The sequence below is a fragment of the Triticum urartu genome, chromosome 6A, assembly GCF_056163025.1.
Source record: "Triticum urartu cultivar PI428250 chromosome 6A, HENAU_Tu73, whole genome shotgun sequence".
NCBI classification, from domain to species: Eukaryota; Viridiplantae; Streptophyta; class Magnoliopsida; order Poales; family Poaceae; genus Triticum; species Triticum urartu.
The window spans coordinates 129,037,682-129,109,770 of NC_141878.1; the positions used below are offsets into that span (position 1 = coordinate 129,037,682).

General features: G+C 45.0%; 4 protein-coding genes across 4 annotated transcripts; 2 read left to right on the forward strand and 2 right to left on the reverse strand.

The window, feature by feature from the left end:
- Window positions 1-19,615: 19,615 nt before the first annotated feature.
- On the forward strand, window positions 19,616-21,765 carry LOC125516740 (desmethyl-deoxy-podophyllotoxin synthase). Its single transcript, XM_048682065.2, has 2 exons — window positions 19,616-20,668; window positions 20,959-21,765. Exons 1-2 carry the CDS (start codon window positions 19,763-19,765, stop codon window positions 21,574-21,576), a joined length of 1,524 nt encoding a protein of 507 aa, XP_048538022.2. The 5' UTR covers window positions 19,616-19,762; the 3' UTR covers window positions 21,577-21,765.
- Window positions 21,766-33,813: 12,048 nt separating this feature from the next.
- Window positions 33,814-39,492, reverse strand: LOC125516741 (uncharacterized). The gene is made up of 5 exons (XM_048682066.2): window positions 39,014-39,492; window positions 35,602-35,758; window positions 34,681-34,898; window positions 34,438-34,611; window positions 33,814-34,341 (listed from the first exon to the last, which is right to left on the reverse strand). Exons 1-5 carry the CDS (start codon window positions 39,215-39,217, stop codon window positions 34,255-34,257), a joined length of 840 nt encoding a protein of 279 aa, XP_048538023.1. The 5' UTR covers window positions 39,218-39,492; the 3' UTR covers window positions 33,814-34,254.
- On the forward strand, window positions 38,127-56,441 carry LOC147964452 (uncharacterized). Its single transcript, XM_087526996.1, has 4 exons — window positions 38,127-38,622; window positions 54,666-54,708; window positions 54,853-55,976; window positions 56,093-56,441. The coding sequence occupies exons 1-4, from the start codon at window positions 38,565-38,567 to the stop codon at window positions 56,116-56,118; spliced, it is 1,251 nt and encodes a 416-aa protein (XP_087383122.1). The 5' UTR covers window positions 38,127-38,564; the 3' UTR covers window positions 56,119-56,441.
- Window positions 56,442-62,918: 6,477 nt separating this feature from the next.
- Window positions 62,919-70,318, reverse strand: LOC125516743 (putative sucrose-phosphate synthase 2). The gene is made up of 13 exons (XM_048682067.2): window positions 69,995-70,318; window positions 69,812-69,901; window positions 68,571-68,779; window positions 67,557-67,620; window positions 66,385-67,083; window positions 66,097-66,204; window positions 65,852-65,983; window positions 65,569-65,745; window positions 65,237-65,290; window positions 65,088-65,150; window positions 64,272-64,976; window positions 64,027-64,154; window positions 62,919-63,508 (listed from the first exon to the last, which is right to left on the reverse strand). Exons 1-13 carry the CDS (start codon window positions 70,181-70,183, stop codon window positions 63,232-63,234), a joined length of 2,895 nt encoding a protein of 964 aa, XP_048538024.1. The 5' UTR covers window positions 70,184-70,318; the 3' UTR covers window positions 62,919-63,231.
- Window positions 70,319-72,089: the final 1,771 nt, after the last annotated feature.

Here is a 72,089-nt window from a genome sequence, read left to right on the forward strand (position 1 = left end):
CCAACTTGTAACACCCACGATGCGGCTATATCTCCCACGTGTCGGAGCACGACTTATAGGCATAACCGCATTGTAGGCATGTCGCAACAGGGGTAATCAATACACATCCCATGTACTGAATAAGGGATAAAGAGTTGGCTTACAATCACCACTTCACACAATACATAAATATAGCATTACATCATCCAGAATACAATCAAGGTCCGACTACGAAACCAAAATAAAGAAAGACCACCCCTAATGCTAGATCCCCGATCGCCCCAACTGGGCTCCACTATTGATCGAAAGGAAACGAAACAACACAACAAACACGATCTTCCTCGAGCTCCTCCTTGAGCTCGGTTGCGTCACCTGCACGGTTATCATCGGCACCTGCAACTGTTTGAAGTAATCTGTGAGTCACGGGGACTCAGCAATCTCACACCCTCGCGATCAAGACTATTTAAGCTTATGGGTAGGAAAAGGTAGTGAGGTGGAGCAGCAGCAAGCACTAGCATATATGGTGGCTAACTTATGCAAATAAGAGCGAGAAGAGAAGCAATGCACGGTCGTGAACTAGAAGTGATCAAGAAATGATCCTGAAACTACTTACGTTCAAGCATAACACAAGAACCGTGTTCACATCCCGGACTCCGCCGGAAATAGACCATCACGGCTACACACGCAGTTTATGCATTTTAATTAAGTTAAGTGTCAAGTTTTCTACAATCGGATATTAACAAATTCCCATCTGCCCATAACCACGGGCACGGCTTTCGAAAGTTCAAAACCCTGCAGGGGTGTCCCAACTTAGCCCATCACAAGCTCTCACGGTCAACGAAGGATATTCCTTCTCCCAGAAAGACCCGGTCAGACTCGTAATCCCAGTTACAAGACATCTCGACAATGGTAAAACAAGACCAGCAAAGCCGCCCGAATGTGCCGACAAATACCGATAGGAGCTGCACATATCTCGTTCTCAGGGCACACCGGATAAGCTAAGCGTACATGAGCCGGCGTAACCCAAGTTGCCAAGGGATGGCCCTGCACGGTGCTCTAGATTGGACCAACACTCAGAGGAGCACTGGCCCGGGGGTTTAAAATAAAGATGACCCTTGAGTCTGCAGAACCCAAGGGAAAAAGGCTTAGGTGGCAAATGGTAAAACCAAGGTTGGGCCTTGCTGGAGGAGTTTTATTCAAAGCGAACTGCCAAGGGGTTCCCATTATAACCCAACCGCGTAAGGAACGCAAAATCAAGGAACATAACACCAGTATGACGGAAACTAGGGCGGCAAGAGTGGAACAAAACACCAGGCATAAGGCCGAGCCTTCCACCCTTTACCAAGTATATAGATGCATTAAAGTAAACAAGATATAATAATGATATCCCAACAATAACCATGTCCCAACAAGGCACGAACTTCATATTCACCTGCAACTAGCAACGCTATAAGAGGGGCTGAGCAAAGCGGTAACATAACCAAACAACGGTTTGCTAGGAAAAGGTGGGTTAGAGGTTTGACATGGCAATATGGGAGGCATGATATAGCAAGTGGTAGGTATCGCGGCATAGCAATAGAACGATCAACTAGCAAGCAAAGATAGAAGTGATTTCGAGGGTATGGTCATCTTGCCTGAGATCCCACAAGGAAGAAGAACGAGTCCATGAAGACGACAAACAGACGTATTCGAACGGATCCTCACAACTCCAGAACGGAACCGAAGCTAACGAGGGAAGCAACCCGGAAACAAGCAAACAACATAGTAAACAACCATCACATAAGCATGGCATGATGCGCAAACAAGTATGATGCATGCCTGGTTTAAATATGCATGGCATGGCATGGCAAAGTGCACAAACAAAAACTACAAGTTAAGTGGAGCCCAAAATGCAACGAGTTGCATATTGATGAAACGCCACAACAATTATTTAGTTCTCTCCCATTTAAGTACTCAACAATATTGAATGTTGGTTAGCATGGCATGGGGTGAAGCATAAAAGAAACTATCTAACTAAGCAATTTAAATGGGGCCGTATATAACAAACAACAAATCCGGTAAATCCCCATATGCATTTAGAAAATTAATGCAAACAACAATTTAAACATACTTGGTGTTGTTATCATGATGCGGATGACATATGCAAGTTTTAAGCATTTTTTATGAAAATGTTCATAAGAGCATTTTATGAAGCATTAGTCATTGTGGCGGAAACGAAAGGGTGCCATGGCGACGAATCCGAAAATGGTGACACGGCAACATATCGGTTCCGGTAGCTCATGGAGATACCAGGGCAAAAGGAAAAATGACGTGAGCGTGTCATGCAAGATGATGGGGTGCTCCCGGATACCGGGTTCCCACATGTCGACGGCAAGGCAATGCGGAACTCGCAAAGAACAACTCGGACATGATGCAACCACGAGCATCTCATAAATCACATGCATTCGTCCACGGGTATCGTTCCAGCGGTTATACCTTCCAAAAGTGCAATTACGAAGGGGTTCGGGTTCGTTGAGGGAAGTAGAGGAAATAGTCGTTCTCGCGACGGTAGTTGTACACGGGTCTTCGGCCAGGGAAGTAGTCGTACAACGTTTTCGTAGATGTTCAGGGTCACGACATGGAACTTGACGTCCACGAGGTCTTTGCGGGTCGGCGGTAATGGTTCACGTTTTGTAGCCGTTCGAGCCATCGGTGGAGGAACTTGTCACATCATCGAGCATAGTCCACCTTGGCGTATCCGGGTGTAGGGGTACTTGACGTCGTGGTACTTGCTGATTTCGGAGACAGCGAAAGACGAACTTGGCTATCCTCGTTGACCTAGAACTTGGCATATTCCCTGTTCATGACCGTTGGACTTGAGTCATGGCACGTTAGAGGAGGCAGCAAGGCATGGAGGAAGCAGAGCAGCTGCAGCTTGCAGGAGGCGACGCGAGACGGGGCTGGACGAATCCAGGCAGGAAGGTGGTCCCAGACGATGGCGGCGGAGCGGACCTTGCCGGAGAATAGGTCGGGGACGGACGCGGGAAGACGGATCCGTACGGTTCCCAGCTGGAACGAGTGCAGAACGGCGGCAAGGCGGAGCTTGGCAGAGCCGGCCGTCCATGGCGGGGGTTCCTGTGACAGCCGGACAAGGAAGCTTGGGGGCAGAGAAGGTGATGAATGGAGGAATGAGGAGGGGCGCGGCAGAGGTAGGAGGTCGAGGCCGGCGATGGTCGGCGCTGCGGCGGCGTCCTGCTGGTGGCCGGCGACGTGGACATGGGGCGGAGGAGCCGCAGGTGAGGAAGCAGAGGCGCAAGGAGGACAATGGCGACACGGGCGACGAAGCAGCAGTGGCGCTAGCGCCGAGCCATGCAGCGGGGAGGCAAGGAGGTGAAGAGGGATGCGGGCGCCATGAGAGGAGCCTGGAGTGCTCGAGCGAGGGAGGGATCGAGAGGGAGAGGCTGCGGGCTAGCGAGCGAGAAGAGGATCGCGCGCGAGGCTCCTCTGGCGGCGCTAGAGGAACGAAGGGAAGAGGGATAGGTTAGGACTGGTGGGGGCGCCGGCTAGGCCTTAGAGGACGCGGATGGGCTGCTGAGGCCCAACTGGGCTGCGGGGAAGCAGGCCGCCTAGCCGCTGGGCTCTGCTCTCTTAACCTCTCTTAATACTACTATAACAAAAAAAACATTAGAGGGAAAGGAAAAAAAGGAAGAGGGGTTTAGGGAACGAATTTGAGCATGCGGGTAATTTTTCTGGACTCATAAAAACGTGCATGTTCACCGAAAAATAGAAGTGGCATGATTGCAGGAGTTAAATTCAAATTCATTTGAATATAATTCAAATGGTTTTGAATTGGGACTAGGTTTGGTGTGGCCAAAAATGTTTGGATTTTTGGTGGAGCTTGGAAAAAGGACAAAAGAATTATCGACAAAGTTGAGAGTCAAAAACCGAAAGAAGGAAAGGTCAAGGATTTAACATGCAAGTGGGTTGCGGATAATTCCAAATTAATGGAATTCTTTATAATAGCTCCCTAAATATTGGGAGGGTATGTTTTAAAGAGAAACCACCATGTGAGTTCCCTCAATTTAAATAGATCAACGATCTATGCAATTTATTTAGTTGAGTTAAAAAAATAACATGATGGCATGATGACATGATGCAATGCACACGATGCAATGATGAATGCAACGAACCAAACAAATCACCCCACGAAACCCGGAAACCCTGGAAGGCATCTGAAGCTTCGGTCTTGGGGCGTCACAAGGCGGGCATGGATGATGCTGCTTATTGTGCGACAACACTGCACAAGAGTAGTTGTGCATCAGCTGACCCCCAGCGACACTGAGACTGCAGCTGCTCGTGATGATGCTATATCTGATCTATCTGGAATGGAAGACAGACTGAAGGGCATGCTTACACATTATGAAGGTACATGAAAATGTGCAACAGCCTGGGTTTGCCCACCCATCTTGGAAGATGGCCTCTTCTTGGACAATGTGCCATTGAAGCCGGGATGTGTGAAGTGCTACGTGACTGAAGTAAAGCCTGGATTCAATGAATTTTCCCTGGAGAATGTCCTAGGAGACTTCGATGAGCAAAGGACCTTGGGAGAAACATTGTTACATCACATCCAGTGGCCACGAAAGGAAATAGAGTTCATTGATGAGATTCCTGAAGCCCCGCCAAGAGCAACCACTGTCGCCCCTCAACCGGTGACGCTCTCCTTGCCAGAGCAGCTCTTGCGGGCTGATGCATCAACCTGTGATCAGTCGGACCGACTTTGTGGCATACAGGCCATGTCATCCTCCACCCCAAAGCAGCCAGTGGCAAGGCCTAGAACTGCTGATGACGCACTACCAGTTTAGATGCCGGACGCTGAAGCAGCAGGGGGAGACCCAGCTGCAGCACATGCTAAGCAGACCAACCTGGTGGAACAGACTACTAAGCAGTCTGATGCTTCGGAACCGCCTGCTAAGCAGTCTGTAGGTCCAGAACCGACTGCTCATCAGTCCGTTCGTCCGCAGGCGCGTGGTTAGCATACCAATGCGTCAGCACTTCCTGCTCGGCAAACCAACGCGTTGGTATGGCCTCCTCAGCACACCGACAAGTTGGCACCACCTGCGCAGAAACCCGACATAGCTTCAACGCATGGTCAGCAGTCCGATGCCTCTGCTCCTACAGCCCAGCAGTCCCTCATTGCAGCACCGCCAGCTCAGCGGTCCGGCATAGATAAACAGTCTGCTAAGAAGTCCGTCCAAGCTTCACCGTCTGCTTAGCAGTCTACCGTGTAGGCAACCAGACGTTCTGCTAGAAATACTTCAAGTACCAAGAAGGAAGTGGCCAAAAAGGCTACACCCACAACCACGAGGAAGCGCGGCGGGAAAGTGAAGAGGAAATAGAATGATTGCCTCTTACTTAAAGCACTCATCGCCCAGAACCAAATTAACAGCAGCTTGTTTGAATTGGGGATTAATATTATTTCTGACACCATGGATGATGAATAAGTAGAATTGTTGCTTGCTAAAAGAAAAGCAGACGTACTTGAAGCACGCAATTACGTCCATGGCTAGCCATTTCTTGTTGGTGAATACTTTAATGAGTGCAGATCCAGTTGCTGTGAGTTACATGAATATTGCACGGATCAAATGTCAGAAGGTCATCACCATTTTCTAGTACACTACAACAGAGATCATTTCCGACACGATGCTGGTTCCATCATTGTGAGTTTCGAGGACTTGCATCCCTTCTTCAACTTCAATGTGCTCGATGCCACTCTTGTTAGATGCGTGATTTTGTAAGTACTTAACAAACTCTGATCAACTTCTCCATACAAGGCTGTAAATAATAAACAGCTAACTGTATTTTATTCCTCTCAAGGGATTGAACGCGCAGAGAAGACAAAGTGAGAGTGTGTATTTCATAGATCTTGCATTAGCAAATGGCACAACATTACATGAAAAGGACAGACGGGACTGGGCCGTTAACATGGTCGTCTGTATCTTAGAAAACACGTCCCATGCAGAATCATTTCTCTTGCCATATCATGAAGGGTAAGTCAAGTAAACAACCACGCATAGATTGATTGTCTTTCAGATTTTGACGTCATTCATAAGTTCATGGCTTTCTTAATATGTAGCAATCACTGGATATTGGTATTCATTGTTCCAAAGAAGAACATAGTTTACTACATCGATTCTCTCAGAGAGTCAACAAATGCTCAAGATCTGACGCATCTTCAGCAATTCTTAGATAGGTATTGAATTCTATGATGTTGAAATTAATTTGCATTCATATCTGGTTCAATAATTGATGTTGTCAAAATTCATCATCATTTGCAGTGTGCTCGCATTGTGGGAAACTAAAACAGGGAACCTGTTCAAGAGGAAACTACCTCTGCAGCACGAGATCGTTTCTCCGGTAACACACCGAAATCCATTATTTTCGGAAAATTTATCCAATAGTCTGCAAATACCTTTCCTTACGCTAGTCAAATGTTCAAGCTTCTAAATAAACCTCTTTCTATTTTGTCCAAAGAAAAAATAATACATCTAACACCGGTTAGGTTGTTCCTAACAGGACAAATATATGACTAATTCTGTACAAAAAATTTCAGTGTCCTCAGCAAGAAGCAGGCACGAACCTTTGTGGATACTATGTTTGCACACACATGATCTCCATCTGCAAATCTGCTGATAGTTGTGACAATCCTCACGAATTAGTACCAGTAAGTCTATCTTAATTAATATCTTCTACTCCACTCATATGGCACATTCTGATCTTAAAAATACTGCAGCTCATCTTAAAACCGAGGACCCCTGAACCGCTCCCGACTGGTGAATTGCTGATGGTTCGGAGATTTATCAGCGACTTCTTCCTGGATCACTACATCAATCCCACTGGTGATAATGAAGATTTCAACATGCCTTCTCCTGAAACATTGAATAAGAGTTAGCCGCTAAACATATAACACATGGATCCATTGTTTTCCATCTGATGAGGTTCTCGTATTTCGTACTATGATTAATTATGTAATGCATATATGTGTGGACAAATCATTGGAATTTAGCTACCATATGTTCAATTGCAATTGTTGCGAAATCTGATGAATGTTCTTCTTATGGACACTATTTGTTCAATTGAATATTGTGGCAAAATTGCTTTTTGCATGCCGATTCAAAATGGGATATTTATGTTTATTTGTTCAATTGAATATTGTGGCGAATTTTCTTTTTGCGTGCCGATTCAAAATGGGATATTTTTGTTTTAACCTGGCAATTGCTCCGCACACGGTTCAACTAAATGAGTGTGTGCGATCCACATCGGAAAGCATACGTCAATCGTATTGGAACCGTCGGTGATACACAGCTGATCGCAAACGATTCGCAGTGCTACTACGTGTGTGTAGGTTCTCCGGAACCATTTGTGATATCGCGTTATCGCACACGAGAACTGGGAGTAAACTGTGCCCAATGCAAAATACAATCACAGTCGTATTTTTTTGAGGAAACGTGTGGGATCCCAAACAAAAAGCACACGTCACTCTTGCGGCAACCATCTGTGATAGCTAACAAATCACAAATGGTCTATAGCACTTGTATGTGTGCGAAGGGGCTCCGGAACCGTTTGTGATAGAACATTATTGCAGACGGTAATTGTTGGAAAATGTGTGCGATGGAGTCTAGCATGGCAGATGGGTTATGCAGAAAACTCATGTGGATAGGGCACAAATCACACAGAGTTCATATGTTGGCCCGTGTGCCTTACATACTGTTTCCCAAACGGTTCGTTACGACAGACCGTATGGTTTCACTGTGTCATTAGAAACGCTTAATCACCGATACCACACGTGCGAAAGAATTTAGTGTGTGTTGCATCGCACATGATTACATTTTGGAAGGCCTCTGGATCACTGTTCCATACCCCTGACGGTTTTTGGGTCGTGTGGGAAGGACCCCCTATCGCACACACTCACTTGGCGATGGTTCCGAAGGCCGTCGCGGAAAGGGGTAAAAACCTGTTTGTTTAGGACCGACGCGCACCAGTGAGAGTTAGGTATGATAGCACTGTTTGCTATCTAATCAGTATGCAATGACTAAGTTGCCATTGTGGTGACTCCTTGATCTATAAAAGGAGGGTCGTGGCAACCTTAGAAAGGATTCGGACCCTTGTACACTCATATGCGCGTGACTGCTCTCGCCCCGAGGCAACCTTGCCGGGCTAGAGCGAAGCGTTTCCACCACAGTCCTCTCATGAATCCACCAAATCAGGAGTAGGGTTTTATACCTCGCGGCGGCCGAACCTGGGTAAAAACTGCCCGTGTGATCGCTGTCGTGCTGCTCTGCACCCTCCGCTCTTTGTGCAATGTGCTCTTCCCCCCATCGAACCACAAGCGGCAGATGGCCCCACAGGCGGCCATGTTTTCCCATGACATCTTTGGCACGCCAAGTAGGGGGAAGCGATTGTGTGAACCTGAGAGTGTAAGCAGCGCGTCATCTTCATCATCATTCTCTGCGTCGACGGCTTCATCATCCATGGCGCCCAAGAAGAAACCCGGTGCTGCAGCTCACCCATCCACCTCGAAGGCCCCCTCGCACACGGCCACCGATATTGTGGGGGCTACGGGGGTGCACATGGATGTGGATGATGTGGGGGACGTGGCCGGTGTAGGCAGCATCGTCGTCTGAAAGCACAAGTGCTCCTTGGGTGATTTTGGTAATTAATGTCAACATATCTCTTGTTGGACTAATATTCTTATCTAGTATATTTCAGGAAAGTTCAACAAAGGCGTGGATTCTTATCTCTTGTTGGTAATTAATGTCAACATACCCCTTCAAGATGCTAAGGACAAACATTGGCAAAAGCTCAAGACTCTACATTTTCATTTTAGTGATCCAAGATCACATTGAGACCATAGGAAAAGCCAATACTATTAAAAGGGGATGAGGTGTTGCGTAATGGCCTGCTTGCTCAAAGTTCTTAGTGATATGCTCCAAAGCCTTCAACCACTTTCTCATTTCCACATATGTCCCAAACCTAAAGTCAAACTCGGCCCCACCGATTTGATCTATCCGGCACCACCGAGTTCACTTGACATAGCTACTGCCAGAAACCCTAATCAGTTCAGTCTCACCGATGGGATCTCGGTCTCACCAAGATGGGCTTGCAAACCCTCTGTTACCTGTTGCAATAATTTCAGTCCCACCGAGATATGCAATCGGTCCCACCGAGTTTCCTTGACCAACTCTCTATTTGCCTATTACCAAAATCGGTCCCACCGAGTTTATGTAATCGGTCAAACTGGGTTGAGGTTTTACCCTAACCCTAGCACATCTGTCCCATCGAGTTGATCATATCAGTCCCACCGAAAATCCTAACGTTCAAATTTTGAACTGAAATGGTCTGACCGAGTTTTACTAGTCGGTCCCACTGAGTTTGGTAAATTGTGTGTAACAGCTAGATTTTGTGTGGAGGCTATATATACTCCTCCACCCTTCCTCCATTCATGGAGAGAGCGATCAGAATGTGCCTACACTTCCACTACTCATTTCTGCGAGAGAACCACCTACTCATGTGTTGAGACCAAGATATTCCATTCCAACCACAAGAATCTTGATCTCTAGCCTTCCCCAAGTTGCTTTACACTCAAATCATCTTTCCACCATATCCAAATCTATGAGAGAGAGCTGAGTGTTGGGGAGACTATCATTTGAAGCACGAGAGCAAGGAGTTCATCATCAACACACCATCTATTACCTTTTGGAGAGTGGTGTCTCCTAGATTGGTTAGGTGTCACTTGGGAGCCTCCGTCAAGATTGTGGAGTTGAACCAAGGAGTTTGTAAGGGCAAGGAGATTGCCTACCTCATGAAGATCTACCCAAGTGAGGCAAGTCCTTCATGGGCGATGGCCATGGTGGGATAGACAAGGTTGCTTCTTCGTGGACCCTTCGTGGGTGGAGCCCTCCTTGGACTCGCGCAACCATTACTCTTCCTGGGTTGAAGTATCCATCAACATGGATGTATGATAGCACCACCTATCGGAACCACGCCAAAAATCTTCGTGTCTCCAATTGTGTTTGCACACTCCAATCCCATCCCTTTACTTTCTTGCAAATTGCATGCTTTACTTTCCCCTGCTCATATACTCTTGCCATGCTTGCTTGAAATGTATTGTGAATGTTTAAACTTGTGCTAAAACTCCACCTAAACTTAAAGAATTAAAAATTGCTATCTTTCTTTGATGAGGGTCTAATCACCCCCCCTCTAGACACCTCTTCTCGGTCATTTCAATTGGTATCAGAGCATTGGTCTCCATTGCTTTGGTTTAATCACCATTGGAGGAAGATGGATGAGTCTATGTTGGGGAGTCTCAGACGTAGAGTGCCTATACTTGATGGAGAGTTCTTTCATGATTGGAAAAATGAGATGCTTGAGATTTTCAATGAATATCATTTGAACAAGTACATTACTATCCCTTGTGCACGCCTTGTTGATCCTTTGCATCCTACCCCTGATGAGTCTCTTGACATGATCCGCAATCTTAGAACTATTAATCTTATCATTAGAGGATTGCCTCGAAATTTTACTGTTTGCTTCCCTGCTCTTGATTGTGCTTACAGCATATGGAGATTTCTTGAAGAACGATTTCCAAACTATTCCTTGCAAAATTCAGATGTGATTCTTCATAAGTCAATTGCTTTAAGTAAGATGAATTCCAATGATCCTAAGTTTGGTGATTATTTATTTGAGCTTCGTGACCTTATGCGTGCTAAAGGAGATGTTGGAATCATTAGCAACATCATTTCCGAAGTCATTAGAATTCATAAAGATGAACATTGTCATGATAATATATCTAATGAATCACTCTCTGTAGGAAATGATCAATCAAAAGACGATGTAGAACATAGATACTATGATGAGGACGATGATAGTGACTTTGATCTCGATGAGTCTATGAGACACTTTGGTCTTATGGCAAATCTTCGTGGCTACATGGCTGGAGGAAAGGAATGGATTCTTGATAGTGGATGTACCGATCACATGACCGGAGACAAGGATATGTTTCGTGAGCTTGCTGAAAATGACGGCCCTCGAAAGTATGTCACTTTTGGTGATAACTCAAAGGGTAAGGTGGCCATCTCACATGACAGCTCCATCCAAAATATTATGCTCGTTGAATCTCTTGGCTATAATTTACTTTCCGTATCTAGACTAGCTGACTTTGGATTCAGTGTCCTATTTACTGAAGTATATTTCCAAGTGATTTGAAGAGATAATCATAATATGGTCTTTACCGGTATACGTAGAGATGATCTATACATTGTTGATTTCACTAAAAAGGCTCAACCTAGAACTTGCTTAATTGCTAAATCTTCTAAAGGTTGGTTGTGGCATAGAAGGTTAGGTCATGTGGGCATGCAAAATCTGGATAAGCTTATTAAAGGTGATCATATCCTTGGAGTAAAAGAAGTTATATTTGACAAGAATAGATTGTGCAGTGCTTGTCAAGCAGGAAAACAGGTTGGAGGAAGCCACCCCGTGAAGAACATCATGACCACGAGAAGACCGCTCGAGCTACTTCATATGGATCTCTTTGGTCCAAACGCCTACAAAAGTCTCGGTAGAAACTCGTTTGGTTTAGTCATAGTCGATGATTTTTCAAGATTTACGTGGGTGTTCTTTCTTGATGATAAATTGCAGGTCCAAAACATTTTCAAGAACTTCACTAGGAAGGCCCAAAATCAATTTGAAGTGAAGATCAAGAAGGTTCGCAGCGACAATGGAACGGAGTTCAAGAACGCAAATGTGGACACCTTTCTGTACGAAGAAGGGATTTCACATGAGTCCTCGGCCACATAGACGCCTCAACAAAATGGAGTTGTTGAGAGGAAGAACCGGACTCTTATTGAGATGGCGAGAACGATGCTTGATGAGTACAAGACGCCAAAACACTTTTGGGCGGAAGCGGTTGAGATAGCTTCTCATGCAACAAATTGTCTATATCTTCACAAGCTACTCGGCAAGACGGCATACGAGCTTCTCACCGGTAACAAACATCAAGTTGGATACTTTCAAGTATTCAGCTCAAAGTGCTATATTCTTGATAAGCATCGTCGTTCTAAATTTTCTCCTAAATCTCATGAGGGTTTCGTACTTGGTTATGGCTCAAACTCTCACACTTACCGTGTCTACAACAATTTCACCTGAAAGGTTGAAGAGACGGTAGATGTGAAGTTTGATGAATCTAACGGCTCGCAATTAGAGCAATTGCCAATTGATGTAGGAGACAAAGACCCTTTGGAAGCAATACAAGACTTGTCTATTGGCAAGATTCGCCCGACGGAGGTGAAGGAGAGTACCTCGTCCGTCCAAGTGGAAGCTTCTACCTCACGACAAGGTGAACCAAGACTTGACTCGGAGGCATCCATAAGTGGGAGACGCCAAGATGAAGAAAACGAGGAAGTACACCAAGATGAACCTCATCAACCTCCTTCTCCACCTCCACAAGATAACAACAACACCAAAAACGAAGAAGGCCAAGAGGAAGAACAAGATGATGAAGAAGATGTTCCACCCCGACCCAAACAAAAGCTCTCACGAGTTAGAGCAAGAGTCTCAAGAGACCATCCCGTCAAACAAATCTTCAACGATATTCAAACCGGGAGAATCACTCGCTCTAAAACTCGTTTGGCAAATTTTTGTGAACATTATTCATTCATATCTACCATTGAACCTATGAAGGTTGAAGAAGCACTAGAAGATCCAGACTGGATAAGCGCCATGCACGAAGAGCTACACAATTTTGAGAGGAACCAAGTGTGCACATTGGTTGAGAAGCCCGACAACAACCACAACATCATTGGTACCAAATGGGTGTTTCGGAATAAGCAAGATGAAGATGGACAAGTTGTACGCAACAAGGCCCGTCTCGTTGCCCAAGGATACACTCAAGTCAATGGTATGGACTATGGTGAGACATATGCCCCCGCTGCTAGACTTGAGTCCATACGCACCTTAATTGCTTATGCCAATCATCATGATATCACATTGTATCAAATGGACATTAAAAGTGCTTTTCTAAATGGTGAAATTGAGGAGGAAGTTTATGTTAAACAACCTCCCGGCTTTGTTAATACTAAGATACCCGACCATGTTTACAAAATTCACAAAGCTCTTTATGGTCTTAAACAAGCTCCTAGAACGTGGTATAAATGCTTGACCAAGTTCCTTATTGAAAAAGGCTTTGAGATTGGAAATTTTGATTCTACTCTTTTTACTAAAAGGGTTAATGGTGAATTATTTGTTTGCCAAATTTATGTTGATGATATCATATTTGGTTTGACTAACCCTCATTTTAGTGAAAAGTTTGGAAAGCTAATGTCGGAGAAGTTTGAGATGTCTATGATGAGTGAATTCAAGTTCTTTCTTGGTTTGCAAATCAAGCAAACTAAGGAGGGTAACATGTTGTTTAATAAAAGGTCCGTTGTGGATACATTTTTGCATGCGCCTGCTCTTTTTGATGTTCACAACAAGGGGAGATATTATGTTCTTGAGAGCGAGGCCCGAGCACATAACGCAGCAGTTGTGGCTGCACGGCAGGCTGAGGCGTCTACACCCAGAGCCTCCGTGAGCTACCACTCCGACCATTATGCAGGCTACTGATGGGGATTACCAAGTTAGGCCAAAAGCCTAAGCTTGGGGGAGTATGTATTTCCATCGACATTACATTCATGTTCACACATTTTCATTCCAGTTGTCGGTGTCAATACTTTTTCATTGTACCATCCATGCTAGATTTATTTTCTCGTTTTCTTCTTGTGTGTTTGAAAAACTTTGAGAAAATCCAAAAAAACATTTCCTACTTCTTTTCGGTTTTTCTTTCTAGCTTAGTTAATTGAGTATTAAAAAGAAAACCCAAAAAGATTTCATTGTTCTTGTTTTGCTTGTTGGGAGCTTTCCCGTGTAATTAGTTTTTCTCGTTTTTGTTTTTCCTTTTCATCTTCTTGCTCAAGAAAAAAAACTTCAAAAATATTTCAGTGTGTTTCTCTTAATTTCTTTTCTTTTATTGAGTCATACCGAGGAGAAGACCACGATGAAAATGTTGAGTGGCTCTCATATGCACTATTCTTGATCTAACAAACCCCATATTACCTTGTCTTCTCATCTTGAATAAAATGTTTGCAGATTTCAGCTTAGTCCACGGCACTCTTGCACTATTATTATTATCAAATCGTTCGGTCATGCAAGTGAAAGGAAATAATGATGATATTTGATGAATTGGTTGTGGCAGAGAGAAACGGGTATGAACTCAACTTGTTCTATTTTTGTAAATATGTTTAACCTAGTATCCATGATTTAGCCTATTATGATCAAACATGTTTGCAATGACAAATAGAGATTATAGTTTCTCATGCCATGCTTAAGTAGCTAGGAGTGGATAATGATTTATCTTGGATGTCAACATTGCGCTAAAATGATTGTGATGTAGTATGATGATATGGTTTCCTCCTTTGAATGTTCGAGTGGCTTGACTTGGCACATATTCATGCATGTAGTTGAATCAAAACCAACATAGCCTCTATGATATTTATGTTTATGGTGTTCATATCCTACTCATGCTAGTATCCAATGTTACTTATGCATAATGCATGTTCATGACGGTTTTCGCTCTCTAGCTAGCCGCTTCTCAACCTAATTGCTAGCCTTCGCCTGTACTAAGCGGGAATTCTGCTTGTGCATCAAAAATTCTGAAACCCAAGTTATTCCAGATGAGTCCACCATACCTACATATATGCGGTATTACCCTGCCATTCTAAGTAAATTTGCATGTGCCACCTCTAAAAACTTCAAATAAATATCTTTTTTTGTGTGCCTGGATTGTTCATAGAGTGACAGGTGGTAGTCAGTATCTTCCATGCTAAGCGGCTTATTCTCATGATGAGTGTTGATTCACTCGTCCTTGCATGAGAGGGGCGGTAATAGGGATTCCCAGTCCCAAACTCAAATTGCAAATAATTAAACAAAACTTCCTCAGGACTGTTGTTGGTATGGACGGCACCCGTTGTTTCAGAAAAGTCATGGAGTGTGATTGTTGGTGGAGGGGGAGTAAACCTTTACTTTTATCGCTTGGGAACCGCCACTAATGTGTTTAGCATGGAAGATACCGATAACTAATGGTCGCCAAGTAAACAAGAATGGTGCATTTCTCAAAATTTCATTTACCTATGTTTTAAAAACTTGAGCTCTGGCACCTCTGCAAATCACTGCTTCCCTCTGCCAAGGGACTATCTATTTACTTTTGTGTTGTGTCATCACCTTCTCAAATAAGCGCCAGAACCTGAGAGCACTATTGTCATCCTCATGCATTATGTGTAGCTAATGTTGGGTGCATCATGAGTGGATCTTTTCTACCATGAATTACAATGTTTTGTCGCTGCTTGAACTTTGGGGGTGCTCTGCATTTATGTTTTGCAGACTCAGAAAGGGCTAGTGAAATACCACTGTTATCATATTATATCATGGTTGTTTTGACAAAGTGTTGTTGTTTGAGATATCTTATTATTGCTTGCTAGTTGATTATGTCATTGATATGAGTTAATAGAAGTTTTAAGTGTTATTGTCAACATGGTTAGTTATAATCTTTGCTGAAAACCTCAGTGCTACTTAAGCTTATTTATGTAAACAAGAGCAAAAGAGTTCATAAAAGTTTTTCTTTTTCACTTTCAGTTTATCAACTGAATTTCTTGAGGACAAGCAAAGGTTTAAGCTTGGGGAGTTGATATGTCTCCATCATATCTACTTTTCCTAACGCTATTCCTATTGTTTTGGACTCTAATTTGCATGATTTGAATGAAACTAACCCGGACTGACGATGTTTTCAGCAAAACTACCATGGTGTTGTTTTTTGTGCAGAAATAAAAGTTCTCGGATTGGAACGAAACTTTGCGAGGATTTTTTACACAATAAAAGAGAATTTATGGAGCAAGAACCACCGAAGGGGGGCACCCGAGTGGGCACAACCCACCAGGGCGCCCCCCCCTCCAGTCACGCCCAGGTGGGTTGTCCCCACCTGGTGGCCCAGCGGACTCCAACCCTAATACTATAAAATCACATATTTGGAGAAAAAAAATAGGGAGAAAAATTATCGCATTTCACGAGATGGAGCCGCCGCCACCTCCTGTTCTTCATCGGGAGGCCAGATCTGGAGTCCGTTTGGGGATCCGGAGAGGGGGATCTTCGATCTTCATCATCACCAACCCTTCTCCATCTCCAATTCCATGATGCTCCCCACCGGGAGTGAGTAATTCTTCGTAGGCTCGCTGGTCGATGAGGAGTTGGATGAGATTCATCATGTAATTGAGTTAGTTTCGTTAGGGCTTGATCCCTAGTATCCATTATGTTCTGAGATTGATGTTGCTATGACTTTGCCATGCTTAATGCTTGTCACTTTGGGCCTAGGTGCCATGATTTCAGAGCTGAACCGTTTATGTTATCACCATTATATCTATGTTCTAGATCCAATCATGGAATTTATAGTCACCTACTACATGTTATGATCCTGCAAACCCGGAGTGACAGAAGTAGGGACACTTCCCGGTGATGACCGTAGTTTGAGGAGTTCATGTATTCACTATGTACTAATGCTTTGTCCCGGTTCTCTATTAAAAGGAGGCATTAATATCCCTTAGTTTCCAATAGGACCCCGCCGCCACGGGAGGGTAGGACAAAAGATGTCATGCAAGTTCTTTCCATAAACATGTATGACTATTTATGAAATATATGCCTACATTATATTTATGAACTGGAGCTAGTGACGTATCGCCCTAGGTTATGATTGTTATAGGACGAATATCATCCAACGAATTCACCGATCCAATGCCTACGAATTTCTCTTATATTGTTCTTGCTAAGTTACTATTGCTATTGTTACTATTGCACTTGCTACAAAATCATTGCTATCATTGTTACCGTTACTATTGTTGTTGTTACTACTATCATACTACTTTGCTACTGATCACTTTGCTGCAGATAATTAATCTCCAGGTGTGGTTGAATTGACAACTCAGTTGCTAATACTTGCAAATATTCTTTGGCTCCCCTTGTGTCGAATCAATAAATTTGGATTGAATACTCTATCCTCGAAAACTGTTGCGATCCCCTATACTTGTGGGTTATCACGCTGCATGCCCTGATTGATCATTCCACCGTTGGGATTTTTTCTACTATAAATAGTCACCCCGCACTTACCATTGTGGTTGACTGCTCCGTTTGAGTGAATCCACTGAGAGAAAACCCAGAGCCCAAAACTTAGATATTGGTTGAGCATCACAAAGATCTAAGCCGAGAGCTTTGACCTATCACCCTTGAGAGCTACTAACTCTCTAAACGGTTACGTGTCTGTCTAAGTGACCAAGAGTGATTGCGGTCTCCTCAGACAAAGTCAGTCGAAGTTTTGGAGGTTGCCGATAAGGAGCTACCACGAGTAAAATCAACTAAAGTTCGAGGAACCTCACGTTGAGGAGAATATGATGGAGAGTAGTTTGCTCCCGTGTTCAATCACAAGTCCCTCCAACCAGATGTAGCTCTTTTGTAGAATAGTGAACTGGTCTACCAAATCGTCTATCGCCATCGAGCAACACCGGTCATTTCTATCTACAACATTCCTTTCGGTTATCATGTCATGTTCCTACCTGTCTTCTTCATCTATATGTTTGTGCACATTAGTATCTGTACTCCGACATGTTTGTCTTTCGTATTTTCACTTGTTATGTTGAAGGTGATTTGTTTCTATGTTTGCATGTTCTTTATCTACTACTATCTCAACATTCGTCTCGGCAATGTCTGATTAGCATTTCACATTAGAGTTGCTTATTTACTTTCTGTAGTAATTTTCTTTCGTAGAACTACATCTATTTAGTTTTATTCCCGTTGTGATGTGTTAAGCGGTTTTAGGTTTCGCAAGAAAATTTGAATCTACCATTCACCTCCCCCTCCCCCTCTGGTAGATATACTCTGATCCTACATATCGGAGCGGAATCTTAATGTTTTATGCAATTGCATTTATTTTTTATCCTACGGCTAAACTCTAAGGGTTTTCTAATGTTCTATCGCTCTTAAATGATGTCGTAAATGTAGATTATTCTGCTTATTTCACTAATGTCCATCAGAAGCTTCCTCAAAAATTTACAATAAGTACGATCAAAAGTATGCCGGAGCTCGGGCCCAACAACCTCCACTAGCTACATTGGCTGGAAAGAAGAAAGGAGCATGCGGAAAGATATTTGGTGGCTCCTCTTCCTCGAGCTCTTTGGCACAAACATCAGCAACACGCGTAATGGCTGGTGGCGGGGGTTTAGCGACGTACCTGAATAGCAACAAAATCTGCTATCAGGAACAATATGATGAATTTTGAAATCCTGAAGGTCTCGAAGGATGAAACGACCCTAAAGGCCGAAACGACCAACAAGGCCGAAAGGCACGAAGGCCGGCCCACAGGTGTGCTGGCATGTGCCAGGCGGATCCTTCGGTCGAGGCCTTAGGGCCAGCACGACATGACCCTTTTATAAAAGAGACGACCTGGGTTGTGTGGTGCAAGGCCTTTATACGGTGTGACGGGCCATGCCGGCCCAAATGGTTAGGTTTGGCCATGACCCTCCATCTCCCCGGCTACGTGTATGCGTGCATCCGCTAGGGCGTGCATCTCTCTAGTTGTATGATTGATACGACTATAAGTAAGACTCTCCCATTTGAGTGTAGAATAAAATGGACTACCCCATTTGGTTGGTATGATCTTGGAGCGCATCTGAGTGCTATAGTTTCATGATGTCTTCTGGCGACTATGAATATCTTGTGAATTCAGGTGTTGCATTCTTTGGCTGGAACAGTTGGGATGGACAAGCCTGTGATCTGGGAGGCATTTACACGAAGCGAGTTGATGATGGGCTATGTGTAAATTCAGGTGTTACATTCTTTGGCTGGACATCCCCCGCGGCTGTTATTAGTCAAAAGGAAAGAAGGATTAGGTTTTGAGCTGGGTTATGTAATCATGAGTATATTGTCATTATTTACTTATTATTCCGGTTGTAAGTTGTATGATTGATGGCTGCTAGTGAAATAAATTGTATGATAATATTGTATGGTGCAAAGTTGTATGATTGATGGCTGCTTAGTATGAACTTTTATGTGGTACATAATCGCTATTGTATCATCGGTTTCGTATCTTGAGATTAGTCCTTCTATTTATAGTTGACCCCTTTGGTAATGAAGGAAACTTCGCAACCTTTAAATTGTAATATTTAGTGCTTTACGATGTTCGTAAATAACTTTTGTGCTCATATTCAACGAGAAACTGTTCGAAATAACAAAGTGCCATGCTCTCGCCTCAGATATATTTCCGCAGAAGCTTTGCTCACGTGTCTTTGTGCGGAAAGACTGCAGCACCGTCATGCTCACGCGCCAGATTTCTTCGCCCTTCGCAAATATCTCGATCAACTGGTGCAGGAGAGACGGCACCGTCCGAAAAACTAAATGCTCGGTTTCCACTTGTTACTTGTTGTTACGTCACCAACAACAACGACGACGACACGGCATCACTGCCGCATCGATCTGCATATGCAACCCAGAAAGAAAAGAAAAGAAGGCATCTTGTTCTCGTACGCATCGATCCCCACCACTCGCTCTCGATCGCATCAAGAAACGCCTATCTACAGCTAGACAACACTCGTCTTCTCCGTTGAACTTAGTAACCTCTTTGTACATAGAGATAAGACCAGACAAATCCATCAGCTCGTCACTCGATCGGGCCTCCGCCATGGAGCAATGGGCGTACTGCCTTTGCCTCTTCCTGGCTCTCCTCCTCCCTCTCCTGCTGCTCAAGCTCAACAGCAAGCATCGCGGCGTGCGTCTGCCACCCGGACCGTGGCGGCTGCCGATCATCGGCAGCCTGCACCACCTTGCCGGCAACCCGCTCGTGCACCGTGTCATGGCCGACCTCGCGCGCCGGCTGGACGCGCCGCTCATGTACCTCAAGCTCGGCGAGGTGCCGGTGGTTGTGGCCACGTCCCCGGAGGCCGCCCGCGAGATCATGCGGACGCACGACGTCGTCTTCGCGACGCGGCCGTGGAGCCTCACCGTCAAGATCATGAACGCCGACGGGCAAGGGCTGATATTCGCGCGCTACGGCGCGCTGTGGCGCCAGCTCCGCAAGATCTGCATCCTGGAGCTGCTCAGCACGCGCCGCGTGCAGTCGTTCCGCCACATCCGGGAGGACGAGGTCGCCCGCCTCGTGGCCGCGGTTGCCGCGGTGTCGCCCGGGGAGCCCGTGAACGTGAGCGAGCGGATCGCCGTGCTCATCACCGACTCGGCGGTGCGCGCCATGATCGGGGACAGGTTTAAGAGACGGGAGGAGTTCTTGCAGACACTCGACGAAGGGGTCAAGCTCGTCTCCGGGTTCAACCTCGGCGACCTGTTCCCGTCATCGCGCCTCGCCAGCTTCATCAGCGGCACGGCGCGGCTGGCCGAGGAGAACCACCGCAAGTGCTTCGAGCTCATGGAGTACGCGATCCAGCAGCACGAGCAGCAGAGGGCCGCCGCCTCAGGGAACGGCGACGTAGAGGAGGAAGGAGGAGAGGACCTAGTGGACACGCTCTTGAGGATACGCAAGGAAGGTGGCCTCGACGTGCCTCTTACCATGGGCATGATCAAAGCAGTTATACTGGTAAGTGCACCGGCTCCTTTGTTTCACAATACTTTGGAGAAAGGTGTGACAGTCCTCTCTGATGTTATACTTCAAAGTTAGAACATTTTGTACTCCTAAGCAAAACTAATTATTGAACATTTGTTTGTGTTTTTTTTCTTCGGTTCACTCTGAATTCTAGAATTGCTATATGTTATATTCCCTATTATTCTAGGATTTGCACCCGGGTGTCTCGCTGACATATGGGTGACAATCCTAAACTGCCAAGAACAACGAGCGATTCCTAAATTCTATAAATCGTCCTACTGCAGGATTTATTTGGTGCCGGGAGCGAGACGTCAGCTACCACACTTCAATGGGCCATGTCGGAGCTCATGAGGTACCCAAACGTGATGCGGAAAGCACAAGCTGAAGTACGCAACAATCTCCAAGGAAAACATAAGGTGACTGAGGATGACTTGGCCAATCTCAAGTACCTCAGACTTGTCATCAAGGAAACAATGAGGTTGCATCCAGCCGCGCCATTGCTTCTCCCTAGAGAGGCCATGGAGCCTTGCAAAATTCTCGGGTACGACATACCCAAGGGCACCACGGTATTGGTAAACGCATGGGCGATCGGCCGGGACCCTAAGTATTGGGAAGATCCTGAGGAGTTCAAGCCGGAGAGGTTCGAGTCTGGAATGGTCGACTTTAAAGGCACAAACTTTGAATACATACCGTTCGGAGCAGGCAGGAGAATGTGCCCTGGAATGACATTTGCGCAGGCCAGCATGGAGATTGTGCTCGCCTCACTTCTTTACCACTTTGACTGGGAGCTCCCAAGTGGGGTTAAGCCAGATGGGCTAGACATGACCGAGGAGATGGGTCTCACCGTCCGGCGTAAGAACGACTTGTATCTGCACGCCGTGGTCCATATGCCCTTGATTTGATTTACACTTGCATTGGTATGTCATATGTGACTGAGTTCTCGCATATTAGTGTCTTCTATGTGCCTTGGTCAAATTGTCAGTGTACGTGTGTGACTGCTAGACTGCCTTGTCAGGTGAATTTGAGGTCCTCAAACTTGGATGTCCATATTAAAACAACCATCAGTTAATTAATTTTATGTGATGTACTGAGATCTTGACCATCTGTTTACCAGATTTGATTACCCAAGCTATTCGTCCAAACATGATTTTAGAGCCGAAAAATTATATTGGGGACCATTCATTTTTTAGCCGTGTCCAACAAGTGGTTTACTCTTCAACTAAAAAAAATGAGTGAAAAAAGAGCACAGTTCAGTCGATTTTAAGTTGAAGGCCACCCCCACCCCCCAAAGCAAACCCAGCTAATAAATGGAAAACACAAGTTCACCCTCAAAATAAAAATAAAAAAGGAAAACACAAGTAGCCATTGGTCTCGTCCCATACTGCTAATTAGTAATTAAATTAATTTCAGTTATTAAAAAGATTAGTCTGCTCGGTGGTTCGGACGTCTTGCGGGCGTCTTTGGACCGTTGCCACCCAAAACCCATCCCGCCTCTCCTACGCTTTTCCATCCAATGCACGCGTCACTTCCTACGTCGCATTCATATCTGTCCAGAGCACGTTGCGGTTAACATTGATGTCGCGCGACATGATCGAACAGGAGGGCGGCACTGACCGACGCGACCTCTCAGGTGTCGTCTCTTCAATACGGATGACGCATCCCAAGAAATCAACACCGGCCGTTGTGCCGTTTTGAAGCGGGCTGACCGTCCGTTCGCATGGCCTAGCCGCGGTTATATATGTCGTGCTCCGGCGATACACGTTCACAACTCCGGATCTCCTCCTCATCACCTACGAGTCCCTTCTCCTCTCCGAGTTCTTCCTCCTTCGGCGAGGACGAAGTACTGGTACTCCGCACCGCAGGCTGCGGCGGCGCAAGCGAACATTTGTCAGGCTCTTCGCGCCTCCACCCTCGCTCCTGGGCTCTCAGGCTCCACGGCGGCCGGCTGCTCCGGCAACGAGAAGGACCAGGCGCCGCAGTAGCCGCGCCTCTTCGTGGAGGCCGCTCTGATGGACGGGGAATTTGTCTTTCAGATGGAGTTGATGATGGAACGATCGCTCCGAGAGCATGGCTCGGCGCCGCCCTTGCGGCCTTGCTACAGCATGAAGGAGGGGTCGGCGTCACCTCTCCGTCGCGTGAAGGCGGAGCCAACGTCCCCACACGACACAACAGCGGTGTCCAAATCGGATGTCGCGTCAAGGAGGAGCTAGGGTCGCAACACGCAACTGCAGTTGGAAATATGCCCTAGAGGCAATAATAAATTGGTTATTATTATATTTCCTTGTTCATGATAATCGTTTATTATCCATGCTAGAATTGTATTGATAGGAAACTCAGATACATGTGTGGATACATAGACAACACCATGTCCCTAGTAAGCCTCTAGTTGACTAGCTCGTTGATCAATAGATGGTTACGGTTTCCTGACCATGGATATTGGATGTCGTTGATAACGGGATCACATCATTAGGAGAATGATGTGATGGACGAGACCCAATCCTAAGCCTAGCACAAAGATCATGTAGTTCGTATGCTAAAGCTTTTCTAATGTCAAGTATCATTTCCTTAGATCATGAGCTTGTGCAACTCTCGGATACCGTAGGAGTGCTTTGGGTGTACCAAATGTCACAACGTAACTGGGTGGCTATAAAGGTTCACTACAGGTATCTCCAAAAGTGTCTGTTGGGTTGGCACGAATCGAGACTAGGATTTGTCACTCCGTGTAACGGAGAGGTATCTCTGGGCCTACTCGATAGGACATCATCATAATGTGCACAATGTGATCAAGGAGTTGATCACGGGATGATGTGTTACAGAACGAGTAAAGAGACTTACCGGTAACGAGATTGAACAAGGTATCGGGATACCGACGATCGAATCTCGGGCAAGTATCGTACCGATAGACAAAGGGAATTGTATACGGGATTGATTGAATCCTTGACATCGTGGTTCATCCGACGAGATCATCGTGGAGCATGTGGGAGCCAACATGGGTATCCAGATCCCGTTGTTGGTTATTGACCGGAGAGTTTTCTCGGCCATGTTTGCATGACTCCCGAGCCCGTAGGGTCTACACACTTAAGGTTCGATGACGCTAGGGTTATAGGGAATAGATATACGTGGTTATCGAATGTTGTTCAGAGTCCCGGATGAGATCCCGGACGTCACGAGGAGTTCCGGAATGGTCCGGAGGTAAAGATTTATATATGGGAAGTCATCATACGGTCACCGGAATAATTCGGAGGTTACCGGTATTGTACCGGGACCACTGGAGGGGTTCCGGGGGTCCACCGGGAGGGTCCACCTGCCCCGGAGGGCCCTATGGGCTGTGTGTGGAGAGGGACCAGCCCCTTAGTGGGCTGGGCGCCTCCCCCCTAGGGCCCATGCGCCTAGGGTTTGGGGGAACCCTAAAGGGGGGCGCCCCCCTTTGCCTTGGGGGGCAAGGCAACCCCCCTGGCCACCGCCCCCTCCTCAGATTGGATCTGAGGGGGCCGGCCCCCCTCTCCCTTGCCCCTATATATATGTGGGGGGTGGGAGGGCAGCCGCAACCAAGTTCTGGCGCAGCCCTCCCCCTCTCCCAAGTCCTCCTCCTCTCCCGCGGTACTTGGCGAAGCCCTGTAGGATTGCCACACTCCTCCTTCACCACCACGCCGTCGTGCTGCTGCTGGATGGAGTCTTCCCCAACCTCTCCTTCTCCCCTTGCTGGATCAAGGCGTAGGAGACGTCACCGGGCTGCACGTGTGTTGAACGCGGAGGCGCTGTGGTTCGGCGCTTAGATCGGAATCAACCGCGATCTGAATCGCTACGAGTACGACTCCTTCATCCACGTTCTTGCAACGCTTCCGCTTAGCGATCTACAAGGGTATGTAGATGCACTCCCCTTCCTCTCGTTGCGAGATTACTCCATAGATTGATCTTGGTGATGCGTAGAAAATTTTAAATTTCTGCTACGATCCCCAACAGTGGCATCAAGAGCTGGGTCTATGCGTAGTTTCTATGCACGAGTAGAACACAAAGCAGTTGTGGGCGTCGATATTGTCAATTTACTTGCCGTTACTAGTCTTATCTTGATTTGGCGGCATTGTGGGATGAAGCGGCCCGGACCGACCTTGCACGTACTCTTTCGTGAGACTGGTTCCACCGACTGACATGCACTAGTTGCATTGCTAGCGAGTGTCTGTCTCTCCCACTTTAGTCGGATCGGATTCGATGAAAAGGGTCCTTATGAAGGGTAAATAGAAATTGTAATATCATGTTGTGGTTTTCGCGTAGGTAAGAAACGTTCTTGCTAGAAACCTATAGCAGCCACGTAAAAACTTGCAACAACAATTAGAGGACGTCTAACTTGTTTTTGCAGCATGTGCTGTGTGATGTGATATGGCCAAAAGGATGTGATGAATGATATATGTGATGTATGAGATTGATCATGTTCTTGTAATAGGAATCACGACTTGCATGTCGATGAGTATGACAACCGGCAGGAGCCATAGGAGTTGTCTTGATTTATTTATGACCTGCGTGTCAACATAAACGTCATGTAATTACTTTACTTTATTGCTAAAGTGTTAGACATAGTAGTAGAAGTAATAGATGACGAGACAACTTCAAGAAGACGCGATGATGGAGATCATGATGATGGAGATCATGGTGTCATGCCGGTGACAACGATGATCATGGAGCCCCGAAGATGGAGATCAAAAGGAGCAAAATGATATTGGCCATATCATGTCACTATTTGATTGCATGTGATGTTTATCATGTTTTACATCTTATTTGCTTAGAACGATGGTAGCTTAAATAAGATAATCCCTCTCTAAAATTTCAAGAAAAGTGTTCCCCCTAACTGTGCACCGTTGCGAAGGTTCGTTGTTTCGAAGCACCACGTGATGATCGGGTGTGATAGATTCTAACGTTCGAATACAACAGGTGTTGACGAGCCTAGCATGTACAGACATGGCCTCAGAACACATGCAATACACTTAGGTTGACTTGACGAGTCTAGCATGTACAGACATGGCCTCGGAACACGGAAGACCAAAAGGTCGAGCATGAGTCGTATAGAAGATACGATCAACATGAAGATGTTCACCGATGTTGACTAGTCCGTCTCACGTGATGATCGGACACGGCCTAGTTGACTCGGATCATGTTTCACTTAGATGACTAGAGGGATGTCTATCTGAGTGGGAATTCATTGAATAATTTGATTAGATGAACTTAATTATCATGAACATAGTCTAAATTGTCTTTGCAAATATGTTGTAGATAAATAGCTCACGTTGTAGCTCCCTATTTCAATACGTTCCTAGAGAAAGATTAAGTTGAAAGATATTGTAAGCAATGATGCGGACTAGGTCCGTAGTCCGAGGAGTGTCCTCACTGCTACACAGAAGACTTACGTCTTTGATGCACCGCTCGATGTGCAAACCCCTACAACGTCGTCTGTGGATGTTGTGAACACCTGACAGACACATCCTGATGACTACTTGATAGTTTAGTGCACCATACTTTACGGCTTAGAATCGGAATTCCAATGACGTTTTGAACGCCATAGAACATATGAGATGTTCCAAGAGCTGAAATTGGGATTTCAGGCTCATGCCCGTGTTGAGAGGTGTGAGACCTCTGACAAGTTCTTTTGCCAACGAGATGGAGGAGAATAGCTCAGCTAGTGAGCATGTGCTCAGAATGTCTGGGTGCTACAATCACTTAAATCAAGTGGGAGTTAAACTTCCAGATAAGATAGTGATTGATAGAGTTCTCTAGCCACTATCACTAAGCTACTAGATCTTCGTGATGAACTATGACATGCAAGGGATGGAGTTGATTCCGGAGCTGTTCGCGGTGCTTAAGACCGCAAAAGGTAGAAATCAAGAAGGAGCATCAAGTGTTGATGGTTTGACAAGACCACTGGTTTCAAGAAGGGCAAGGGCTAGAAGGGAAACTTCATGGATGGCAAACCAGTTGCCACTCCAGTGAAGGAACCCAAGGTTGAACCCAAACCCGAGACTAAGTGCTTCTATTGTAAGGGGAACGGTCACTGGTAGCGGAACTACCCCAAATACATGGTAGATAAGAAGGCTGGAAACTTCAACAAAGTATATACGTGTTATTAATGTGTACCTCACTAGTACTCCTGGTAGCACCTGGGTATTGGATACTGGTTTAGTTACTATTATTGGTGACTTGAAGCAAAAGCTACGGACTAAACGGAGACTGGCTAAGGGCGAGGTGACGATGTGTGTTTCCAAAGTTGATAAGATCACCATCGCACGCTCCATCTGCTTTCGGGATTAGTATTGAACCTAGATAAATGTTATCAGATGTCTACGTTGAGCATGAATATGATTAGATCATGTTCACAACAATACGGTTATTCATTTAAGTTAGAGAATAATGGTTATTCTATTTACATGAATAATACCTTTCATGGTCATGCACCCTATGTGAATGGTTCATTCAATCTCGGTCGTGGTAATACACATGTTCACGCCAAAAGATGTAGAGTTAATAATGATAGTACCACTTTCTCGTGGCACTGCCGCTTAGGTCATATTGGCGTAAGATGCATGAAGAAACTCCATGTCGATGGATGTTTGGAGTCACTTGATTTTGAATCGCTTGACACATGCGAGCCATGCCTCATGAGCAGGATGACTAAGACCCCGCTTTCAGGTACAATGAAACGGGCAAGTGACTTGTTGGAAATCATACATGCTGATGCGTGTGATCCAATGAGAATTGAAGCGTGCGGTGGATATCGCTATTTTCTCATCTTCACTGGCGATTTGAGTAGATATAGGTATATTTACTTAATGAAGCACAAGTCTGAAACATTTGAAAAGTTCAAGCGATTTCAGAGTGAAGTTAAGAATCATCATAACAAGAAGATCAAATTCCTACGATCTGATCAATGAGAATATCTGAGTTATGAGTTTGGCAAACACTTAAGACATTGTGGAATTGTTTCACAGTTGAAGCCACCTGGAACACCACTGGGTTATGGTGTGTCCGGACGTCGTAATCGAACCCTATGAGATATGGTGCGATCTATGATGTCTCTTGCCAATCTACCATTTTCATTTTGAGGTTATGTGTTAGAGACAGTTGCATTCACTTTAGATAGGACACCATCTAAGTCTGTTGATACGATGTCGTATGAACATTGGTTTGGCAAGAAACCAAAGTTGTCGTTTCTTAATGTTTGGGACTGCGATGCTTAAGGCTTCGGCCGGAGAAGCTCGAACCCAAAGCGGACAAACACATCTTCATAGGATACCCAAAGGTGACAGTAGGGTATACCTTCTATCTCAGATCCGAGGGCAAATTGTTTGTCGCTAAGAACGGGTCCTTTCTCGAGAAGGAGTTTCTCTCGAAAGAATTGAGTGGGAGGAAGATAGAACTTGATGAGGTTGTCGAACCTTTACTTCAACCAGAGAGTGATGCAACACAGAAAGATGCTTTCTGTGGCGCCTACGTCTGTTGAATAGGAAGTTAATGATAGTGATCATGAAGCTTCGGATCAAGTTGCTATCGAACCTCGTAGGTCGACAAGGATATGTACTACTCCTAAGTGGTACGGTAATCCTGTCTTAGATATCATATTGTTAGACAACAATGAACCTACGAGCTATGGAGAAGCGATGGTGGGCCCGTATTCCGACAAATGGTTAGAAGCCATGAAATCCGAGATAGGATCCATATATCAGAACAAAGTATGGACTTTGGTGGACTTGCCCGATGATCGGCAAGCCATTGAGATAAATGGATCTTTAAGAAGAAGACGGACGTGGGCGGTAATGTTACCGTCTATGAAGCTCGACTTGTGGGAAAGAGTCTTTTCACAAGTTCAAGGAGTTGACTACGATGAGAATTTCTCACCCGTAGCGATGCTTAAGTCTGTCGGAATCATGTTAGCATTAGCTGTATTTTTCGATTATGAAATCTGACAGATGGATGTCAAAACAAGTTTTCTTACCAGTTTTCGTAAGAAAAGTTGTATGTGATACAATAAAAGGTTTTGTCGATCCTAAGGATGCTAAAAAGGTATGCTGGCTCCAGCAATCCTTCTATGGACTAGAGCAAGCATCTCGGAATCGGAATATATGTTTTGATGGAGTGATCAAAACTTTTAGGTTTATACAATGTTTGCTAGAAACTTGTATTTACAAGAAAGTGAGTGGGAGCACTACAACATTTCTGATAAGTATATGTGGATGACATATTGTTGATTCAAAATGATGTAGAATTTCTGGAAAGCATAAACGGTTGTTTGAAGAGTGTTTTTCAAAGGAAGACCTGGATAAAGCTGCTTACATATTGGGCATCAAGATCTATAGAGATAGATCAAACCGCCTGATGATACTTTCAAAGAACGCACACCTTGACATGTTTTTGAAGGAGTTCAAAATAGATCAGTCAAAGAAGGGGTTCTTACCTGAGTTGTAAGGTGTGAAGTTGAGTGAGACTCAAAGCTTGACCACGGCAGAAGAAAGAAGAAGGACGAAGGTCGTCCCCTATGCTCTTGTCATAGGCTCTATACGGTATGCCATGTTGAAGTACCGCACCTAATGTGTGCCTTGCCACATGTCTGGCAAGAGGGTACAAAGGTGATCTAGGAGTGGATCACCAGATAGCGGTCAAAATTATCCTTAGAGGAATAAGGAAATGTTTTTCGGTTATGGAGGTGATAAAGAGTTCGACGTAAAGAGTTACGTCGATGCAAGCTTAACACCTATCCGGATAGCTCTGAGTAGAGATACCGGATACGTATAATGGAGCAACAATTTGGAATAGCTCCAAGTGGAACATGGAAGCAGCATCTACGATATGACATAAAGTTTTGCGAAATACATAGGGATCTGAATATGGCAAGACCCGTTGACTACAACCTCTCTCACAAGCATAACATGATCAAACCCAGAACTCATTGAGTGTTAATCACATAGTGATGTGAACTAGATTATTGAGTCTAGTAAACTCTTTGGATGTTGGTCACATGGCGATGTGACCTGTGAGTGTTTAATCACATGGCGATGTGAACTAGATTATTGACTCTAGTGCAAGTGGGAGACTGTTGGAAATATGCCCTAGAGGCAATAATAAATTGGTTATTATTATATTTCCTTGTTCATGATAATCGTTTATTATCCATGCTAGAATTGTATTAATAGGAAACTCAGATACATGTGTGGATACATAGACAACACCATGTCCCTAGTAAGCCTCTAGTTGACTAGCTCGTTGATCAATAGATGGTTACGGTTTCCTGACCATGGACATTGGATGTCGTTGATAACGGGATCACATCATTAGGAGAATGATGTGATGGACGAGACCCAATCCTAAGCCTAGCACAAAGATCGTGTAGTTCGTATGCTAAAGCTTTTCTAATGTCAAGTATCATTTTCTTAGACCATGAGATTGTGCAACTCCCGGATACCGTAGGAGTGCTTTGGGTGTACCAAACGTCACAACGTAACTGGGTGGCTATAAAGGTTCACTACAGGTATCTCCGAAAGTGTCTGTTGGGTTGGCACGAATCTAGACTGGGATTTGTCACTCCGTGTAACGGAGAGGTATCTCTGGGCCCACTCGGTAGGACATCATCATAATGTGCACAATGTGATCAAGGAGTTGATCATGGGATGATGTGTTACGGAACGAGTAAAGAGACTTGCCGGTAACGAGATTGAACAAGGTATCGGGATACCGGCGATCGAATCTCGGGCAAGTATCGTATCGATAGACAAAGGGAATTGTATACGGGATTGATTGAATCCTTGACATCGTGGTTCATCCGATGAGATCATCGTGGAGCATGTGGGAGCCAACATGGGTATCCAGATCCCGCTGTTGGTTATTGACCGGGGAGTTGTCTCGGCCATGTCTGCATGACTCCCGAGCCCGTAGGGTCTACACACTTAAGGTTCGATGACGCTAGGGTTATAGGGAATAGATATACGTGGTTACCGAATGTTGTTCGGAGTCCCGGATGAGATCCCGGACGTCACGAGGAGTTCCGGAATGGTCCGGAGGTAAAAATTTATATATGGGAAGTCATCATACGGTCACCGGAATAATTCGGGGGTTATCGGTATTGTACCGGGACCACTGGAGGGGTTCCGGGGGTCCACCGGGAGGGTCCACCTGCCCCGGAGGGCCCTATGGGCTGTGTGTGGAGAGGGACCAGCCCCTTAGTGGGATGGGCGCCTCCCCCCCTAGGGCCCATGCGCCTAGCGTTTGGGGGAACCCTAAAGGGGGGCGCCCCCCTTGCCTTGGGGGGCAAGGCAACCCCCCTGGCCGCCGCCCCCTCCTCAGATTGGATCTGAGGGGGCCGGCCCCCCTCTCCCTTGCCCCTATATATATGTGGGGGGTGGGAGGGCAGCCGCAACCAAGTTCTGGCGCAGCCCTCCCCCTCTCCCAAGTCCTCCTCCTCTCCCGCGGTGCTTGGCGAAGCCCTGCAGGATTGCCACGCTCCTCCTTCACCACCACGCCGTCGTGCTGCTGCTGGATGGAGTCTTCCCCAACCTCTCCTTCTCCCCTTGCTGGATCAAGGCGTAGGAGACGTCACCGGGCTGCACGTGTGTTAAACGCGGAGGCGCCGTGGTTCGGGGCTTAGATCGGAATCAACCGCGATCTGAATCGCTACGAGTACGACTCCTTCATCCGCGTTCTTGCAACGCTTCCGCTTAGCGATCTACAAGGGTATGTAGATGCACTCCCCTTCCTCTCGTTGCTAGATTACTCCATAGATTGATCTTGGTGATGCGTAGAAAATTTTAAATTTCTGCTACGATCCCCAACAACTGCGGTGTCCAAATCGGGCGTCGCGTGAAGGAGTAGCCATCGTCGCTGATGCCGTACAACTGATACACCAGGATCGATGGGTCACCGTTGCAGCCCCGTCATAATCGACGCGGCCAGTTCGTCAAGACGAACTACTGTCCCCGATCGCCAAGGCCCGCGACCGGATCCTACACTACCTCGGTGCCGGCTGTGGCGGCAGTCCCCTGAGCTCGCGAGCTGTCGTGTCCGTCGTGGAAAGGGCAATGAGGCAGGCAACGCGGAATGAGCGGCGCAATGTTGCCCGCCGCTCCGCATTCGCCAAGTCGGGCGCGACACTGTATTGGGTCCTCAATGACCCCGACCTAGCGGCGACCTAGGCCCTGGAGCGGTCTATCATGACCGCGGAGGTGGCCGTGAGGCGCCACCGTCACTTTGACGGCGAGCTCGCAAAAATCAGCGATGAGTTGTTGCTTAGAGACACCTCCGCCAATGCCGGCAGGGGCTAGGCCACCGCCAAGGCTCTACGGGCGCCGTTGAAATGGCCGCGGCAGCCCTCCACACCCCGCAGTAGGAAGCGGAGCGGCTCCTCCGCGGGCGTCAGGCAGCGGCCGGACAAGGCTGCCGCTACGACCCCGCGCCCTTGCGCCGTTGGAGGGACGATGATGACACGATTGTGACGGCAGTGCGGCCAGGCAGGGCGGCCACGCGTAAGAGGTGGTCTTCCACTATAAACTTTAGTTTTTTTAATTTTAAGTTAGACGTCGAAATATTGGCCATTTTATGTAAATTATGTCCAAACTTTAATGAAATTCATCGTGTTTGATGAATTTTGGTTCGGTTTGTTGAAATGTGCTTTAAATTGTATGCAAATATATCTTGGATGGTTGACTCCCACATCAATGTCCGTGGACCGGTCACCAGTACTAACCATAGTGTCATGAAAACATTGGCTGAAAGTTGTCATGTGCATAAACCATAATGTCATGAAAACATTGGCTGAAAGTTGTCATGTGCATAGCAGCATTCCCCCCATATCTCTCTCACACACACAATCTATGCAGGCTCACACACATACTTACATACACGGGAAAATATCAGATGATACTATGCCTTCGATGCTCGCATGATACGAGCTTCTGATCCATCAAATCTCAGATACAACGGCTCCTAAAAGCTCGTATGATGGGAGCTCTAAGGCTCCGTATCACCTGATACACAAGCATGCACACAAAGCAAGGAAACAACGCACTCACGCACAGCGAAACGCATGTGGAGTCTCACGGATTCAACGGACAGCATGACGTGGAAGAGTAGGATTGGAAGATATGAAGAGGGATGAGCCCCACCCTGGTGAAATTCAGGGTATAGAAAATTAATTGAAAGGTCTGGTAAAACACACTTAAACAGCTCGTGAGTCTAGGATTATCACGTGCACACACAACGAACACATGCTACAAGTGTGGACCGGAGGCCCAAATATGCTGATGTATAGAGTCGACAGAAAGCAAAAAAAAACAGTTAGAAAGCAACAAAGAAAACAGTTGCCACACAAATGATAAAACCGAAAAAAAATCCATTGTGTCAATTTGCTCTTATTAATTTATAATTATTATACTAATCAGAAAATAGGTGTATCTAAACATATTTTAGTTTTAGATACATACATTTTTTATCTATTTCTACTACAAGTAAATTCAGACAGAGAGAGTAATTATTTTCACCAATATATTAAGGACAGTGATAGGCACCGGCACCCGATGCGACAAGTGTTGCCGTTGGATTGGGGTTTCTGTTTTTCTTTTCAAAACCAAATCTAACGAGACCAGCGGGAAACAGAGCAGCTGCGCCGCCGGCGCTCGCCATGAACGAGCAAACGACCAACCTCGAAGCAGGTTGCCTCCTGCCGAATTGCCTCGCCGTCACCGGTCGCCGCCGTCGCCCGTCGCCTTTTGAGCTGCTGGTTGCAGCTCCGCTGCTCATCTGTGCTGCCCATCCCCTCACCTCTCCCTCGCCCCTGCAGAATCAATGGTGACGACGGCCCGTTGTTCACATCCAAAAACAACGGTGGGAGCAAAAAATGTGATGCTTCCAGCAAACGCGAAAACAGTGGTAGCAAAAAAGATGAAAAACCAATTGACGACAGCAGCTCACCCGCCGGCCGGAAAGTTGCAACCAGTGACCAAAAAAGCTTCATATCGTGATGAAAAAAGCTTCATCCGGCGATAAAAAGAGCTTCAACCATAGAGCCGAAAGCCATGGACGAACGATCAACACAGGTCTATTTCTGCTCATACAAAATGAACGAACGATCAACACATCCTGTAAAGATTCGACTGTCACAGCAAAGGAAATAAACATCAACACGCCATTTTTCATCGATACTTGCATTTTAAGTCTGGTAGCAATACACTATGCTCACCCTTGAGGTCACACACAAAATACTGTTACAGAGTGATGCATTAACCAATAGGCACCGCAGCACCATCCACCTCAACATATTATTTCTTCTGACCTTTCCTGGAGCACAGGATCCTTTATTACAATATCGACACTTCGCTGTTTACATTTCTCAGATGGCAGGTCTTTATGGTAATGTGATGCATACGTAAACATATGAGCTTGGGGCTTCAAAAGTGTACGAATACCATATGAGCTCGGGACTTCGGAAAGTGTACGAATACCAGGGCCAATAGTTGAATCCCTCTGACAATAAGATACCTGGGCAGAATTCTAGTGTGAGAGGGATATCCTCCTCGATGTGCGTATTAGCAGACATCAGGATGGAAAGCTTATCAGCAAACATCAGGGTGGAAACGCCCGGGCATTGAACTGTTCTGCTGAGCCTGCTGTAGATGCATCCTAAGTGCATAATTATTGATCTGCAATGACAGGCGGTTCGCAAGAGATAAATTAAAACCCAACCCTTGGTGTGAAATGGATAGCTAAGAACCAAAGAAGCAAGGTCTGGAGATAACCTCGAGAGTCTTTAGTTGTTCCTGATACTGCAAAATCAATTGCTTTAGGTTGTGAACCTCCTGTGTCTTATCATCAAACTCTTTTTGGCGCTCGTGTTGGATTGCAACCCCCCGCTTCAGAACAGCATTCTCTCGAAGAGCTATTGCTAATTGCTCCTTTAGCATCGTATTTTCCTATGGACAAGTGAAAACATTAAGCCCTAGAGGTAAATCGTGAATATTATGCGAGTGTATTCATAGTACCTTGTGCAAGTTTTGCACTGCCTCGGCTCCTGTCCGCTCCATGATGGACTTCTCAATAACCTCCAAAGCTCTTGATGCACGAGCCCGTGCATCATTTATGTCAGAGGCACTCATCATCTCTCTAACAAATAGCTCAACCCATTCAGAGCTATGGTGATTTGTCTGACAATTATCTGTCGCAGGTGGATTTCCACTAATAGCATCCAATTGGCCATTACCTGTCCAACATTGAAAATTGTTTCCATTAATATAAAAGGGATACATGATTCATAAAGATATAGTGATATAAGTAGGCTGCCAAACAATAGACATCGTGGAAGTAATAAAAGCTTAACCAGTACTCCCTCCGTCCCAAAATTCTTGTCTTAGATTTGTCTAAATACGGATGTATCAAGTCACGTTTTAGTATTAGATACATCCGTATCTAGACTAATGTAAGACAAGAATTTTGGGACGGAGGGAGTACTACCTCTGTACACTAATATAAGACATTTTTGCAGGAATACCAAAGATGCCATATAATACCAATTGAAAATTGAGTAGCATAGATTATGCAATACATGAAGTACAAGGCATGCAGTCTATTTCAAATAACCACAATGTGCATGATAGACATGACAGAACAAAAATTAAAATATGTCTTTTACACAGGACACAAATACATGAAAAGTGCATGCAGACTATGATAATGCTAACTACCATTGTTGCAAAACACCAGGCAGAACAATTAAGGAATTCAGGGAAAGATGCTTATTTGATCAGACTGACTACCATTGTTGCAAAACATCAAGCAGAACAATTGTGCATACTGTTTCACTTATCGAACAAGTTTTTATCAATAAATAAACATGTTAAATGCGATGAATTGTGCTTGAATGTCTAGTATGCAACCACCTTCTGATGTAAATTCAATCAGCATACCTTCAGCCGATAACTTAAGGGCTGTTGACAGGCCATTCTCAGGTTCACTAACAGCAGCTGAAAAGATAGCCTCAGCTGACTCCAGGCGCAGGTCATTCAAACTCCTTATTGCAAAATCCAAATCATCTCCAGATGCTTCAAGAGCTCTTTCAAGCAACTGGAATCATTATGATAAGCAATATCAATATCATACTGCTACAATAAGAAATCACTATTTAATCACAAAAACATTCTAACCATGCCAGTCTAAAATGAAAACCACAAGTTCCAATACAAGATCCCCAACTTCATTGAGCAAAAAACACTAACCAGGGAAATACGCTTGTCACAATGGAAGCATGAGAGCAGGTGCAGATAAATAGAAAAGAATGATAAGGAAATTTCTATGAATGGCACATTTACATGAAGGCTGCAGCAATATTGAGAATTAATGGGGGAAAATGCCAGCTGTTCAGGCACAAATACATACACACCGCTTACAAAGGTTTGCCATGCTAAAAAAAGGATGGGTAAGCAATTACCAAACAGCTAGTTTTATTATAGTTGGTAAGAAGGTGTAAAAAAATATCTCAATTAGAGTAAGATAAATACATAGTTCAATAAAAGAAACTAAAATAATGGAATGACAGTTTCCTGCAAACATCTACATATAACAAAATAATTGAAAGTGTCTTTATTGAAATAATCTAGCAAAACACTTCTCATATATGTAGCAGCAGTTGCGTTTGACTTTGAAGTACAGGGAAAGGCACGCAAACGGAATGTTTGTTCTATATAAGTCTAATGGAACTGGCTCTCTATCCATAGAATTTCTTCAATCATCCAGAGGCTGCCAATCTACCTTATAGATGGATCAATAAATGTTTAGATTTCTGTGATTATTTTTCACGCGGAATTGTTGAAGATCAACAATGTATTGCACAGAATCCCCTTTTTCTAGAGCGAGTTGGAAGGAGTAGGTTTTATTATCAGATAAGAGGCAGTAAATTAGGGCTTATAAGGACTGACGTTACGAGCTTCTGGAATACAATGGGATCTTCGTAAACTAGATCCTTATGAGTCTTACAACCACTTTGATTGGAAAGTCTGGTGTCAAAAAGAAGGGGACTTGTTAGCTCGCTATTTAGTACTCCCTCCATCCCAAAATAAGTGACTCAACTTTGTACTAACTTTAGTACAAAATTGAGTCACTTATTTTGGGACGGAGGGAGTACAAGTTAGTGAAAAGAGGGAAAACATATATGGGACACAATAGAGAAGCATCTCCCGACAACTACGAAGAAATGACAAATCCCAAGTACATATATATAAGAACCGAAACTGCTCAGAGCATTATATGCGCAAACAATAGTGACATTTAGCATTACCCGAAATGCAATACGCAAAGAAGGGATATCCGAGGTACTGAGAAAATGCTCAGAATGTCAAATTTTGTGATGGGAAGTCCTAGCAAGATGTAAACTAGTTAAAGGTAGACACAATATTGTCACAACACATCCTGAAAGAGAAACCTCCTAGTTGACAATAGAAGGCTATCATTAGATTGCTTGATAATCATCCAAACCATGATACATGACTCGCAATTTGCTGGGTCCATGATCCAGGTTTGGAGGAGATTCACGACTTCATAAAAGTAGGCTCCTCAGGGTTGGTAATACCTCCTCGGCTCACTAATCAGAGATGTGGTTCACGAAGAAGATATTTGCACCTCATCACGAAGATCCGGTTGCTGCTCCTCCCCTGGTTGCTGGCTTGCTACTGCTCCTCATGTCGACTAGTCGACCATGAGTCTAGACTAGTGACAACTAGTCAAGAGTCGCTACCCCAGAACGACTCGTCGACCATTAGTTTCAGCGCGACGTGGCATCAGATCCGACATGACAGCATCCCTCTCTCAGTTAGTTCTCTTGGTTTTCTTTGTTCATTAGCAGCTAGTTTCTCATCCAGCCCTTAGGAAATAAGATTGCGGCCCAACTGTGAACCAGATCTCTCGACCGAAATAGATGTTTAACAATGGTTTAAGGGAATCTGATAAATATGATCCAAATTATTATCGATTAGTTGATTCATCATTCATCACCAAATAAGTCGGGTAACATTCATCAAAGCTTTGCCCTATTTCTTTCTTTCTTTATTGTGAGGAAAAGGTGAGATCTATTGCATCACGATAGGTTTACATTCAGCATCCAATAGCTGGACAAAACTCAGTCCATGGTCCCAAAGTGAAAGCACAGAAAGCCGCAGACTAAATTGAGCTAACTCATGCCGCTTTTGATCTAGCCACGAGTGATCGCCATGCCGCTTTTTGTTTATTTTTCTCTTTGTTTGCCTATACCTTCTGGTATGGTTTGTACAGTTTGGCTGTCAGCCACCCCTTCTGAATGAATTGCGCAGTTCTCCTGCGTTTCTTAAAAAAAAAATTGAGCAAGCTGCCCTATTTTGATCCCTATTGACGTGGGTGATTTTAAACTCTCCAAACTGGCGCACTAAGCTCTTCACCTCTTCTGAGTGAACAGTCTCTTTGTAACTAATTACCCATTTCATCAAGATAGCACTTGAGTAGCTATAGCCTAAACAGCTTTGCGTCAAACGCTTTCCACATCAAGTTTAAGCAAAGGTCCGCCGCAAAGGCATCCCCAATCGGCGGTAGTGGAGGATAAATTATCCTCAGCCGCGCCGCGCCTCCCTATATTTACTCCACCGCTCGGTGGCTGAGTAAAAATTCTCCTCTCCTCCTCTGCCTCCCCTGCCCCACTCCCGCGCCGCATCTAAGCCGGCGCCGCCTTCCCACCCCCCGCCGGCCACCGCCCGCCACCACGGACGCTCCGTAGGCTTCGCCGCGGTCCTTAACCACCCGGATTTGTGCCTCCTTGTCCCATTGCCGGCGCATAACCGGTAGATCTGCGGCTGCTGCCACCGCCGCCGGATTTGGCGCTTCCGGCCGCCGGCGACTGCGCCTTGCCATGGATTGGCCGGGTACCGGACCGCACAGCCCTGGCGACGCCTCTGCGCCACATGCAGGTATTGACTCCGCCTCTAGTCGCTCGGATCTCTCCCGTCGGCAGTTCGCCGGATACTCCGCTATTTTTAGGGGGTCGGTTAGAAATGCCCTAACTTCACAACAAAAGGACCTGGTTTCAGCATCCAACACCATAGCATTTGGAGAATTAGAAATATCACAAATCTACCAAAGCAACAGAGGATCTTCACACCCAGGTTTCCAAACACCAACCTCTCATCACAACAATACTAAGATTAGCCCTATTTCATTCACAGCTCCAGGCACAGCAGAATCCAACCACAGAGCACAAAATTCACATGAAAAGAGTCGCCTTCGTGCGTCCAACGCCAATTCCTACAAAATAAATCTCTCTTGGCAACTAAATTAATGAGACAAAGCAGGGCGAGAGACCTGGGGATCCATGTGAGGGAAGAGGGAGCGAAGGTGGTGGAGCAGCGCCTCCCGCCGGTGGGCCGCGGCGGCGTCGTCGAAGGCGCGGGTCGGGGAGCAGCGGGCCCGCTTGGAAGGGTGGTGGTGGGGAGGGGAAGGCGGAGAGGAGGGGATGAGCTCGTCGGCGAAGATGGAGGACCTCTTGCCGCACACTACGGCAGACATGGTGGCCCCCGCCGCCTTGCGGCGCCGCCGATCCGTCCGCCGCCGATCGCAGCCGTGCTACTCGCCCCCGCCGCGGGGGTCGCCCACCATCTGGCCCGTCGGGATCCGGCCGGTGGCCCTCTCCTCCAGCGATCCACGGCGGAACAGGGCTCCGGTCTGGGCTCGAGCTAAGGAGGCGTGCGCGGTCTGATTCCTGGTGGTGAGGCGGCTGCGTCGCTTGCGAGATTGCGAAATGGTTTGGTTTGGTTTGGTGCTTTACGACGGTCGTTGGGTCTGCTTTGGTTTGGTTAACCTATTACTATTAGTGCTAGCTTTGTTGTCGTTGTTGTTGTTTGGCTTGTTAGTGCTAGCTTTGTTGCTAGAATGCCTCTCGTCTGGCGATCAGGGCGGTGGATTTCAGAGAAGTGAAATTTTATGCGAACATGACGGTGGCATGCACGGGAAGTGAAATTGAAATTCACCGCCCTTGAGGAAAATTTAGTTTTCACGGTTCAAGCTTTTGGTTTCGGAGATTGGCAGAAAATAACAGCGGGCGGTCCTCGCCTGTTTAGGGATTTCTTAGTGGATAGGATGGCGGTTGGGATCTAGATTACACAAGTGTCCTCCTAGGTATCGATCAAAGGGGTTTGCGGGAACTAGATGTTTAGGAAATAGGAAATTTTGTGCATGTCAAGCTCGATGTGATGAAATTATTGGTAGGCTTCATCATCGTATCCAGGGAATAAAAACGAGAGTAATATAGAGTTTAGTATGACAAAATCTCAAAATTTTGCGTCACGTTTGGTCCCATTAGACACATGAGGTGGCTTGGGAAGCATAAAGAAGAGGACCTATAGTTGGGTGCTATCACACCCTGAGTTTTGTAGCCTGAACATTAGTGAAAATTAAGGTAATCAAAACTCAAAATAATAAACTCTTCAATCCTATTCGGTAGTTGTATTCCTTTTTTGGATGCTTTGTGACGGGACACTTTTTACCCAAGTGGGAATGGCGATAGTATGTGTACTATGAGTGTCAGGTATCATGGGCAGATCTTATGTTGGGGTGAAACTTGATAAGAGACTTGGTTGCGTGTTTGCATCGTATACTTAACGCATGGTGAGTCATGGCTGACATGGTAAACAATCAAGTCTTGTGGGTCCAGCGTGTCAATCTGTTCGAGCAATCATGTCCACAATTATGGACGAGATGGAATAGCGGTCGCTTAACTTGATGTTAACAGTGTTTTGCCAAGTACAAAATAACAATACGATGAACCTACATAGAATTGTATGGTAATGGGACATTACCTCGGGTTACCAGATGGACACGAGGCACAAGTTTTACCCAGGCTAGGCCCTCGTCGGGTGAGTAAAAACCCTACTCCTACTTATATGAGATTCTACCATAGATTGATTACAATGGGGGAGTGTAATGGACTATTCGGGGAGTTGAGGATCAAGTCGCTCGTGTTGGAGGTGGACGATCTGGACGGAGAACCCTAATCGGATCTACTAATGAACTAATAAACTATTCTGATTTTTGGAGGAGTCTAAGGTCTCCTCTTGTCTTGAGGGAGTGCCTTATATAGGGGTCTTGGTTTGTGGTCGTTGTCCGTCACCTTGATCTTCTTGTTGTGCAAGTCTTGATCTTCTCCATCTTTGGTAGTCGCACAACTCCCCTTAAGGAAACCAGGTTTGCACGTCTAAGGTAACTGGCCTCATAGGAATGAGCCCCTCGTATCATGCACTACAGCTCAAGTTACGGTATGCATGGATGAGAATACAGTGAAACCACTTCCCCTCGATAACCCCCTATCAATATTCGAAATGCGGTCGTGGGCGTATTGCCCAAGCCGTTTGCCCCATTTGAAGTCGGTGGGCAACTTGTTTGGTGTTGATCAGGCCCGATGAAGTTGTTCCCTCCGTGTGGCCATGTGGGTGGTCTGATCGGCTGCCATGTGGCATACCCTATAGGGGGGCAGCGAATTATGGATGGTGATGTGATACGAATCTCTGTGTTGCATCCCTCATCGCCTTGATTCACACCGCACCTTTATCTCTTATTGGTTTGGCTTTTGAGGATGCATGGTGTGTAGGATTTATATTTTAATTCCCCATTCCTTGTTGGGTTACCTTGCTTCCTTCATACTTTGTCCCCAATTCCTTGAGCCATCCTCCTCATTTCCCTCTCCATACTTTGACATGACCTCCCAGAGCACTGCCCCCGACTTTGCTATAATTGAGAGCCCTTAGCACGCAGCTGCCAACTATTGTGCTACATTGCAAGTGCACTTTTGATCATATTGGTGTCCTTGCTTGCGTCGGGAGAGGCCAACACTGTCCTTACTTGCGGTTGGTCATCGTCTTTGGTTCTCATGGAACTATTCATTATGTTCGATGAGGGGATGTTGTTTCGAGGGGTGGCCTTCTCAATGGGTGGTCTCCTCACGTCTGAAGGTGCTACAACGGTGATCCTCCTCGATGACATGCTATGCGTTGTGAATTTTTCATTGTCCCTCCTTCTTTCGGTGTTGCATTCCTCTGTAGAATCATGTCTTACCATCTAACCCCAAATTCGGTGGTCTTTCTTTCTCCCTTTGTACACTCGTGTGAGGGTTTTCTTGGGATACTTCTGGATCTGGAATTATGTCATCATCTTTTTTGTGCTTTATCAAGGTGAACACCAACATGTAAGAACAAGGACATCATCGAGGTGAAAACACGTAATTCTTGGAGCCATAATGGCACAAAACCAACGACGCAATGGTCATCGTGTCCGATGGGACGACTGCTCCAGGTTAGATGATTGGACTGTGCATGTGGCTGATCACGACTTCATCAGGGAGATGGAAGTTTTCATCATAGACCTACGAACTGGTAGCTGAATGATGTCCATGTCACTGGTGAATTCATCTGTCGATAGATTGCCCCCCTCACGAAGTGGGTAGAACCCGCGTAGATTTATATGGTGGGTTGGACCCCTGTCATGATGGGAACGGTAAGTTGCTCGGTCCTTTCTTCCCGCAACTGGTATTCCAAATTATCATTATCCACTTCTTGCAATGCACAGATCCCTGATAGGAGGTCCCTTGGGCTAGGGTGAACGAGATGGCCTGCCCTGAAAGATGTCGAAGGACTAGGAACCACAACGCTCCAGAAGCATCGATCAAGATGGATGCATAAGACAAAGACTGCATCCTTAGGCTAAAGTGAACTTAGTCGTGTGCTTTCTATCCCCTTTGGATTCTTTTCGGTTATTCTCATTTTGTGTTTTGATGAACTCCCAATCGCATTGTTAGAAATAGTATCACATGTTCAAGGATCACAATGATCTTGGGGCATCGGCCTAAGAGGTGGTGTCAGCCGCCAATGCGTCTGCACCAGAGGCACTTGCTACCAATGCCTGGACCGGAGGCACCTTTCAAAGCGACCTCTATCCAACCATGTCTAGCTTAAACTCGGTAAGCTTTCTTGTTTATTCGTCATAGAGCAGCGATCTAGTTTCTGTCTTTTTGGTCGCAGCGATGGGAGGAGGTCATAGCGCCAGGACGGCTCAAGTGTGACACACACAAGGCTCTAGATTGTCTCTATGTTGATCCCTTATTTTCCTTGTGAAACTCACTTAGCGAGTTTTGATGGTGCCTTATCTTCATTGCAGCTTGTTGGAGGATGCTTTGGTTGGTAGCACGGTGGGTTGTGTTGCCACTAGCACCACCCCTCTAAGAGTGAGTTTAAAGGTCACAAGCAGTGACACCTTTGTCAGCGGCTGAGCCCCCTAGGAATGAAGCTCTAGTTGTCAGTCCTCCATCCCTGGCGAGGTTGTGGGCTATCAAGTTCTACCTACAGGATGCAATTAAGGCCATGCAGGTTTGCCTTACTCATCATTTACCTTCTTGGCTTTTTTGGATTCTGCTTTACTTTGGATGAGTAGATTTATGGTCTGTACAGGGTGTTGCTGACCCTCACAACGAGGGGTTGAACACCTCTGCCTTGGAGCAACCCAAGCATATTTAGCGGGTGAATCTCTGTGTGCATGGCTTGTGCCCAAGCGGAGGAGCGTGCCAAGTTTGCACGTCTTGAGGTGGACACGATGGTCAAAAAGTCGAAAGAGCTCGCTGTTGGGGAACGTTGCAGAAAACAAAAATTTTCCTACGGTTTCACCAAGATCCATCTAGGAGTTCATCTAGCAACGAGTGATCGGATTGCATCTACATACCTTTGTAGATCACGCGCGGAAGCGTTCAAAGAACGGGGATGAGGAAGGCGTACTCGACGTGATCCAAATCACCGGAGATCCTAGCGCCGAACGGACGGCACCTCCGCGTTCAACACACGTACGGTCAGCATAACGTCTCCTTCTTCTTGATCTAGCAAGGGGGAAGGAGAGGTTGAGGGAGATGGCTCCAGCAGCAGCACGACGGCGTGGTGTTGATGGAGCTGCAGTACTCCGGCAGGGCTTTGCCAAGCACTATGGAGGAGGAGGATGTGTTGGAGAGGGAGAGGGAGGCACCAAAGATCAAGGTAAGAAGTCCTACATCTCCCCACTATATATAGGAGGGCCAAGGGGGGGGGGCGCCAGCCCTAGGAGATCTAATCTCCTAGGGGGGTGCGGCCAAGGGGAGGAATCCCTCCTCCCCAAGGCACCTAGGAGGTGCCTTCCCCTCCTAGGACTCTTCCTTTAGGGTTTCCCCCACCCTAGGCGCATGGGCCCTAGGGGAAGTGGCGCCCCAGCCCACTTTGGGCTGGATCCCTTCCCACTTCAGCCCATGGGGCCCTCCGGGATAGGTGGCCCCACCCAGTGGACCCCGGGACCCTTTCGGTGGTCCCGGTACAATACCGGTGACCCCGAAACTTGTCCCGATGGCCGAAATAGCACTTCCTATATATAATTCTTTACCTCCGGACCATTCCGGAACTCCTCGTGACGTCCGGGATCTCATCCGGGACTCCGAACAACATTCGGGTTACTACATATACATATCCCTATAACCCTAGCGTCACCGAACCTTAAGTGTGTAGACCCTACGGGTTCGGGAGACATGTAGACATGACCGAGATCGCTCTCCAGTCAATAACCAACAGCGGGATCTGGATACCCATGTTGGCTCCCACATGCTCCTCGATGATCTCATCGGATGAACCACGATGTCAAGGATTCAAGCAACCCCGTATACAATTCCCTTTGTCAATCGGTATGTTACTTTCCCGAGATCCGATCGTCGGTATCCCAATACCTCGTTCAATCTCGTTACCGGCAAGTCACTTTACTCATACCGTAATGCATGATCCCATGACCAGACACTTGGTCACTTTGAGCTCATTATGATGATGCATTACCGAGTGGGCCCAGTGATACCTCTCCGTCATACGGAGTGACAAATCCCAGTCTTGATCCGTGTCAACCCAACAGACACTTTTGGAGATACCCGTAGTATACCTTTATAGTCACCCAGTTACGTTGTGACGTTTGGTACACCCAAAGCACTCCTACGGTAACCGGGAGTTACACGATCTCATGGTCTAAGGAAAAGATACTTGACATTGGAAAACTCTAGCAAACGAACTATACGATCTTGTGCTATGTTTAGGATTGGGTCTTGTCCATCACATCATTCTCCTAATGATGTGATCTCGTTATCAATGACATCCAATGTCCATAGTCAGGAAACCATGACTATCTGTTGATCAACAAGCTAGTCAACTAGAGGCTTACTAGGGACATGTTGGTGTCTATTATTCACACATGTATTACGATTTCCGGATAACACAATTATAGCATGAATAAAGACAATTATCATGAACAAGGAAATATAATAATAATGCTTTTATTATTGCCTCTAGGGCATATTTCCAACAGTCTCCCACTTGCACTAGAGTCAATAATCTAGTTACATTGTGATGAATCGAACACCCATGGAATTCTGGTGTTGATCATGTTTTGCTCTAGGGAGAGGTTTAGTCAACGGATCTGCTACATTCAGGTCCGTGTGTACTTTACAAATATCTATGTCTCCATCTTGAACATTTTCACGAATGGAGTTGAAGCGACGCTTGATGTGCCTTGTCTTCTTGTGAAACCTGGGCTCCTTGGCAAGAGCAATAGCTCCAGTGTTGTCACAGAAGAGCTTGATCGGCCCCGACGCATTGGGTATGACTCCTAGGTCGGTGATGAACTCCTTCACCCAAATTGCTTCATGCGCTGCCTCCGAGGCTGCCATGTACTCCGCTTCACATGTAGATCCCGCCACGACGCTCTGCTTGCAACTGCACCAGCTTACTGCCCCACCATTCAAAATATACACGTATCCAGTTTGTGACTTAGAGTCATCCAGATCTGTGTCGAAGCTAGCATCGACGCAACCCTTTACGACGAGCTCTTCGTCACCTCCATAGACGAGAAACATTTCCTTAGTCCTTTTCAGGTACTTCAGGATATTCTTGACCGCTGTCCAGTGTTCCTTGCCGGGATTACTTTGGTACCTTCCTACCAAACTTACGGCAAGGTTTACATCAGGTCTGGTACACAGCATGGCATACATAATAGAACCTATGGCTGAGGCATAGGGGATGACACTCATCTCTTCTATATCTTCTGCCGTGGTCGGACATTGAGCTGAGCTCAATTTCACACCTTGCAACACAGGCAAGAACCCCTTCTTAGACTGATCCATATCGAACTTCTTCAATATCTTATCAAGGTATGTGCTTTGCGAAAGACCTATGAGGCGTCTTGATCTGTCTCTACAGATCTTGATGCCTAATATATAAGCAGCTTCTCCAAGGCCCTTCATTGAAAAACTCTTATTCAAGTAGGCCTTGATGCTGTCCAAAAGCTCTATATCATTTCCCATCAAAAGTATGTCATCTACATATAATATGAGAAATGCTACAGAGCTCCCACTCACTTTCTTGTAAACGCAGGCTTCTCCATAAGTCTGTGTAAACCCAAACGCTTTGATCATCTCATCAAAGCGAATGTTCCAACTCCGAGATGCTTGCAGCAGCCCATAAATCGAGCGTTGGAGCTTGCACACCTTGTCAGCATACTTAGGATCGACAAAACCTTCCGGCTGCATCATATACAATTCTTCCTTAAGGAAACCATTAAGGAATGCCGTTTTGACGTCCATTTGCCATATTTCATAATCATAGAATGCGGCAATCGCTAACATGATTCGGACGGACTTCAGCTTCGCTACCGGTGAGAAAGTCTCATCGTAGTCAACCCCTTGAACTTGTCGATAACCCTTAGCGACAAGCCGAGCTTTATAGATGGTCACATTACCATCCGCGTCTGTCTTCTTCTTAAAGATCCATTTATTTTCTATGGCCTGCCGCTCTACGGGCAAGTCAGTCAAAGTCCATACTTCGTTTTCATACATGGATCCTATCTCGGATTTCATGGCTTCTAGCCATTTGTCGAAATCCGGGCCCGCCATCGCTTCTTCATAGTTCGAAGGTTCACCGTTGTCTAACAACATAATTTCCAAGACAGGGTTGCCGTACCACTCTGGTGCGGAACGTGTCCTTGTGGACCTTCGAATTTCAGTAGGAGCTTGATCAGAAGTATCTTGATCATCATCATTAACTTCCTCTCTAGTCGGTGCAGGCACCTCAGGAACATTTTCTTAAGCTGCGCCATTTTCCGGTTCAAGAGGTAATACTTCATCAAGTTCTACTTTCCTCCCACTTACTTCTTTCAAGAGAAGCTCCTTCTCTAGAAAGGATCCATTCTTCGCAACAAAAATCTTGCCTTCGGATCTGAGGTAGAAGGTATACCCAATAGTTTCTTTAGGGTATCCTATGAAGACGCATTTTTCCGATTTGGGTTCGAGCTTTTCAGGTTGAAGTTTCTTGACATAAGCATCGCATCCCCAAACTTTTAAAAACGACAGCTTAGATTTCTTCCCAAACCATAATTCAAACGGTGTCGTCTCAACGGATTTCGACGGAGCCCTATTTAAAGTGAATGCGGCAGTCTCTAAAGCATAGCCCCAAAAAGATAGTGGTAAATCGGCAAGAGACATCATAGATCGCACCATATCTAATAGAGTGCGATTACGACGTTCGGACACACCATTACGCTGAGGTGTTCCAAGCGGCGTGAGCTGTGAAACTATTCCACATTTTCTTAAGTGTGTGCCAAACTCGTGACTCAAGTATTCTCCCCCACGATCTGATCGTAGAAACTTGATTTTTCTGTCACGTTGATTCTCAACCTCACTCTGAAATTCCTTGAACTTTTCAAAGGTCTCAGACTTGTGTTTCATTAAGTAGACATACCCATATCTACTCAAGTCATCAGTGAGGGTGAGAACATAACGATAGCCACCGCGAGCCTCAACACTCATTGGACCGCACACATCAGTATGTATGATTTCCAATAAGTTGTTTGCTCGCTTCATTGTCCCTGAGAACGGAGTCTTGGTCATTTTACCCATGAGGCATGGTTCGCACGTGTCAAATGATTTGTAATCAAGAGACTCTAAAAGTCCATCAGCATGGAGCTTCTTCATGCGTTTGACACCTATGTGACCAAGGCGGCAGTGCCACAAGTATGTGGGACTATCATTATCAATCTTACATCTTTTGGTACTCACACTATGAATATGTGTAGCATTACGCTCGAGATTCATTAAGAATAAACCATTTACCATCGGAGCATGACCATAAAACATATCTTTCATATAAATAGAACAACCATTATTCTCGGATTTAAATGAGTAGCCATCTCGCATTAAACGAGATCCTGATACAATGTTCATGCTCAAACTTGGCACTAAATAACAATTATTGAGGTTCAAAACTAATCCCGTAGGTAAATGTAGAGGTAGCGTGCCGACGGCGATCACATCGACCTTGGAACCATTCCCGACGCGCATCGTCACCTCGTCCTTCGCCAGTCTCCGCTTATTCCGCAGCTCCTGCTTTGAGTTACAAATGTGAGCAACTGCACCAGTATCAAATACCCAGGAGCTACTACGAGTACTGGCAAGGTACACATCAATTACATGTATATCACATATACCTTTCGTTTTGCCGGCCTTCTTGTCCGCTAAGTATTTGGGGCAGTTCCGCTTCCAGTGACCACTTTCCTTGCAATAAAAGCACTGAGTCTCGGGCTTAGGTCCATTCTTTGGCTTCTTCCCGGCAGCTTGCTTGCTGGACGCGGCAACTCCCTTGCCGTCTTTCTTGAAGTTTTTCTTACCATTGCCTTTCTTGAACTTAGTGGTTTTATTCACCATCAACACTTGATGTTCCTTTTTGACTTCTACCTCTGCTGATTTCAGCATTGCAAATACTTCAGGAATGGTCTTTTCCATCCCCTGCATATTGAAGTTCATCACAAAGCTCTTGTAGCTCGGTGGAAGCGACTGGAGGATTCTGTCAATGACCGCGTCATCCGGGAGATTAACTCCCAGCTGAGTCAAGCGGTTATGTAACCCAGACATTGTGAGTATGTGCTCACTGACAGAACTATTTTCCTCCATCTTACAGCTGAAGAATTTGTCGGAGACTTCATATCTCTCGACCCGGGCATGAGCTTGGAAAACCATTTTCAGCTCTTCGAACATCTCATATGCTCCGTGTCTCTCAAAACGCTTTTGGAGCCCCGGCTCTAAGCTGTAAAGCATGCCGCACTGAACGAGGGAGTAGTCATCGGTACGTGCCTGCCAAGCGTTCATAACGTCTTGTTCTGCAGGGAGAACAGGTGCGTCACCTAGCGGTGCTTGTAGGACATAATCTTTCTTGGCATCTATGAGGATGATCCTCAGGTTCTGGACCCAGTCCGTATAGTTGTTGCCATTGTCTTTCAGCTTGGTTTTCTCTAGGAACGTGTTGAAGTTGAGGACTACGTTGGCCATTTGATCTACAAGACATATTGTAAAGATTTTAGACTAAGTTCATGATAATTAAGTTCATCTAATCAAATTATTCAATGAACTCCCACTTAGATAGACATCCCTCCAGTCATCTAAGTATAACATGATCCGAGTTAACTAGGCCATGTCCGATCATCACGTGAGACGGACTAGTCAACGTCGGTGAACATCTTCATGTTGATCGTATCTTCTATACGACTCATGCTCGACCTTTCGGTCTTCTGTGTTCCGAGGCCATGTCTGTACATGCTAGGCTCGTCAAGTCAACCTAAGTGTTTTGCATGTGTAAATCTGTCTTACACCCGTTGTATGTGAACGTTAGAATCTATCACACCCGATCATCACGTGGTGCTTCAAAACAACGAACTGTCGCAACGGTGCACAGTTAGGGGGAACACTTTCTTGAAATTATTATGAGGGATCATCTTATTTACTACCGTCGTTTTAAGCAAACAAGATGAAAAACATGATAAACATCACATGCAATCAAATAATAATAGTGACATGATATGGCCAATATCACATAGCTCCTTTGATCTCCATCTTGGGGCTCCATGATCATCTTGTCACCGGCATGACACCATGATCTCCATCATCATGATCTCCATCATTGTGTCTCCATGAAGTTGCTCGCCAACTATTACTTCTACTACTATGGCTAACGCGTTTAGCAATAAAGTAAAGTAATTTATATGGCATTTCTCAATGACACGCAGGTCATACAAAAAATATAGACAACTCCTATGGCTCCTGCCGGTTGTCATACTCATCGACATGCAAGTCGTGATTCCTATCACAATAACATGAACATCTCATGCATCACATATAGATCATTCATCATTCATCACAACTTTGTCCATATCATATCACAAAGCACTTGCTGCAAAAACAAGTTAGACGTCCTCTAATTGTTGTTGCAAGTTTTACGTGGCTGAAGTAGGGTTCTAGCAAGAACGTTTTCTTACCTACGTGAAAGCCACAACGTGATTTGTCAACTTCTATTTACCCTTCATAAGGACCCTTTTCATCGAATCCGCTCCAGCTAAAGTAAGAGAGACAGACACCCGCCAGCCACCTTATGCAACTTGTGCATGTTAGTCGGTGGAACCGGTCTCACGTAAGCGTACGTGTAAGGTTGGTTCGGGCCGCTTCATCCCACAATACCATTGAAGCAAGATAAGACTAGTAGCGGCAAGAAAGTTGACAACATCAACGCCCACAACAAATTGTGTTCTACTCGTGCAAGAGAACTACGCATAGACCTAGCTCATGATGCCACTGTTGGGGAACGTTGCAGAAAACAAAAATTTTCCTACGGTTTCACCAAGATCCATCTAGGAGTTCATCTAGCAACGAGTGATCGGATTGCATCTACATACCTTTGTAGATCACGCACGGAAGCGTTCAAAGAACGGGGATGAGGAAGGCGTACTCGACGTGATCCAAATCACCGGAGATCCTAGCGCCGAACGGACGGCACCTCCGCGTTCAACACACGTACGGTCCGCGTAACGTCTCCTTCTTCTTGATCCAGCAAGGGGGAAGGAGAGGTTGAGGGAGATGGCTCCAGCAGCAGCACGACGGCGTGGTGTTGATGGAGCTGCAGTACTCCGGCAGGGCTTCGCCAAGCACTATGGAGGAGGAGGATGTGTTGGAGAGGAGAGGGAGGCACCAAAGATCAAGGTAAGAAGTCCTCCATCTCCCCACTATATATAGGAGGGCCAAGGGGGGGGCGCCGGCCCTAGGAGATCTAATCTCCTAGGGGGGTGCGGCCAAGGGGAGGAATCCCTCCTCCCCAAGGCACCTAGGAGGTGCCTTCCCCTCCTAGGACTCTTCCTTTAGGGTTTCCCCCACCCTAGGCGCATGGGCCCTAGGGGAAGTGGCGCCCCAGCCCACTTTGGGCTGAATCCCTTCCCACTTCAGCCCATGGGGCCCTCCGGGATAGGTGACCCCACCCGGTGGACCCCCGGGACCCTTCCGGTGGTCCCGGTACAATACTGGTGACCCCGAAACTTGTCCCGATGGCCGAAATAGCACTTCCTATATATAATTCTTTACCTCCGTACCATTCCGGAACTCCTCGTGACATCCGGGATCTCATCCGGGACTCCGAACAACATTCGGGTTACTGCATATACATATCCCTATAACCCTAGCGTCACCGAACCTTAAGTGTGTAGACCCTACGGGTTCGGGAGACATGTAGACATGACCGAGATCGCTCTCCGGTCAATAACCAACAGCGGGATCTGGATACCCATGTTGGCTCCCACATGCTCCTCGATGATCTCATCGGATGAACCACGATGTCAAGGATTCAAGCAACCCCGTATACAATTCCCTTTGTCAATCAGTATGTTACTTGCCCGAGATCCGATCGTCGGTGTCCCAATACCACGTTCAATCTCGTTACCGGCAAGTCACTTTACTCGTACCGTAATGCATGATCCCGTGACCAGACACTTGGTCACTTTGAGCTCATTATGATGATGCATTACCGAGTGGGCCCAGTGATACCTCTCCGTCATACGGAGTGACAAATCCCAGTCTTGATCCGTGTCAACCCAACAGACACTTTCGGAGATACCCATAGTATACCTTTATAGTCACCCAGTTACGTTGTGACGTTTGGTACACCCAAAGCACTCCTACGGTATCCGGGAGTTACACGATCTCATGGTCTAAGGAAAAGATACTTGACATTGGAAAACTCTAGCAAACGAACTATACGATCTTGTGCTATGTTTAGGATTGGGTCTTGTCCATCACATCATTCTCCTAATGATGTGATCTCGTTATCAATGACATCCAATGTCCATAGTCAGGAAACCATGACTATCTGTTGATCAACGAGCTAGTCAACTAGAGGCTTACTAGGGACATGTTGTTGTCTATTATTCACACATGTATTACGATTTCTGGATAACACAATTATAGCATGAATAAAGACAATTATCATGAACAAGGAAATATAATAATAATGCTTTTATTATTGCCTCTAGGGCATATTTCCAACACTCGCGTGCCATGAGTGAGGCATTAGGAGATGGCGGAGTCAGTCTGCAATGACCTCCAAGCATCTGTGGAAAAATATGGGGAGGAGGCTGAGTGACTTCACGATAAGTTATGCAAGATCAAAGGAGTTGATCCATGAGGAACAAACCTTGAACTTGCAAGTCCTTATCAACCCTGGATGCATGTTATCGATGATTAGGGTTCCCTCCCATCAATAATCATGTTATTGGGTGAGTTGTGGTTAGGGATGAAATAAAGTTGAACCTAGAGCTAGCTGGCTCTCCCCAAAATGCGTTGAGGCGCATCATTTGACTGGACATCTAGGGATAAAGCATTGTTTCTATGCGTGTTGCATGAGCGGTACCTAAGTGAGTTGTACCAACTCATAATACTAGATATGACCCAAAACTAATAGGGGTTAAGATCGTCCGGTGAGACGATTGGGGTTAAGCCCCGATCACTAGCTAAGTTTGAGCATGCAACTAAGGAGATATCGGATATTCCCAACTGGGTTATTCATCTGGTGAAGTGTCTGCCACCATTTGATGTTGCTTTCGCCACAACTTTGATGATGATGTTGGATAAGAATGTTGCTCCAGATGCCATCTCCACATAGATGCTAGCTTCTGCCCCTACGAGGACATAAAGGAGTAAGATAGTGGCATGATGGGAGAAAGATGCCACGGTCTTCGTTAAGGTCCAAGGTTTTAGTGCCATAACTCAGGCCTCTTTGGAGTCTTTGAGGCCGTTGTATTGATCCTTTCATAGTGTGTGCTTTGTCATTTCCTTTTTTGTTGTATGAAACATAAACATGTTAGTTCTAAAATCATTTGCTTGATGTGTTGGAGTGGCTTTGGCTGTCTCCTACTAGGATCTTTGGTTTTCATGTTGGTAAGTTTGATGTGCAACATGTAAATATGTTGGTGAAAAACCGTTTGATACTTGTGTTGGAGCAAGTTTAGTCTTTTCCTACTATGAACAATTGGTCTTTTTGCGATGTAGCCTTTGGATTGTTATTCGAAACTGTTCATTGTTATGTTGAGAGTTTTGCTCGCATGCATAGAATTGGTTAGTCATTCTCAGAATCTATTGTGTTATATAGTGGGACCACAAAATGTGTGTTTAATGGCACAATCGAGCCTCCCGAGCTCCATTTCGACCCTCGCTAGATCCTCGAGTGAGGCGCCCGAAGTCCCATAACTCGTTGAATTAAGATCCCACCATTCAAGTGGGGACCATTACTTCCCTATGTCCCTTTGTACTTGCGACATCGAAGACCATTGCAAACCCAGCATCATTCTGAACCAAGCTAGATACTAGGGTGGGGCATGCAAGCTCTCGAGCACTTTCGGAAGGCACCGAGGTATGTATGTGTCATGATCGACTAGTTGTAAGCCTAGCTAAGTGAGTAGTGAACGTGCTCGATTCATTTCATGTATACTAGTCCCAAATTGCATGTATGAGCTTGGTAGGAAACTTGTGTGTGCAGTCAATATAGAGAAAAACCATGAATAATATAGAGAAAACCATGAATATCATATGACTAATATAAACTAACATTATAAAAGTAACGAATGCATATAAAAATGTAATTGTAATAGTTGGGTGAAGCCCTGGGTCATCGTGCTAGTAATCGTAGAGTGTGTGACAGACCATGACTGAGTTACCTCTTCGAAATCTTACGTCTTCTTTTGCATAGTGGGTTCGATGGTGGAGGCTAGGGGTGGTGCCATGGTACTCCTTAGCTTCATCCTCCATGTATACAATGGCATCAATCTCCTTCTGTGTCGAGGGGTCCTGGTGCATACATGGTGGGTTGACTGGACACCTCTCTCATTCCCTTGCATTGCTTGGCGTGTTGGTTGCCAACTCGTAGCTCTAGCAATCGAATTTGTTGTCCAAACAACCATAAGTGGTTGTTTAGTCTTTTTCTAACTAACTTGATGATATTTAGAACTGATCCTCGTAAAACCCCAAAACCAAGTTTTTGGAAAACAACTATTACATATATTTGAATAAACGTGTTTATGTTATCCTCAACAACCTTGATCCTACTTCTTAGGCCAATCCATTTTCCACATCTGACAACCTACATCAACATAAAGGCAAACATGGTTATCTACAAAACTAGTTCAAGTTTCTTTTAATCGAAACATGATTTTTTTTGTAAATGTATGCCTGATCAGATTATTAACAAAAAAATCTTCTTAAAACAAGCTTTACTAAAACGGGTTGATATTATCCAAAGAACCAGCTAGAGTGCACTTTAAAAATGTTAAAGGTTACGGAGACAACGTGCAAACTCAAATTCTTCCTTTACATGTAGCATTTATATTTCATCTCTCCCATTTCTTCTATGTGTTTACATGCTTCCATAATTTGAACATCTAATCCATCCGTCCCAAAATAACTGTCTTGGACTTGGTACAACTTTGTACTAAAGTTGTACTAAGTCTAAGACACTTATTTTGGGATGGAGGAGGTATTTGGCTAAGAACATGTGCTCTCCTGTAAGAACAACACACACTACTCCCACTAATTGTTCATTGGTGCCTCCATGTTGTACAGAAGTTCTCGAAGTGAAGAGCTCGTTATGTGGCTCCATCGTCAGGTATTAACCTATTGACTTACTGTTAATTACTATAACGAAGAAATCACCATTGGAAGAAACGACTATTTCAATATCGTCATGCGGCGAGTTAGATTGCCTTCTCATTAATTACTAATGTTCTCCTAACCCTTTTTCACATGGCAGAAGCATGGACTCTGTGTCTCTCCCTCTCGCTTCATGGTCTCAAATCCCCGATGACATAACTTGGAACATCCTCGTGCTGGTTTCACCACATCCTGTCACCATTGCAAGGATAGCAGCTGTGTGCAGGGCGTGGCGCTCCATTGTCAAGACTAGCAAGTTCCTGAGGAGGCTGATGGAGCATCACGGAATAACACCACTCATGGGTTTTTTCACCAACCTCTCTAGCTCAGATCGTTTCCTCCCTTTTGATCAACATCTAGGTGTTGTCGGTGTCCCTCGATTCACCCTGCCCATCTTGTATCCAGACAACCGCCTCCTCACTCTCTCCACGAGCCACTGGGAGGTTCTTGCTTGCCGCCATGGTAAGGTTTTGCTGCTTGCAGGGGCCATACATATGCTCTTAGTGTGGGATCCAATCACTGGCGAGCAGACATTAACACGCCCCCACACCGAACTGACCTACGTCCACGGCACAGTGGTATGTGTCGCCCACCACCACCATGGAAACTGTCACTCTTCACCGTGGGTTGTTGTCTGGATTGTGAGCACCGGCCGCGAAATCAGGGTAAGAAGGTGGTCGTCAGTAACCCAGGCTTGGAATATCCCGCAAGCTCATGTTTGGTTCAACGGCCTGGTTGATTTCCGCCCAAGCATGTTGATCGGTGATGTTTTGTATTGGAATTTGACTAATAACTTCCTCATTGCCTTCGACATGGCTGAGAATCTGCTCCACCCTATCGAGTTGCCCGAAGCAATGCCATCTCTTAAATTCCGACGCCACATCCACCTTGTGCCATTAGACGATGATGTTCTTGGCTTGGCAGTTCTGAACACTTCAGTGCTCGAGATTTGGTCCAGGGTTGGAGGCATCGGTGAAGGATCTTCCTGGGCCATGAACTATACCATCCCTTTGCTTTCCATCATACCCATTCAAGATGATCACATCATAAATCATCATAGGCCACGAGGCCGAATTGTGTGTGTCATGGAGGACAGGAAAGTTATCCTCATTCGTGCTGTTGACGGGGTATATGAAGTTGATTATCAAAGGAAGACATCCACCAAGATCATGGGAGAAACACCAGGGGGGACTATGTTTGCATACGAGAGCTTCTACATTGCAGGTTTACTCACATCATTAGATAATTTCCTTACTGCAGACTATGGATGTAATATTTCTTTTCGGCATGATTAGTAGATTGCTAGTTTACATTTTTTGGTGATCCCCATCGTGCATCAGGTGTCGCTGGTGTCGATGAGCCATGAAGGAAACCATCATATGAGGAAAGCGGGACCCCCACATTACCCCGCCGCACACCTGCATTCTAGTGGAAATCCGGGAGGCCTCTCCTTTATAAAACCAAAAAGAAAACAGTGTATTGATTACTTTCATTTGTTCACCTTCTTTCAATCATGGTGTGCACATCTGATTTCAATATTCTGTTTTTAAGCCATTTGAACCATGTCATCAATGTACTCCGCTGTATTAGACATCAATAATGTAGGAGCGGAATACTTCTATATGGAAAGCACGTGACTTACTTTTATGTCGTGACGACATAATTTGTTTTGAATAAGCAGCGTTGCTATATCGGCCCAACAGGCATTGTTCGCTTGGTTGATAAGGACTTTTATTAGTGAATTATAGTCATTTTACTAGGGATAAACCAGTTTTGAAAACAAATGGGAAAACATTCTCCCGCAACGATGCCTTTTGTTTTAGTGTACCACAATTAGAAGTATTGTACATGTTCCTCCACATATGAGTATGTTTATCTTATGTTAGTGAGGCTACACTATCCCCTAGTATAGTAACTCTTGATTTTGACCCATCTCCTAGTACAATAACTCAATTTCAAGTGATATGGCATTCGGTTATGACAGAACAATTCTACTTATCACACTTTTAGGGGAGGGCATCTATGCCGCCGCCCATGCCTCACAGCACCGCACCAGAATCAACAAATGACATGCCACTTGCTTTCTCATAAAGCTATACTAGTTATTTATACCTTTTGTTTTGTGGACATATCAATTGAGTCTAAAGTAAATCATAAGAGATATCTTCCTAATCTTAGAAACAAACAGACTATATAGAATTAATTACAACTTTAGAAATGAACGACCGGGTGATGTTTGATTTGCTCTCTCACCAACGGGCTATCGACCATAACACACATTCTCTGACATGAAAACGTTTTTGTACCAACCCCCTTCCTGGTCTCAAAAGCTTGGTACGAATTTCACATCCGTAAACAGGTATGACAAAATAACAACCATGAAAAATCATAATAAAATAATTATTGCACTCATGTTCCACATTGAAAGTGATGCTAGATGTACAAAAATAAAATAAAAACCAAACTAAAATGTAATACTACAGAAAACAAAGCTATTCACTTCTTCCACATTAATAAAAGTCATGCTCGGGGGTACACATGCATCCACATTTTCTCGCCGCATGTGAACCTAGAGTTGACCTCAAGTCAAGCTAAAACTAGCAGTCTTGTATTCATGTGTGGGAATTTACCACGCATGACACTACCTTAGTGAACCGAACAGATGCATTTTTATATTCTTTTTGTAACGCATGGATGCAACATTATTTCTATGTAAAACGTGTCGGGAAGGACTGGAGGGGCGGCGATGCTGATGAACTTGTCGTCGCGGCCAAAGAGGACCGCGCTAGTGGTCGATGATGTGGCAAGAGCCACCACCAACGAGGCGGCTATGGGGCACGACCAGGGTATCTGTTGGGGTTGGGGTTGTGGTAGTGGAGGAAGCAGCCAGATCGAGTCCTTCCTCACTGAGCGGCGTCGAGCGACCAGGTTGTCAAGCTTGGCGGTCTTGGGCCTGATGGCGTTCGTGTTGTTGCGGAGGTCGACGAGGAAGCCATCAAGCGTGGCTTTGAACCGCTCGAAGTACTCCTTGATAGATGGATCCATGGCTTCCAGATGTAGACGATCTTGAAAAAGACGCTTGGTCTCCATGAACTGCAGCAGAGCAAGGGAAGGAGTGGTGCCTGGCCTATGATACCATATGATAAGAGGGGATGTATTTGGTGCACCGGGGCAATTGGTGTTACCGGTGCACCGAGCGCCCATTGCACATTAAAATATGTTCGAAAAAATTCAAAAAAAAATAGTGCATTGACACAACATCAATATACGTTGTCACAAAAATTTAAATCAAAATTCTAAACATTGCTCAAGATACAAAAATGACAAATTTGACACTGAATAGTACGTAACATAAATTGGGCTACAGTTTTGGCCCATTAGCATATTGACGTCAAATTTGTTATTTTTGTATTCTGAGTATTGTTTTGAATTTTGATTTTAATTTTTGTGACAACATACATTGATGTTGTGTAAATGCACTAAATTTTTTTGGATTTTTTCAAACATTTTTTAATGTGTAACGGGGTGCCGTGCACCGGTACCACGAATTGCCCCGGTGCACTAGATAAGTTCCCTATGATAAGAGCCTGTTATGATCTCTCTCTATTAGTCACTTCACCAGAGGAATTTGATCTCTCTCGATTAGTCACTTCACCATACGAATTGTAGCAGCAGCGTAGCAATTACAGGAGGAGTTACACCAAAAGGAAGAACAGGGATGAACCAGGGATTTTTTTTCAAAACTATCACCTTTTTAGAGCTAATTCGGAAACTATAGTACCCATTGCCAAAATATCAAAAATATGACCCTGTCGGCCTTGTTGTGGCCGAAGTGGTAGTTTTCGGCCGGAACTTGGCCGAAAAGGGTATTTCGTCCAGCAGTAGGCCGAAATGAGCCTCAGTTGGGCCGAAGAGGTGTCGTCGGGTGGGGGTGGGCCGAAAATAGTAGCTTCGGCCAGGCCTAGACCGAAATGGGCCGTTTTCGGCCAGCCCGCAGCTGAAAAGCTTTTCGGCCAGGCCTAGACCGAAAAGGTCTGGATAAGGCCAATCCGCGTCGTCACCTTCCTCCTCGTGCTCGCCTCTGTTCTTTCTCGTTCCTCTCGTTCTTCTCTGTAGAGCTCGCGTATCCTCCCTGATCTCCTCCAATTTGCACTCATTTTCACAACCAAGGCACAGAATAGATAGATCATAGCATTCTCCACCGGCCTACGGTGTTTTTTTTTGTTATGGGATAGTTTTTTGTGCGCTTGGGGGAGGAGCCATGGTGGGGTGGAGGAGGTGCGGTTGGGAAGGAGGTGGTGGTGAGGAGGAGCAGCAGCTGTGGAGGAGGAGGTGGTGAGGAGGAGCAGCAGCTTGGGGGGTGACCGGAGTTGAACCTCCGGTCGTCGAGTGGGCGGCGCTGCCGTTGTCCGGTGGCCGGTGCCGCTGACCGGAAGAGACGCACGCTTCCAAGGTATAACCATGGCGTCACAAATTTTCTCTAAATTGCATAGTTTATTAGTTAGTGTTAATATGTTTGTGGTGGCATTTTAGCGCGTAGTTAGTGTAGCGGGTAATATTAGTGTTCGTTGTGATTAATGAGAAGATGACGATGTATGACAGGTGAAAATGTCTGAATCAGTAAATTTGACTGTTTACTACGGCGCTGGTAATGTTCGATATAATGAGTTGGGAGTTGATCTTAGTGAGTTTAAAAATGACGTCATGACACTAGCAGACCCGGACAGACTGGACATTAGACAATTGAAGTACTGGTTGACAACTAGTTTCGGGCTAGATCCTGAAGTATGTTCCGTCAGTATTCATGCATTGTGGACCAAATCTTGTAAAAATGTCAAGTGGGAGTTGATGCCGGTAGATAGGAGCCAACATTGGTTGTCCCTGTTAAGACGCTGCCGAGACCGAAGAATCCACCCATATGCACTTGTGCAACCTGTGCCGAAGGAGGAGAATGCCGTACAACTCCACAGGGGGTATGAACACGGCCAAGGCAGTGAAGTGGCTAACGAGATTGTTTTATCCGGGTCACAGCCACAAGATGTGGATGCTAGCCAACCCGAGAAAGAGTCAGACTATGTGCCACACAATGTTTGTGGTCCTGATACTGGGCAGAGTAGCCAGTCGATAATATTAGCTGGTTCTGGTTTTGCTGATGGGGATGAGGAAGGGGATGAAATGCATAGGGTGATGGAGGAAGAGGACGAGGATGGATTGGTGGAGGAACTGGATTCTGAAAATTCTGAGGATGAAGTGGAGGTACCGATTCCTTCTGCATGGGAGCAGGACATATCCACCGGCCTTACGGTCAACGATGGCCATGAGACTCCATTGGCAGTATAATCTGAACCAAGTACAGGTAGGGGCTATATTTGATACAAAGAAAAAATTAAAGTATGCGGTGATAAAGTGGGCTATGTCTACGCAGAGGGTTTTTCGGACACACATATCAAGTCCAACAGACTATACTCTGAAATGTGTTGAAACAAGTTGTCCTGAGAAGGTGCACGGGCACATGCCGAAGTATGACATCCACTGGGTTGTCACCATTGTCGTCCCACATAATTGTGTGAGGAAGAACCTGCTGGTGAAGCATCCGAACCTGACTCAAGTCTCATTGCGCAACTCATGTATACTGAGATAGTAGAGAAGAAAGATATGGAAGCAAAACACATCCAGACAGCAGTGAAGGTCAGATAGAATTATGTCATTCCTTACGGGAAGGCTTGGAGGGCTAAGCAGAAGGCTATGGAGGAAAGGTTTGGGACGTTCTTCGACTCATATGATAATGTTGTCCGTCTCCTGGGCATACTGAAGGAGAGGAACCCCGGCACTTATGTGAACGTACAACACATGAGCCACCTCCTTCACAGCCAGGGAGCTCTTCCTGGCATGAGCCACCTCCTTCATAGCCAGGGAGCTCTTTCTGGTATGAGCCACCTCCTTCACAGCTAGGGAGCGCTTACTGGCATCAGCAGATGAATCTAGGTAACACTACTCACTACATTTTTTTGAACAGTGTAGTAATTGTTCTTGCATTCTAAGCAGTCACTGATGCTTACTGGTGGTGCTTCGTTCATGCATTTGCATCAATTTTACATGTTTTACTTTACTGCAGGCGGCAACCAGTCGCAACCGTTCATGCATTCAGAGCAGTCACCGATCCTTAGTGGTGGTGCTTCGTACTTTGAGGGCGACCGCGAGGATGATGACCAAGCTACAAACATTTATGGCTTCTCGCAGACAGTGTTTCACACTCCACCACCACCACCGACGCAGGAGACACAGACTGACAGACGAGGTTAACTATGGTCGTGGTTATCGCGAGCCTCGTCCACCGCCTCAGCGCTTATCGCCTTCCGGTCCTCGCCCGAGGAAGACCCAGACTCGTCGTCGTCCCCCGCAGTGATATGCTTATCTATCTATCTATGACTCATTATCTATGTTAGTTTCAGACTATTCGCAGCTGTGTGTCAGTATTTATGTATGAGACATGCTTCATGTATGTGTTACTATCGCACTTGCTTCTATGTGATCAGGAGACATATATTGTTTTATGTATGCGAGAGACATATTACTATTAATTCGCATTCTTATTCCAGTTACATTTCCAAATAGACTACAACCGATAATTAAGATACAAGTACATCTGAATTAAACGGTGCGGCTGAACTTGTGCAATACATCTTACATACTACAAAATGAAATTCAGATAGAACATAATGCCCTACAATAATACAATACAAACTAATAATGCAAATACATCTGAATGAAACGGTACAACTGGAATACATCTTACATACTACATGAAGTCATCATCGTCATCCTCCGTTGATGCAACCCTCTTGCCCTTCGACGATGCGGTCCTCTTGCCCTTCGTCGGTGCAGAACTCTTGCCCTTGGTCAATGCAGAACTCTTGCCCTTCGAGGATGCAGAACTCTTTCCTTTGGACGATGCAGAACTCTTGCCCTTCGACGATGCAGAACCCGGAAGCGGCGGCATGAAGATATCATCATCGTCCTCGCTCTCCTCAGTCCATAAAAATGGATGCTTTTCTGCAGTCCTTCTGAAAGTTTCACTCTTCGGCTCCACCACCTTCTTCCACCTTTCATGCAACCTAAGAAGTTCTTTACGTACCTCCTCATAGGTCCTTTCAGGCCACCCAGACCTACGTAATTCGTGAGCCAACTCATTCATTATGGTGTCACTACCGGTGAGTTCGTCCCATGGAACTATCCTATTGTCCATCCTGAAATCGGTAGTTAGACTCAGCAGAGTGCTGCTCATCTCAGGGTGAAAACTACGATCGAATGGATAATGGGACATCTCGACTACACTACACTGGAATGCTTATCCATCTCCGCCTGAAGGGGGTTTTATAGATACAAAGGAGAAAATGGCGGGAAAGAATAACTGCGGTATGGCGGGAAAATAAGGCGGGAAGGGATTGGCGGGAAAATAAGGCGGGAAGGGATTGGCGGGAAGGGGTTGGCGGGAAAATAAGGCGGGAAGGGGTTGACGGGAAAATAAAGCGGGAAGGGATTGGCGGGAAGGGGTTGGCGGGAAACGGGTGGCGGGAACATATGGCGGGAAGGGGTTGGCAGGAAACGGGTGGCGAGAAAATACATTTCAGTGTATTGTATGAGCCATGCAACTTCGGCCTACATGAGACCAAAAAGTACTTTTCGGCCTAGACTTGACCAAAAAGTCTATTTCGGCCAAGACTTGACCAAAAAGTCCTACTTCGGCCTATACGTGGCCGAAAAGTCCTACTTCGGCTAAGAGATGGCCGAAAACTCCACTTCGGCTAGCTGTGGCCGAAAAGTCCTACTTCGGCCCAGAGATGGCCAACGGGCTACTACTTTTGATTTTTAAGAAAATCATGCTATAGTTTCCGAAAATGCTATAAAATATATCATAGTTTTGAAAAAAAAATCTGAACCAGGCACCTGTGTTGGCCTTGCAGCTGGCCACCAGGCACCTGTGTTGGCCCAAGGACAGGCCCCTGTAGGTGGGCTGGTTAGGCAAGGGCCCTAACACAATAGCTGCTGCAGGTGAACAGGAAATAGTACAGCAAGCACAATTGGGAAACCAACATTTGAATAGTATAAATTTTGTATAGAACACTTGAAGGTTCTTTTTAAGAACATAAATCAGAAGACGGCCAGTAAAACGAGTAGACAGAGTTAATCCATTTAGGCTCCCGCCTTGTCTGTATTTTCGGGGCATCTCAGTTCCCAAATGACTTTTCTGCTCACATTTGTTTTCCCACTACATTTATCGATATTGTCCACTTCAAAATTTGTGAATAGTACAAACAAAAGGTGGAAGTTATTCACAGCTCGAGAATATACCACACCCACACTCTACAATCTACAAACAAAATCGACATTCCCATCAGGTATGGAAATAGTGGCGCTCGGTTTGGCTCGTTCTTCCTCTCCTTTTCTTCTTCCTTTTCGTGTGGTGCGCGCAAAGATGTTATTGTGTCGGCACACCAATCTGACGCAGGGCAGACTTGATGTCCTCTGTAGTGCAACCCTGGACTTCGATGATGTTGGAGCTGTCCAGTGCAACGACATCCTGCAAGGGGTATCTCCGGACTGTGTGGATTCTGTTTGCAGCAATGTTGAAGTCGCCCTTCAGGATTATGGTCCTGTGGAGACCCCCTAGCAGCTCTTCGTAATCGGAATCACCACTTTCACCAACCATGACCACGATATTTGGCAACTCTATCCCCCACCGTACAAACAAGTACCTTGAGAAACAAAAAGTTCAATCAGCAGGATTAAGATAGTTTACACTTTACAGGCACGGCAGGTGGCCAACTGCTTAAGGGGGGGAAGACAACTGATATTAGCCATCTGTTCCAAATATCATCTTGCTTTAAATACTCCCTCTGTAAACAAATGTTAGACGTTTTAGGTCACTGCATTTGTTTACAGAGGGAGTAGTTAATATAAGATTCCTGGCATTGCTAATTTCAGAGGGAATGCTATACCTTTTTTTCGATTTTAAGAGGGGAAATATCCTATATACTCCCTGTTCTCTAATTGATGAAAATTGGTATGCAAACACACACCCTTTCATAAAGATTGGGTACAAATAAAACTACAACCAAAAGCGGGCCTAATCCGCATTTGTATTGAAAGAACTTGCCATTTAGTGTTCTCCTATTGCAAACACGCGCTTACTGTTCTGAATAAGAAATTATGATATGGTGACAAGGTAAACTGATAAATGGAGACAAATAATCAGCAAAAGAAAATGACAAACCTTATTGCCTGAGAACGTGACGCATGAATAGGAGTTACAGACAGTCTGGTAGCGCTGTGGTTATACAGCGCATTACAACGGAGCGACTGGATTCTCATCAACTTCCTCAACTCCTTTAGGGGAGGCAGCTAGATGAAGGGAGAGAGAACACCACATTAGAGACATTGTGAAGGAACTTCCACAAAATATTAAGCACAGATAAGGCGATCCACGAAGTAAAAGATTAGGGAAAATGTAAAACCTACATGATTTGGATTGACCACTTTAAATGCAAGACAATATGTAGAAGAGTGTTCTGAATCTTCAAAAATCATTTGCCTTTCAATTCTTCCCTTTCTTTCAACCACAGAAGTAGCCCATTTCACAAGATACTTTCTTAGACCTTCTCCTCCCCAACGATACTCAATATGTGATTGATGATTTCGATCTATTACATGGGTAACCTTGGAATTGCTTGGCGTATTACCAGAATATGAAGGATAGTAAATGCTACTCCCACTGTTGCAGATGAAAGCATCAAAACCAGCAGGATGCATGCCTACAGATACTAGAAGTGAACATATCTCTGATATTGTTAGCGAAGTTGACAGCACGAAACCAGTTGAAGCCGGTGTGTTTTCTGTATGTGCGGCCTCAATCGCATTTCTGATGATCCGCACTAGATTCTCCTTGTTAACAGAGTCTACAGAAATAACAATGATATGCTTCCTTCCTGATATAGGTGCCTTACTCCTTTCCTCTTCGCTACCGACAGCAGGAGATCTCATGCCAAGAGTCAATATCCTTGACAGGTGATTCTTGCAATGTTCAGGCCAGGAAAATTGGTGAATATTTTTTAGTCCATTTTCTCTGCACCTTGACCAAAGTTGCTTCTCGGAAAGAAGTTTATACAGTGCATCTGCAATGGCATTCTGATCATGTGGATCGACAAGGAGACCATTGTTGAGCACCTGCATAAGAAACGACCAGAGAGCGGACACAGTGATGCCCGCTTGAAATGAGTTGATGCATTTTTGTTTACGTTAATAGCATGGCACAACGTAAGTGTAAGGCCCACGTACCTGATGAATTTCAACAGGAGCTCCATTTTTTGTAGCAATAACAGGCAAACCATTCATAGCGGCCTACTCATGGATATAAAATACTGGTTCTAATTAGGAAACTGAAAAGTTAATTGCTGCAACATGAAATTAGAGTCTCTAATTCTGACCTCTATCAAGGTAACACCAAATTGTTCAAAATAAGCCACGTTAACAAAAGCCCCCTGAAGAATAGATGATCAGCATCCATGTAACCAGGACAATAACAGAAGCAACAATGAACTCTACCACACTATACCATAAATAAATAAATAAAACAGTTTCAGATCATTAAATCAAGAATCCACTCTTCATTTTATTTGAAAACTTTCTCATTTATGTATATCCACAGGCATGAAAGAAGACATAATAAATAAGTGAATATAAGTAATGCGGAGGGAACATGAAAGAAGCATGACCAAGCTAGCACAAGTGTATTCATGTTGCGTCATGAACAACATACCTTAGTTCTTGTGGCTAAACGGTAAATGTCAGGAACTTCAGAGTGCTTGTGATGCTTGGGGTATGCCACTTGACCATACAAATCGTATTCGTCTATTAGTGTAAGCACAGATGTCAAGACAGAAGCACTCGTGTTGTGCATCTTTGAAATAGCCTCACGGTTACCCATTATTAGTGTCTACAATGCAAAATTAGAAGTTTACACAACAAAGGATAGTATCATTCAGAAACTACATATAAGGAAACAAACCACATAAAATCAAGATGATCAGGTCCAATCTTACGAGATTTGCGAGCTCCCTCAGTGGGCGGCACTCACCAAATGCCTTTACAAGTGTTGTTATATTCTTTTCAGGATATGGACGGGCAACAGCCAAAATCATAGGCTTCCGAGGATTTGTAAAGAAGCGCATTATCTGCCATCAGTTGGACATGCATGAATTATCAGTACTTAGAAATACAAGCTTAACAGGAACAAACAATCATTCTTCAATAATTACTGAACAAAGGTTACACTAGTAAAAGTGACCTGAGACCAGATAGGCGGATCCTCAGAGGCTGGGCCATGATTTTCTTCTTCACCATCTATATCGAAATCATGAATTATATGACCAAATTCAACACCAGGAGGAATTATCTGCACAGCCAGGAATGGGAAAATATGTATGTTAAGGAATTGTAATAGACGATGCGTGCAAAGTAAAAACTAAAGCCCGTGATAATACCTTAAACTACAAATACAGTTGCCATAATTAGAAACTATTGCGAGGGATGGGGGGATGTGGGGGGGGGGGGGGGGGGGGGATTGTGTACTCACAACCATACGAGGCATATAACGCCCATAGCAGTTAGCACCACGCTTGACTCTTGCTCGAAGCTTCCTTGCAAGTATGACCTCAAAACCATCATACAAGTTCCACTGCTCTTCTATCTCTTGCCTAGTACTAGCAATAACAATTTCAGATGCATCAAGAGACAATTCCTCCGCCTCGATTCGGCGCATTATTTTGTATGTCATATTTATTTCTTCCCTTGATTGTCGCCCTTGCTTGAGAAGCCCTTCCAGTTTATCTTTCCCAAGGAAATGTCCTGTAAATGCCATAGGCAGGTTAAGTGCTCCTGATAACAGGGTAGCAGCTATTCCCGCGCTGGCGTAATGCCCATGAATCACAGCAGGCCAGACTGGATGCCCACAGCCGATTTCTTCACCAATTGTTTTTGACATCCGCACAATATGGCTGAGTGCACCATCAACAAATTCTTGAATGAAAGGCCATAGACGTTCTTTAGTCAGGTACATATCTCTTGGTCCAAATGGTATCCGAATGATGTATCCACCACTGTTCTCTCCCTTTTCCTGTTTGGAATTTTTAAAGGTTGTTGAAACCAACATTTCTGCAGGTTCACCATAACTACGATCAAAATTTGGTGCCAAAATTTGTCTTGTCAGCAAATCAACCCGGTAAACTCCAGGAGACGAACTCAATGCTTTAGCAAATTCAACCACATATTTGACCTACAAAATGGTATATAAAAAAATTATGTACTTGAAACATGAAATAGAGAATGTAGGCCCCATATGTAAGGGGGAAAACAGGATGGGGGTGTGATGAGAAGGTTAGTGCAAGTTTGAATTTTACCAAGAACCTATTTAAACACAAAAAGAAAAAAAAAGAAAAACATCAAGCCCTCGATCCAGTGGGCCTTAAATGCAACTGGAAAACAAGCATCAGATGTTATCTAGAGCCTATTTAAACGCAGGAGAAGACGAATCCAGGCTACAAAACCAACTCTCCTTAGGATACACACTAGAGTGAACTCTGCACTGTAAAAGGTTGGGAATATCTGTGATATTCATATACTGTACCAAGTTCAATTTGAGATGCGAGTTAATACAAGATAATGTACTAACTGGACCACTATGTGCAACTGCAATCATGCAAGCAATCAATCAATCATGTGTACTACTTAGGCGTGCAAACATATTACCTGGCCACCAGTATCTGAATCTCGGCCTAGCTCCATATTCTCACCACGGACAAGACCATGGAGACTGCAGCACAAAACATGAATGGTTAACATACATTACAATTCAACACAAACATGTATGTCACTTCATTTGACAGTTGCACAGCTGACAAAGAACCATGCCATCAGTTCTGAGTCTAAAGGATGGATTATAAAGCGGTGAAACTAAATTTATTCTGTCAGAGTGTGAAGTTCTTCAAAGCATTGTTTATAAGGTGGTAAGGCGAGCACCAACCGCCCTGACGCCTAAGCACGTGATGAATTGATAAAACATTAGTTCTTGCAATCCTAGCTCTAGTGCAGATTTACAGCCTAAAAGCCAGCACAGCTGCAGAAATTCATTAGCAATATAAAAATATAAACAAAATTTATATGTAGAAACAAGATACGAGTTAAAAATTGTTTCCGCTCTTTCCTAAAAAATGAAGATGTGCAGAGTGGAAAAGGGTCGTCCTTCGCGACCAGACTATTTCATAACACAATAATTCAGATATGTGAATACCCAGAGTGGATACATGAATGCAATGCACAAACATTACACCTCACCACCTCGGTTTAAAGGTAATCTTTAGAATCAGGGTATCAATTATCAAAGCAAGACAATCCCTTGCAGTTTATTTCTTTAATGTGATAGTGCTCAGGGACAGGAGGGGCTTTTGTCCATTTGAGTGTCACGAAGAAGAGGTATCACTATAATTAAGTTTTGCTGCTTCATGTATCTCCAAGGATTTTATTCATTAAGAAAGCGATTTGTTGTGAACACCTTGTTATTATGGATAGGCAGAAAAAAAACACTTGGTGCATCATTGTGAGCTCCCTGTGGTACAGGTTACTTTGAATGTATGGAAGAAGAATGTTCTTCCTCCTATCTGGTTAAGTATATTATATTCAGCATCAGATAATAGAATGTGCCTTATGAAGAGATTAACATGTTATCTGCTCCTGGTGGTTATGTTGAAACAATATTCTCCGTACCTGATCAATACAATGTACAGCTTGTCAACTGAACTTGTCTTGGGTGAGACCCCTGTGGTGCTATCACCATAGGCAACAGATGGGTCACCAGCATCTTCTCCCTTTTCACCTTCAAAGAGATCTTCAGACATATCCGCTGTAGCATCAATTCGTGTTTTCTCGGTTTCTGGATGCCTTTTCAACAAACGACAGGCTTCTTCTTTCTCTAACTGCATATCAGAACATATATATGACTGACGCAGGAGAGGCTAGACCGCTAGAATTATAGAGTGGACACAGTCCAATATTGGACTTTAAAAAAATGTGCTCTTTGATATAAAATGTAGTAGAACTAAATAAGTGGATCGGGAAGTTACCCAGAAAGTAAAAATAAAATTGTAACTGAACTGAACTTAACTGGGAAACTGGTGGTGTACTATATTATTATGTGCAAAGTTATCTACTTCAGGTACAGAGAAAATAGATGTTAAGAAAGGGATACGCAGATTCAACATGTCTTGTTGTGTCAGCTAGCGTGTATTCACAGAACTCCCTTCGTTTCCAGCAAATATGACAATTGTGCAAGGTATTTTCATAACTGTGCATGAATTATCAAGCGACACCTTTCACATGCTAATTATAAGGTACAGGTAACATTAAAAATCCGAGGACAATCAGATTATAGCATAGTATCATAGCTGTAGTAGGCAAGTATATTGTCTTATAAATAGCTCAAGCTTCAAGGAAAAAATGCACCAATTCCACCCACCATTTTTTGCATGCTAGTACCTACTCCCTCCGTTCCTAAATATAAGTCTTTGTAAAGATTCCATTAAGAACCACATATGGATGTATATAGATGCATTTTAAGTGTAGATTCATCCATTTTGCTCTGTATGTAGTCCACCTAGTGGAATCTCTACAAAGACTTATATTCAGGAACAGAGGGAGTATATTTCTTCAGTACCCGCAACTAATTTCTGTGCAATTTCATCATCAATGGCCACAAGTCTACCACTATAAAAGAATGCCAAGCATCCTCCATAAATCAATCGAGAACTGCAACTCCTCTGAACAGATCTGCCGTCTTCTAACTATCACCTACACCACACCACATATTTGATTCTTTTCAGCCTTCAGCTACTTCTGAGCAAAACTAGACCGACCTAATAACTCGCTGGAGCTTTCCGTTCTCTGTACAGAATCGCCCAATAGAACCTCGCACAAGGAAGCTACTACAATCCCAAGAGAGACGAGCTCACCTCCTTCTTCTTCCTCGCGAGGTTCCAGATCCTCCATGTCATGTTCTCCAGCCGCGTGTTCCTCTCCTGCGGGCTCCGCATCGCGTTCGCCTGCGACACACACCGCAGATCGATCAAACAAATCCGAAGCGGAGCAGAGAAATCCAAAAGGGTAGGATTCGTGCTTGCGCGTCGGCCACATACCCGGAGCCATGTCTTGTAGAGGTCGGTCTCGTCGTAGCCGGTGATGACCTCCTCGACGAAGTAGCGGGCCGGGGAGAAGTGGCCACGCTCGCGGAGGAGCAAGGAGGGGCGGTCGCCGCCGACGGCCGACTTGCCGGCGTCGAGGATGGCGTCCAGGTAGCTGTTGATCCAGTTGTCGTTGCCCACCATCTTCGCCGCCGCCGCCGCAGCCGCCGCCGCAGCCCCGGAGAGATCGGGGGATGGGAAGAGTGGAGGCTAAGCCAAAAGAGGGAGGTGGGGAGGAGGAGGAAGTGAGGAGAAATGACGAGGCGAAAGGAAAGTACCAAACCAAAACAAAACAAGAGAAAGAAAAAAATAGCGGCCTGGTAATAATGGAGCGGGACAGTCTGGTACGTTTGGACTTTGGAACCAGTATACAATACAATACACACAATAGTATAATGGCAGCATCAATATGAGATGCCATTTTTAAAAATTTGATTCCCTGTCCTGTTTCATGATTTAGATTAATCGATGGAATTTGAATTATTGGATGTAACAACTTTTCCTCCTCATCTTTTACCCTCAAGAAAACTTTTCCTCCTCATTTTTTGATGAAGATTATGAAATCGCTCGTTTTTCAATTATGAACGATTTGAAGTTGGTAGGAACCATGCATTTATCATGTAATCGTGACATCGCCGATGCAACAACGTGTGTGCCTCCTACAAATTGTGCACTTGGTTTCCAGGCACCGCATCAGTCTCCTCCACATAACACGCATTATGATTAATCATTTCTTGATGATGACCAAGTATCGTCACCATCACATTTCCATTTTAGACGAGATCCAAGTGTTTAATGTGATCCAAGTGCTTAGGGTGTTTGCCATGTGTACATAAAACATGTCCATAAGCGAACAAAAAAAAAGACAATCATCATATATTGCCCTTATATATTATGAGTGTAGTTCACAAGCTATAAAGCACTAAAATAATATTACTTGTATGCATGTCAATATTAAACAAAGTTTGCATGGCAAATCTATAAGTTATTTTTTCTGAAGTGAAGTGCGGGTCTCAACTTATGGACTACTTTGGCTATATATGTTGTCACACACTTAAAACATCTTTAGCAGATCCCGTATAAGCTCGTCGGCCCTTATAATTCCGGCGATTTATAGGAAACGTTAAAATTCCGGCCTGGACAGATCCTGTGAAGAAGGCCATGCCCAAAAAAAATATATGTGCGGCCCATAAAACCCCAGCTCCGCCACTATATTTACCGGATCCGACTCATTTTAGGGTTCCTATCCGCCAAAGCCCCCACCTTTCTCCACTGCAATTCCTCTTTATCCGACGCCAAATGCACCCACTCTGGTGGCCATTTTTCGCGCGCACAACCCCTTTTCGACCGCCTCAATGTCGAGCGGAGATCGTGGGCGTGGTGGCCGAGGGGGGCGCGGCGTCACTCTGTGCATTTTAAAACCAAACCGAAAAACCATACCGAAAATAAACCGAACCGAACCGATTTTATGGTTTTTATGGTTTCTGGTTTCGGTATGGTATGAACTTTCCATACCGATTTGAACTTTGGTTTTTATGGTATATACCGAAAAACCGAACGGTTAACCGTATAAACCGAAGTAAAAATAAATTTATATTTCTTGAGATGAACAACCGTACAAGTTGTCATTTTTCTTGTACATGAGTCAAATTCACTGCTAAGCATATAAATTTTTCTTGTAACATAGTCATTTTTCTCTTTTTAAAAGACTAAGCACGTCCATAACCATCAACAGATAAACCAATGCATGCATATATACTTATATATATAGTCATATACTATTTGTGTAAAATAGTATGTGTTTTGAATCATAAATTTGCAAATTATTATTACGTCATTTTCAAATTCGCGTCAACTTTGGTTTTTATGGTATATACCGAAACCATACCGAAATAATTTGGTATATACCGAAACCGAACCATATTTTATTTTCATACCGTATTTACCGAAGTATTAATACCGTACAAACCAAAAAACCATATAAACCGAACCATGTAAACCGAATAAACCGAACGCACAGGGTGAGCGCGGCGGCTCACTGCCGCACAAG

Coding starts and splice junctions, on each gene's coding strand:
- LOC125516740 (XM_048682065.2), top strand. CDS start 19,763: ATGGAGCAATGGGCGTACTGCCTTTGCCTCTTCCTGGCTCTCCTCCTC. Junction 20,669..20,958: donor TGATCAAAGCAGTTATACTG/GTAAGTGCACCG, acceptor GTCCTACTGCAG/GATTTATTTGGTGCCGGGAG.
- LOC147964452 (XM_087526996.1), top strand. CDS start 38,565: ATGGATTGGCCGGGTACCGGACCGCACAGCCCTGGCGACGCCTCTGCG. Junction 38,623..54,665: donor CGCCTCTGCGCCACATGCAG/GTATTGACTCCG, acceptor CATGTTGTACAG/AAGTTCTCGAAGTGAAGAGC. Junction 54,709..54,852: donor TTATGTGGCTCCATCGTCAG/GTATTAACCTAT, acceptor TTCACATGGCAG/AAGCATGGACTCTGTGTCTC.
- LOC125516741 (XM_048682066.2), bottom strand. CDS start 39,217: ATGTCTGCCGTAGTGTGCGGCAAGAGGTCCTCCATCTTCGCCGACGAG. Junction 35,759..39,013: donor TCCCTCACATGGATCCCCAG/GTCTCTCGCCCT, acceptor TAATGATTCCAG/TTGCTTGAAAGAGCTCTTGA. Junction 34,342..34,437: donor AACAACTAAAGACTCTCGAG/GTTATCTCCAGA, acceptor CTGTCATTGCAG/ATCAATAATTATGCACTTAG.
- LOC125516743 (XM_048682067.2), bottom strand. CDS start 70,183: ATGGTGGGCAACGACAACTGGATCAACAGCTACCTGGACGCCATCCTC. Junction 65,984..66,096: donor ATCCGCCTATCTGGTCTCAG/GTCACTTTTACT, acceptor AACTGATGGCAG/ATAATGCGCTTCTTTACAAA. Junction 65,291..65,568: donor GTTTAGCCACAAGAACTAAG/GTATGTTGTTCA, acceptor TCTATTCTTCAG/GGGGCTTTTGTTAACGTGGC.